The sequence below is a fragment of the Diadema antillarum genome, unplaced genomic scaffold (assembly GCF_040938485.1).
Source record: "Diadema antillarum isolate AM-2024a unplaced genomic scaffold, OU_Dant_1.0 scf00000007, whole genome shotgun sequence".
Taxonomy (NCBI): domain Eukaryota; kingdom Metazoa; phylum Echinodermata; class Echinoidea; order Diadematoida; family Diadematidae; genus Diadema; species Diadema antillarum.
In genome coordinates this window covers 1,227,071-1,299,159 of record NW_027270896.1, presented here as the reverse complement: position 1 = coordinate 1,299,159, position 72,089 = coordinate 1,227,071, and the positions used below count along the sequence as shown (strand labels likewise).

The following is a 72,089-nucleotide window of genomic DNA, read 5'->3' as shown; positions in this document are numbered from 1 at the left end:
AGCCATCAGCTAGGTCTCATTCTTCGCTCAGTGGAAAATGCCGCCAAAATCTGCTTTGATCGCATCTTAAATCTCGAAAGAGTAAGATATTTTGAATTAAATGTGAATCACAGACCAGCAAAGTCTAAATGACCTTGCCCAAGTGCATTCTCCCTGATATGTAGAGAAAGAAATCGTCTGTGCAGCAATATTTTCCTCTTTGTTCGAGAATTCACCCCATGTTAAATTTGTGAAGGATTTATGATAAGGAATTCTCTTTGAAAATTTGGTATATAAATGAGCTGGATAATGACACAGGAAGCAGGTCAAACTCTTTCTTTATTCAGCTATGTCACACCAAAATTCCTCAACAATAAACAGTCTGAAAAATCACATTTTATCAAGCTGAGACTGGCTGTTGAATGAAACATTCAAAATTTATCACAAGTTCTTTTTATAAAATCAAAGTTTTCTAGTTACAGTTTCGGCATAACATTGCTGGTCTGTCTGTGTGATTGTCTACACGTTTCTATGTGGGCATCCAAGCATGAGGAGATTTTGTCCCCCTCCCTACACAACCAACATGCACGCAGGTAGCACTTTCAGCTCTTCACGTTATGTAATGTTATGTAACTATGTGTAGCACAGTTTGACAATGTATTGTTTGTCGTTTGAAACACTGTCCTGTTCTGAGTGTGCAAAATGCATCTGTTGATCCATAATGTGTTTTACAGTCATGACGGGGATGAATCTATTGAATTTTTCAAGTCTAATATCATGCAAACTGATGATGATGAAGCACTGACTAAACTTCTTGTTTGATGATCATGGAACACAGCCACCCATGGAGAATTACTATTGGAATGCAGTAGACTTGCATCAGAAAGAAGAGACCTACAATGTAGTTTGCAGCAATGGAAATATTGCATTTATATAGCAGCTTGGAATCTGTACATAAACATCATATGAATATCTTTTCACCCATTGAGGATGGACTGATTTTGCTATTATAACATGCTTTTCCCATAGACACCTGACCAAGTATTCTTCGGACTCATCATCAATTGGTTAACGTGCAGTCATGATGTGATATTAAAAGGCAGTGAAGATACTAGCTTCAAGAAGTTGATCATCATCAATCTGGATCGATGGGCATAAAATGCTCTTTATTGCAAACCTGCTCTTTATTGCAAACCTGCTGTGTACGTACCGTAGTGTGATTCAATGTTACATAGTCTGACAGAGCTTCTCGATCTTCTTTCAGAAAGGATAAAGACCCAGTACTGAGTAGTGTAGGGAAACATGGATGGTCCAATTCATTCACTGCTCACTGGGGTGCATACGAAAACCGCGAATAGCACCAGTCAGTGATGACTGAGCTAGAAGATGGCTGGATAACCCATGTATTCAGCTGCACTAGCTGGTCTTCCATGGGGTCCAGTTGGATGTGAGGCAGACCACTTCACCAGGTTATGCACCCTGCTCTTTGGGACAACTGAATGAAAAAGAATCTTTAACGCACATGGGTTGTGACTCTCTCACAAACGGGGCCTCCATTGTATGTCCCATCCGAGGGACTTAGTGTTTTGCCTCTTACTAGAGAGGATGGTGTGATTACGCACAACGTTGCTCAGGAAGACTTGGGAATCAAACGCGGGTCATATGGATTGGGAGGCAGTCTTGCAACCAACTGAGCCAAATCACTGTCCAAAAGTGTCCTTTGGCAATCCACTTTATCCTCATTGACAAGTCTTTGGGAGGAGACTTAAAAATCTAGGTCCCATGTGTAGGAAAGTCATACCCTGTGCACGTAAAAGAATTTAGAATTAAGTTCATTTCTCCCTTGGAGAGTCAAGAGAAATTGTTGTGAAGTGGTCAAACACAAGATAATCTGCTGATACACGCAGGTGATGAGGCCTATGGGTTACAGTCACTAGATGACTTTTCACTGACTTGGAGCTGGCCATCATGTTCACACATGTGCTAATTGAACTTTGTTATGATCACAAACAATGTTCCACCAGTTGTATTTTTTTTATATACCAAGGTAGAGGAACAGATGATGTGATAAATTTACATCAATTTGCAGACCTCTGCAAGTGGTCTGTATCATACCTTTTTTTCTGAACCGATTTTGTTTGCTTTTACATTAATATGTATCAATTATCAAAAGGTTGTGTGTGCTAGGAATGTATGAAATAAAAGTATGCATGAAAGGATGAGTTTCTCAAACCGTTCCCAATAACATTCATTTTTTGCTAATGCTCTGTTTTCTGTGAATTCCAGAAGGGGGATTTCAAGTATGGGGATGAGGACATTGACCCTGCTGAAGAGGTGTTGACTGTTGAGGCCACATTCCAGCCACTGCGCCAAGAGACCATGTCGAAGACAAAAGATATGTCATTTCTGGTGAGAAAGTTTGCTTTTCTTTTCTATAGTCTGACAGTTTTAACTCACCTGAGCTATGTGGCCAAGTCAGTTATTGCAATCATTCTTTGTCCATTGCACATTGCCTGTCAATCCATAACCTTTAAGAATTTTTGTCTTTCTTGTATTTTAAACAAGTGTGCTTAGAAACTCAAGTAACTGAAAGCTGACAGTTGTTCATAGCACTTTGAAGGGTGGCTCTATTTTATACCCCAAAGAAATATTAGCCATTTCATTACTTTCTTTTAATTGCATTGTGATCTCATTTGGCAGGAACCATCTTTCAATCCTGAGTTAACTTATGCAGAATTAGTGGAAGTGTAGAGTTTGTAAAGTTTGTGCCAAGGACTCATGTGTACAATGTAGTCAGTGATTTGTTGATGACATGCCATCATGTTGCTTGCATGAAGGTTGAATTTGTCTTGTCATGCAGGTGAGCCTCCAACCCCAGAATATTTTTTGTTCGTTTTTTTTTTCCTCCCTCACTTCTCTGTTATAATTACACCTGAGAGCACTATGTCTGTCTTTAACTGTAACAGATTTCCTCTTTCCTGTTAGACATCAATGTCATCAAAACAGGATGAGAGCTCATGAGTGGGCACTGTAAGCCAAAATTTGCTACTATTAGAATATTTAAGAGATAAGTACTCCTCAACACAGTGCACCTGCAACTTTTTTTTTAAAGTATATTATCGAATTAGGCAAAATATTTCCTCACCAACTACTGGAGACTATGTAACTTCTGAAGCCTCCATTAATTAGAAACATCCTGTCATGCTCGATACAAGTGTACCGGTACATAAAATGCAGTGCACATCTCTCCTCCCTTCATGTGATTTTAGTGCCTTGTGTGATGGTGATGGCATATCATTTGATAACTGGTATGATCAAAGCTTACAGTAACCTGTTGAAAACTAGTCCTGAGTATTCTCGGACTTGGGTGAATGGGAAATGCATGTTGTAGGCTAAATGGGGAAATTAGTCTGTCTTTGAACAATGGGTTAATGTAAAATAATCTTTTATTTGCGAGGTGCCAGGTCAGATATTGAAAACAAAAAGAATATCACAATTACAATCTACCATCATAATCAACATTTTAATGACTCTTGGTCTATAGTAAAAACAGTTTCCATTTGACATGAACTGGTTTCACCTCAGTTTGCAGTGCCACTGCCCATTAAGCAGTAGGTGACAGGTTCAAATCCAAGGCTGGTTCCAGCTGTTTCCATTGGTATTTGTGATAATTCAGATTGAGCAAGCAATCTTACCAACAAAGAGTTAAGCCAAATGCCCACTAGCTGTGCGACCTGGGGGGCGTTTCATCAACGAGTTCGTCGGGGGTTTTCACCGACGAATTTGCTATCAGCCAATCAGACGCAAGGATTTACACTGACAACTGTTAAAAGCTAATGAAATCCTTGGTCTGATTGGCTGATAGCAAATTCGTCGGTGAAAACTCCGACGAACTCGTTGATGAAACGCCCCCCTGAGCCTGCAAGCTGGTGCAAGCTGTATGGGGCAGCAAGTGTTGCATGGCCTATTTTGTTACGAAATATTGTCATTTCATAACGAAATGAACATTTCATCGATGAAATGATCATTATACCCCCGCCAAACGAAGTTTGAAGGGGGTATATAGGAATCAGCGGACGGTCGGGCGGTCGGACGGTCGGGCGGTCGGGCGGTCGGTCGGGCGGTCGGGCGGTCGGGCGGTCGGGCGGTCGGTCCGTTGCAAATCTTGCGTCGCGAACTACTTCCTCAGTTTTCAACCGATTCCCATTAAACTTGGCACAGATGTGTGCCTTGGGTTGTAGATGTGCAAGACGTATTTTTTGACAGTACCCAAAAGTACGTTGCCATGGTAACGGCATATTATGGGCAAAAACGGGTACAAATCTTGCGTCGCGAACTCCTCCCACAGTTTTTGATCAATTTTTATGAAATTAGGTACAGATGTTCATCTGAATATGTTAATGTGCAAGACACATATTTCCGCAGTGGCAAAAAGTGCGTTGCCATGGTAACGGCATGTTATTGGTAAAATGTAGGGCAAAATGCTTCATGGCAAAACTGCTTCATCAGTGTTCTTCCAATTCTCATGGAATTCATATTGAATGTTTGTCTTAGGATATAGGTCAGCATGACACATTTCTTGACAATGACAAAAAGTATGTTGCCATGGTAACAGCTCACATATTATGAGCCAAAATGATGGAAAATTTTGTGTTGCAAACTACTTCCTCAGTTTTTGCCCAATTTCCATGAAACTTGGTACAGATGTGTGCCTTTGGTTGTAGATGTGCAAGACACATTTTTTGACAGTACCCGAAAGTACGTTGCCATGGTAACGGCATATTAATGGCAGAAGATCAAGGAAAGATTTTGCGGATTTAACTACTTAATCAGTTTTTTGACCAAAGCTTATGAAATGTGGCACACACCTTGATCTTGGTGGGAAGATGTGCAAGACATATTTTTCGGACGTGTCGGAAGCTGCGTTGCCATCGTAACGGCATATAAATGGCAGAAGATCAAGGAAAGATCTTGCGGATTGAACTACTTCCTCTGTATTCGACTGAAGCTCATGAAATGTGGCACACATTGGTCTTGGTGGGAAGATGTGCAAGACATATTTTTTTGGACGTGTCGGAAGCTGCGTTGCCATGGTAACGACATATTAATGGCGGAAGATCAAGGAAAGATCTTGTGGATTGAACTACTTCCTCAGTTTTTGACAAAAGCTTATGAAATGTGGCACACACAATAGTCCTGGTGGGAAGATGTGCAAGACATATTTTTCGGACGTGTCGGAAGCTGCGTTGCCATGGTAACGGCATTTAAATGGCAGAAGATCAAGGAAAGGTCATTCCTTGGGTAAGACTGTCGTCACAGGGCGGGGGTATTAATCACCTTAAGTGATATTTCTAGTTTTGTAATGGAATGACTGATTTCGTAATGAAATAAGCCATGCCACACTTGGCGCCCCATACAGCTTGCACCAGCTCGCAGGCTTAGGTCACACATTGGGCATTCCGCTTTACAGAAAAGATAAATGTCTGCGTTCTCTCTGCAAAACAAATTCTCTTCATTGAAATATAATACATGCATTGAATTTGCATGTAGAGTAGTAGTACAGTTTCATGTGAACAATATGAAAATGTAGCTCTCTGACATAACTCTGCATGATTTTAATAGAATGTTTCGAGGAATTTCCTTACAGTGTTTAAAGCGGGCAGCTTGTGCTAGTGCCCAATTTACATTAACAAGCAAGTGCCTTGGATGTAAAACCAAGTTTGTAGGCCCCTACAATCATGTGTGCATCATAATTGACAAAATTGACAGACTCAGTGAGTCAGGGCTGAAATTATGTGTCGAATGTCCCATGGTGTATGACAAGGGGAGATGGAGGGGGGAATTGATGTCAAAAGAGAGGGAATAGGGTGAATGTCGAGTAGTTGTGACATCACCTTGGCTGTACATACCTGTGGTTTGATGCTGTACTGTTTTTATAAACTTTTTAGTGCTTTTGATGTAGAACTTTCCAAAGCTTCTCACTTTCTACCTTTGACTGGTTTCTAATTGGCTACATATTTTTCTCTTTTATAAGATAAATGCAGTGCAAATTTAGCAGTGCAAATTTAATGATGAAATGATAATTTCTGAAGCAAAATGGACAACTTGTCAGTGCGGACAACTTTCAAATGGTGCCCTGGTAACAGGAATTCTTTGTCAGTCTGTCTCTGATTTCAAGTGACATGTCCCCCCCCCCCTTTTTTTTTTTCCCTGTAAGAGATTGCAGAATTCACATAAGTTTACCACATTCTGCAGCATCATGGTACAGCTGGGTGAGCCAAGCAATTTCCTAGAGATACTGGAGCTCTCTCCTTCTTTTCTCTCTCTCTCCCCCTCTAAAACACACGCAGTGGTTGTGAAAGAGAAATTTCCTAGCAGATACAACAGGTCTGAAATGAATAGGAATGTAATCACAACATTCACATAAAAAACAAACAAAGAAGATGTTGACAGTGGATCTGCAGTGCAGCATTACATTTGACATACATAGTACAAATGACTGCAATGGCCACTGCATTGATTTCATGATAATTCCAAACATAAGATATATTGTGGACAATATCTCTGTCAATTCATGCCTGTTCATGGCACTGTTAAGTAATTTTAATGTCAGCTACAAATGACCACACTCACAAGTGTATTATGATGACTTGTCCAAAAACCTGCATGAATCAGTGGATATTTTGTTCTCAGAGGAAATCTTCTCAATCCAAATCCATTTTTTTTTTCAAAGCATCATATCCTTTTTATGGCAGTGGAGCTATGATACTTTTACAGTGTCAACTGTGTCATAAGTGAGAGTTGCATGTCATAGTCAGGAAGTGTACCTATCAGTGTCCGGAGATCCTGCGAAATGGTCTAACTAAATGTCTTCTCTGTGTACCTTCTTCCTGAAATCTTTTGTTCGTATCATGTCTGCATATATACCAGCAGTGTAGTTTATTATGACACGGGATGGGAGTAAAGGGATGTTGGTAGGGATGTAAGAACAATTAAAAAGAGAATGTATGATCACAGAATAACTCATCCTGTTGAAACATATATTAAGCATTGGCAATAGTCATAGATATATGAAATTAAGAGTGCTGTCAGACAGCTCCTTCAATGGTTATTTCAAAATGACTGCTGTCTTCTCTAGATTATCACGACACATCACTTGAATCCCTGCATTGCATAATAGCCGCATTCACACGCACAAAATAGCTGGATAATTATTGCAATCCAAAACTCGAGACATCTTGCAAACGTTCACACGGACAGAAATATCCCGCTAACTGGCACACACAGTGCGCTTCACTGCGTCACTTCCGGTTGCGCTAAAAATGTGCAAAAATTTCAATTTTTTTCAGTATGCAAAAGACGCTGGGACATGATCAACACAGCTACTTTGAATTTGTGGGACTCTCTCCCAGGAGCTGTGTTGTATTTAAGCCAGTTCAGGGTTCCGCTTTGCATCAAAGCAACAACAAAAAAAGTTTCATTTGTACCAACCAGGAATAACGTCATGTTTCAGACTTCAATGGCAATATCAAAAGAAAAAGATTGTCGACTCATACACATTGTACATTTAATGCAGAATATTGAAATGGATGCATGCTTTCCCAAGTGTTAATTGATAATAATAATAACTATTTTATATTGAGCGCTTTTACAGGACCTGATCAAAGCGCTGTACATACATCAACAATCAACATTCACAAAGTATAAGATCAACATAATTACAATTGAAACAGTTCAGTCTTGAGTTTCCTTCTAAACATTTTTTCTGACTCACATAGGCAAAGTTGTTTTGGTAGAGTGTTCCAGACAACAGATCCAGCATATGAAAATGTACGTTCGAAAGCTTTGGTTTTTGCTTGTGGGATTTGTAGGACTGTCTTATCATTTTGTGACCGGAGATGATATCTGGTGGTTGTAGGGGTGGTTAGTAGGTTGGGTAGGTATTGAGGAGCGGTATTCATCATGCATTTATAGACAAAGAAGGGCTAGTTTGAAATCGATACGCTCTTTGATGGGAAGCCAGTGTAACTGCTTCAGTGAAGGAGCACTCGGGGATCTTCTCTTTACACCAAGCACCAGGCAAGCCGCTGGATTTTGGACTTTTTGGAGTCTTCTCACGTCACTGACATTCATATTTGCCAGCAGAGAATCTCCATAATCAATGGTCCATCAATTGATGGACCATTCTGGTCGCCTGGTCTACGCAGGTTCATCCTTTGTTTGAATTAATATGAATTGCATCATGTGTCTTTGAAAATGAGTGAAGTGACTATCCAACTGAGAGAAAAAAAGAAGAAGTAATTTGTACCCATGGGCACATGAGCCAACTCGGTACTGGCTTGTTTTGTATAATGACATTGAGGACCACACCTTCAATAATTCAGTATGTGTTGATCAATCTGTAGACACACAGGTCAGGACCCCTAATGTGTGGGCTCATGTGCATGTAACATAGCCTGCTGCAGTGTGAAGTTGGTGTTTCTCAGACATTCCATTATGTGCAGTGGTATGTCTCTCAGACAAGCCATTGTTTTGTGTGCAGGAGTATACAGCTATGTGCAACACCTGTAGTAGACTCCCATTGTAAAGAGGATGTTCTGAAATATACTGTAAATTGGTATAGGATTGCCTGTCTACTTGAGGGTTGCACATTCCTCTGTAAACATAACACTGCATACCTTACATGTAGGCAGGGCTTTACACTAACCTTTTCTTCTTTGTGACCCTTTTGGGCCACCAAAGTCTTCAAAATTCAATTTTTTGGTGGCCTAATTATGAATCTGGTGGCCCGAAAAAAGAAAATCATCTCTTAAAACATTAAGGTAATTAGCAAGAATAATAAAGGGCTGCAAATAGTAAGCAGGAAAAAAAAATGATACAAAACTTTTGTAAGTGTGTTAAAATTGGCAAGTATGATAACGGGCTTCAAATACCATTTAGTGTACTGTGACTAAGTGCATTAAGTCTAACATATGAAAGAATGAAGTGAGGCATAAACATCTTTTCCATGACACCAAATATGCATGAAATGATTATATCTAACAGGTGCTGTTCAATATTTTGAAGGTTTTTTAATCAAAAAATAATGTGAGCTTTGTTTATCAGAAGGTTTATTAATCTGAAAATAGTGTTTTAAAGGCCCAGTCGGGCCACCAAAACATAATTTCTTACATTGAGCTACTGCTAATGTCAATCCTTGCCTTAGATACATTGTATACTGAAAGTGTGCATACTGTGATTCCTGTAAATTGGTTGCTCTCCTCATTTCACTGCAAATCATATCTTGTGGTAAGTACTCATTAGTTTACTTGAAATAACATTACCTGAATAGTTTCCCTATATTAAAAGTGTGGATAGAAAATTTAACCTTGCAATTTTGTCAGGGTAGATTTACAGTCCTGTACTTGACTGGTCAAAGATTTAGGCTAAGCTCCCAAGAGAATTTCAAACAGACAGATGTTAAAGATAGACAGAGGTGTGTGTACTTTTCCATGATCCTTTTGTTCACTCACTCAAAAATCTGTGCATATATCATATTCGACCCACAGAGCAGCAGGTCATCTCTGACGACTCTGGACAGATGGAAGGAGCCAACGGAGAAAGTGACGGCCTTTCCCAGCAGCACCTTCCGCTCTTTCCTCCCCGATGACAGCCCCCTCGCAGTCGGCAAGCCCTACTTCGTCGTCAAGTCCAAGCTGAACATGTTCACCAACCAGCTGTCCAGCAACCGCTACTATCCACCGCGGGTCAATGGCAAGGCAGTTCTCATCCACCGCTTGCTGAGTCTCTTCCACCCAAGGCCCTTTGTCTATTCCCGCTTTGGCCCCCAGGGCACCGTGGCACTCATTCGAGCTCAGAATGCAGACTATGTAGACATTGTCTTCAGGTCTGTAAGAACGACTTTATATACTGTATGCACTATTGTGGGGTATATATTATTGTAAATTTTGTGAGTCTGGTGCGATTTGCAAATTTTAGAACATGCAAAAATATTAACTCTGAGCCGGACATGAAAGCGACCACATAATTAAGTGCATGTTGGTTCGCAGTACACAGCACATGAACAAGATGTGCAGTGATACTGTACTCTATCATCATGAATTTAACAACTTCTGGAATTGTTGGGAAGTCCTGATTCATAGAAAACTAGACTCGCTAAATATATGGTGTATACAATTTGTTTATATATATAAAATGTATTGTGTGGTTTTTTTTTCTTATTTTCTATATTTTCTGGCATATGTTACTTTTTTGAATGATGAAAGAATTTTAACTGTGCCATTCTGTCATTATCAATTAAAGTTCAGGGCTCCGTGGTGCAAGATGCCCAATAAGTAAGAGAAAAAAATATATCAAACTGACTACATAACAATCTCTCCTTTGATCAGCAGTTGCTCGTATTTAGCTACTTTCTATGGAATTATCCAGAAATTTAAGCTGTTGTTTGCACACAAGACCCATGTGGTCACTCATTGTCAGTGAGTTTGAAGTGGTAAGGCCTCAGTTCCAGAGCTACAGCACCCCCAGCTGTGTACAGAAATAATTGACAAAATTTGTGTGATGCGATTCTAATTTTCCATTGTGATTTGTCACTTCACTGGCATACATCTGCAGATCCAGACTGTGATAAGCCATTTGATGCATTATGTTCTTCTTCTTTTTTTCTCACAAATGTGTGCATACAGAATTCATGCTGAGTTCCAGTTGAATGAACCGCCTAACCATCCATTCTGGTTCACCCCAGCTCAATTCACCGGTCAGATAGTCATGAGAAAGGATGCTTCACACATTGAGCACTTTCACATGTACGTGCCTGCCAACAAGAGTCTCAATGTTGGTGAGTGGAGCCAGCAGACGTATTGTTATTCTTCCTTTTCTTCTTCATCTTCTCTACCTTCTCACCCTGTCTCTCCTTCGTGTCTTATTCCCCTTTTATATATACTTTTTTCTTCTTTGCCTCCCTGTTTTACTTCTGTTTCTTCTTTCTTACCTTCTTTTTCATGTGCTTGCCTCAGTCATATTCTTCACAAAGTAGTATCAGTAATACACATTTGATTGGTTTCATGTGAAGAGGTCTTTACACTTTGGTCTCATCAAAGACTGACCCCAGGCATCTCTTAAAGAGCAGATTTTCCTGACCGGACCCCTAGCAGACTGGAGACTCTGCTTACACACACACAAAAAAAAAATGCATCATATTATGTACGTATATGGCACACATCACAAGCTCAAGGTTCAAGGTCCCCTAGTGGTCGGGATCCAGGACTGGCTTTAGGACCCTGGAAGCTCTCGGTTTATTGATGCTCTCTGGTGCTATCAAGCCTTATTTTGGATATACATGACAAAACTGAAGTTGACCTGGAGAAACTTAAATTTCAAGCGGGAGAAAATACATCTTGAGCAGGAGCTTATCAACGATGATAAGCTACCTTTGATTATAAGCTTTGTCGTGTGGATGTGTGTAGAAATCAAGGTTTAATACAAGAGCCTATCCTCGGAGTTAGCTTAACTTGGTGAAGTGAAGGTTCACCATCTTCATGTGACTTATCAATTTATGTTAGAAATACACATTAAATGCTCTTGCATAGCTCACATATTTGTTTGTAGTTATGGTGAGGTTTTTTTGTATTTTGTTCTTTCATTTTTGTCTGTGTGTATCATGATATTGATCACTTTGGCAGACATGGAGTGGATGAATGGTCCTAATGAGGTGGAGCACATGGAGGTGGACATCGGCTATATGCCCCAGATGGAGCTCACCGTCCCAAAGCCGTCCAGCCAGGTCATCATCTATGCCGAGAATGGGGACATCCTCTTCCAGCCCTCCACGCCTGTCGAGCCGCTTGGAAGAAGGCAGGACATAACGTGGGATCAGGAGATAGGCATGGAGGAGGCCCTCGGGTTGCTAGAAGTGGAGATGTACCCTTTCAAAAAGGTGGGGAGGAATTTCTGTATCAGTATGTTACTTTGAAAATCTTTGTAATTGATTGATAGATCTGTATAGTGGGGCAGACATGTGAAAAAGATGCTCACATCCGGCGGAAAGTATGAAATTTTGCATCTAGGGGTATTTTGAGGCGCTGATTTCAAAAATTGCCGGATCCAAGAGATCTGACCACGGATTCGGCCACCATTTTGAATTCCAATATGGCCGCCGTCAAAGATCCCTATCTTCAGTTCTGAATGACATTAGCCATTGGAATTTGATATATAAGAGCATGGTGATATGATGACTTCAATAACAGACTTATTTGATATGTCTGACAAGCTGCACGGCAGCCAATTTTAATTTTTATACATATTTGCCATGTTGGAGTGTTGAAAATCTCTATCTCGGGTTTGTAAAATAGGCTACCTGATTGAGCGCGCGTTTGTAACTGATAGAGTGCGCGCTGATGTATTTATATTGTGACGTCAGTGAAAGGTGCATTATGCTTCCTTTTTGCTGCACTTTTTGACATGCCCGTGAATGTTCGTCGTGATGTTTGTCTTCGTAGCCACATTGGAATTCAAAATAGCAGGCATTGCGTTTGTCAGACACATCACATCAGTTAATATTTTAACTCAGTATGTTAAAATACTTGTTTACACCTAATTTCAGGGTCACTCACCACTTAGAAATCGATATAGGGATTTTGAATATTTCGTCGAGGCGGCCATATTGGAATTCAAAATGGCGGCCATTCGATGTTTGTCAGACACTCCGAATCAATCTGTCATCAAATTCAATGTGTCAAAACGCTCATGTGTACCAAATTTTGGTGCCACAGGTCATTCAGAACTGAAGATAGGGATCTTTGAATTTGTTTTGTGATGGCGGCCATATTGGAATTCAAAATGGCGGCCGACCCCGTGGTCAGATCTCTTGGATCCGGCAATATTTGAAATCAGCGCCCCAAAATACCCCTATATGCAAAATTTCATACTTTCCGCCGGATGTGAGCATTTCGACCAATTTTTGTTACATATCTGCCCTACCAGTATGGATGTGATGGAAAGGGAGAGGTATGTTTCTATTTAAAAAGAAATACGTCAGGAGATACTTCACATGACTGAGTTTTGACTTCCTGGTATTAAATCATGAGTTGTTTAGTAACTTCCTTCCGTCGTGCTGATTGCATTGTAGAGTAAAGAAATGTTACAGTGTACAACCACACTCGAGCAGTCATTTTGTTTCATGCTTGTTGCATTATTATTTGTAAAGAAAGTAGCTATTGCAAACATCTGAGTTTAGTTCGTCGTAGAAACAAACAAAAAATAATCCTTCTCACCATGCTAAAATAGAAACATTTGGTCATACCGATTACTTAAACACACAGAGTTAGCAACATTTCTCAAAATCTATTTTTACTTATACAATCAGATCACATACCTTTGACAAATTAATAGTACAGCTGTATGTGATTGGAAGTTGTGATCTACAGGCTACCTATAGGTGCCAAACCAAAGTTCATAAGTCATCAGAAGATAGTTGTTAATGTAGTGTAAATAATGCCTAAATCAGTGTGCTAGAAGCATGGCTTTATAATCATCTTTCTTTTCAGACAGCATCAGCCAGGAACATGTAGATATAGGATGGGTATTTATGTCACATCTGCTTCTGTCATAGAAGCATCTTCTGTCAGAGGTGTTGGGGCACGAAAGATAGGTCTACCTTCATGCACCATAACATGCCTAAACGATGAGGGGGCAGGAGAGGAATGAGGGGCCCTCTTCATCGAGATGTTTGCAGTTGTAAATCACAATTTATTGCAGTTACTGTGGCAGCAACTGATTTGCTGTTTCCTTGCTGATGTCACAGCAGGCATGCAATCATCATATGGTGTAATAATTGCAGTCACTTTCAGGAACCAGGAAACTACCAATTAGCCTTTAGCACTTAAGTGATCGCCTTGGTAACTTCAATTTGCTGAATCTTTTCTGTAATGGGCCCAGATGATGTCCTTGGATGAACAACAATCCATTCGCTTTAGTTACAGTACACTGCTGTGGTAACTGCAGTTTGCAGAGTTGTTTATGTTATGGGCCCATTGTTTTGGAACATAGCAGTTCTGTAACAGTGTGTGAACTGTGCTTAATTTTGACACCAACATGGTGTTATTATGCATGTACATGTATAGCACACCCATTGCACTATTAATAAACTGGATGTGAGAAATAGCAGAATGCTGAGTGAAGTATACAGGGATATGTGTCACTAAATGGTATATGTTGGCATGCAGTACTGCAGGGGAAGTGCAGTGTGAAAATATATGCAAGTGAAAGGGCAGCATACCCACAGGTGTGCCAATAAAATGTGAAGAAGGAGATTTTTGTGTGCCAATAAAATGTGAAGAAGGAAATTTTTGTGATAGATTATGCAATGAGCTTTTACAGATGTCACAGTTAAGTAAAGTTAAAGAGATTATTATCCAAATGTATGATAAGTCTTGTTCTCAATATTTTTTTTAGTTGCAACATGATTTTCTGCTTTCATTCTGAAGTGATTTTCTTATTATCTCTATCACAACGTGATGCCTTCTCTCTTGCTGAATATCACAGTAAATACCACATATTGTTGCTAGTGATATCTGGGCCCCGTTTCATAAAACTTGTTACCAGTGACAAGTTGTGATAGTTGTTACAAGCTACTGAAATGCTTGCATCTGATTGGCTAAGAGCAAAGTTGTCATAGAAATGTAAAAGTTGTCACTGATCGCAAGTTTTTTGAAACGGGGCCCAGGCAGTGAAGATCGTGCATGAAGATATTGTTGTTGATTTAAAGAAAGAAAGAAGAGAGAGAGAAAATGGGGCCCTATGCAAATTATTTGCTGAAGATATTGCATCACAGCATCACAGCATCACAGCATTTGACTATAAGATTCACTTTGTCCATGAGTCAGGTACGATTGTAGGTTAAAGGTTTGTGGTCTTTGTGTCACCAGGTGCAAGTTGGGCTTGTGCCAAACATTCCCAAAGTTCCAAAGTGAACAGCATGCATGTATCAGTGCATTGATATACAGTGGCTGACCCAAAAAGGTCATCGATTCTTGAAAACATCCAGCAGGGTTTGTAAATACACAAAAGGTAGCCACAATATAGGCTCACATATCACAAAGGCACACACTAAAGAAGAGTACGGCATGCACTGGTGAGTGAGTGTATCAAAATTTTGCCTGCATATATATTTGTGCTATTAAAAAGTGGGTGTCATTCTTCTCAGAGCCATGTCTGTCCTTTGGGCTTCATTTGATTACCAATTTTATCCCTTCATTATATTAAGGGGGTCATACTGGCCCACTGGAAAATGGCTTGTCCAGTTAATGAAATCAATGTACTTTTACAGTATTTTTTTTTTTTTTTTTGGGGGGGGGAGGTTGCTTCTGAAACATCAGACTTTGTTATGATGACAGGATGTTACAATTGATTTTACGAAGCTGCTCATTCACTGACAGTACTTAGGTAGTGGTCATTTGACATAAAGACCATAAAGAGATGTTCTGTTGTTGTCTTTTCTGTACTTGGCTGCTGTTTGCTCATTTCCTGTCTTCCTGTCTCTGCAGATTGAATACCTGCCGCTTGACCAAGCTTTCAAGAAGGCTCAGTCCAGCAACAGGCTAGTACATCACATCATGCTCTGGGGCTCACTAGATGACCAGTCCTGCTGAGGTGAGGGAGAGGGAGAGATGAGAGTCTCTTGTACAGGAGCGTCCATTGGTTACGGTTGATAGATTGATCACACTGGCATAGATATCTCCAAAGTTTTGACAACATCCCATGTATCATGGGATTAAGTCAAATGATGTCTGTTGTTCTAGTCAACAGCCAAATCAACATGCACCATATGCAGTTGGGATATGACTGTAGATTATTTTCCATCTAATTTCTCACAGAAAAATGTGTGAAAGATTGGGTATTTATCTTTTTGAATGTAAACATGCAGCTGCAAGCTCAAAAACTTTCATCAAAAGTCGATTGTAAAGAAAACTCACACAGCATGAAAATACAGGGCTAATAAGATATTTGAGTTGTCATTTTGAGATGTTGCAAGTGCAGATGCTAATTCATTCAGCTTTTAAATCATAAAACCTTGATTATGCTCTTGTTGGACATCTTATATTCCCAAAGTATCTGGACTTGTGTTGCATTTCAGTTGCCCAATGCACTGTCCACCTGTAAACTGCCCAGTACTGCAGTGGCCACCTTGATTTCATGTTTGTTTTTCAAAAGTCGAGAAGTGGTCGGGACCACATATTTACAAAGTAGTGTACTGGACACTATTTTCAATATTGTGGAATTCAGCAAGGTTTTAGGTTCTAGATCTGTGATCTGTAGTTAGCAGAATGACTCCAACAGAAATAACCCATGAGTGTTTCCTGCTGAATCAATGTGGAGCCTTGATTGTTAATCTGCTTTCCGAGTTTATTTCCTTATCAGAAACATATCAGCAGTGCGCAAGTGATGATAAGTACCTGTAATGTATTCACCAGGAAACAAACAAATTTTTCCTTGTTCATTCTAATGCAACTATCCTTTGTGCTTTCAATTTTGCCCAGGTTCCGGGCGGACTTTGCGGGAGACATCTCTCGAAAGTCCGCCCGTCCTCAAGCTGCTTGGCGACCACTTCGTCAGCAGCTGGTCCCTGGTCGCTGACCTGGAGGCCGTCCAGGAAAATCAGTATGATCCTCAGTATGCACGCCTCGCTACATTGTCATTAGAAAAGTACAGGTGGGTGCAGTGTCACTACATAAAGCAAGATGATCTTGTGATAGTCTTGGAATTCTTAACACTATAACCCACATGCTTTAGGGAAACAGGGGACATCAGCCCTTGAGGCTCACAGAAAGTGAAAATATCCAAGCTGTGATTCAATGTCTCAACCAGGGTATGGCCCAAACACTTTGAGAGGTTTCTGAGATTATGCCATTGTCAAATTGAAAGTCAGGTCTTGAAGGTATTTCAGTTCTTAATATTTTCTTACACAGAGATTAATCCTACTTGGTAATATTTTATCAGGTCTAATAGAGTGTCTTGAAATGGGCTGATTAAAACTGTTTGCATTATGATGCTATAACAGTGGGTTAGATACATATGAACTAAGGCACATGGTACATCATATAAAATGCTAGAGAATGTATAAAGACTATAGTGTCCATCATTCATTGGCACCGAAGTCAGAAGAACAGTCCTTTTTTTAAATTTCTTTGTGAGATGCTGACTAAGGAAAATGTCGGGCTCCAAACAAGTGAGGTACATAGTCCATGTGTCACATATATTACACAAACACGGTGCCCACTATGATGAGCCAATTTTAATTCCTTTCCTGTACTTAAGGCACACAAACGACCATGGCCTCCTGTTATTGATCAAGGTTCAATTTCATTTTTGGAAAACGACTTTCCTGCTGATGCATTGTTCCATTTAAAGGGCAGCCACCACATTTTCTGTGTGGGAAGATAATACCACCTGGTAGCTTTGTGTGAACAGGGTTGAGGGATGGTGTTTTCGAAAAAGGTGAACTTTAAGAATTAAATCTTTGTGTTTACCCAGTTCTGACAAAGAACAAAATATGTGCTGATTTAGAACTTTTCTTTTTTTTTTGACACTCTTATATTGCTGTCACATGACTGACAAGTTTAAAAACCTGCAGAATAGCAGCATAGAGCACCTGTACTGTATATGCTCATCACTTGTCAGACATAGGACATTATTAGAGTCACATGTTTGATTGGTTGTATGTTTGTGTGTTTGTTTGTTATGTAACAGCTTCCCTGTGGTAATGCTGGTCTTGCTTCCAAATGGCACCGTTGTCCACGACATCAATGCCAATGATCTTCTGGATGCCAGCAACACAGATAATGCAGGCATCATGGAGTAAGTGTCCATGCTTCTTCTTGGGTACATGTTTTTCTCCCTCCCTTTTTTTGCACCCCATCTTATTAAACTTGCAAAAAAATCTGAACTATTGTTGGCTTAAATTGCTTACGGTGCACCTCAGTCAGAGGAATTTAATTAGCAAAAATATTGCCATAATTTATTTACTTTTTGTGTATTTATGTGTATAGGAATTCAAGGTACTGTTGTAGAGCCCTGTCACAGATGCACTGCGAGACAGCTCAGAAGCACTGTCACTTCAGTTTGACTAGCTCGCGTCTTCATCTACGTACGATGCCATGCAATCAATGTATACATTTCATTCATGACTGCTCTTTACCTCAGTTTGAATTTGGCATAGAAAGAGTTTACATGTTCTGAATTAGACTGATTTGTGACCCATTAAAGTCATGGGTCATCACTGTGATGCTGCAATGTGCTGGTCACGCGATAATGAGAAACAAAGAAGTCTTCCAAAAATACTCCTGGATAAAAGATATGACCTGGTTTAGTTGATTGGCAAGCTCTGCCACACATGCTGCTTCTTCCTGTACTCCTCCTGCACACATTTATGAATGTTCTTGCTACGCTTTTCTGGAAAGCGAGATGCAGCCCAGACTGGATCTAAATTTGCTACCGAGCCATCTCATAATGCATCTGAAGCAGGGCTGGCCAGGAGGCATTTGCATAGTGGCAGAACCCCAGATTCAGGGAGGGGGGGAGGTTGAAAGTGTAAGGTTGCTTTTAACATACTGATTTCTATTTTATTTTAGCAACTGAACACAATTCTGTTACTCATATATATTGCAAATTATTTTTTTCCTCTTTTTACCTTTGATGAGTTGATTAATTATGAAGTGGTAAGCAAGTTGCTGTGTGACATGAGGTACCTGTACTTTGATCTCATGTATTTTCTAATTCTTTCCCAAAAGTGTATTAAGTGATGTGGAGGGAAATCTGTTATGATTACTATCAGCCTTTGATATGATCTTACAAGCTTGCAGTTGTGAGAATTTTGATATGGTAACAGTTAAGAAAAAAAAAGTTGTTTTACAGAGATTTTGAAATTCTTTTAATAGTGAAAGGGAATACGCGGTGGAGAATGCTGACATTATTGCATGCGTGTATGTTATGTTGCTAATTGGTAGACATGAGTGGGTGAAATTGATTTGAATATGAAAACAAGCAAATGCAGACTTTACAGAGGGTCTATGAGAAGGGTTGAAGTGGACCAGTTAAGATGTAGTCATTTTCTAATGTTTGTTTTGTATTCATCAATATTTTACAAGCATTGTTTTTGAGTTGCCCTTCATTTTCTGCCATATCAATTTTGTTACTTGTCAGACTGAAATGAGCATGTATATACTTAGCTTTATATTCTATAGATTATAATGTCAGCAGTTTGGTGTCTCCACAAGCTGTGGGTTTCTTAGGTTGGTTAATTTGTTCTTTTTCACTCAATGTTAAAAGTGAAGTTAATTTGAATTGTTTAGTATTAAAGTGAATAGGCTTGCTAGATTTCCTTGCCAATGCTTTATGGCATCTGGGAAAGTAAAGTTCCAACAGTGACATGGTCTGATAAGCCATTTTCATCAACCAAACTGTTCCGATATAGTGTCTGTTTTTGCTACCCAGACAATGAATAAGCCTTGTGAGTTGTACATGCAGCTGCACATTGAAGAGTTGAGCAGAACAATCTAGAAATATTGTGAGTTTGTAGCTGAAGTCATGAGTTCATTGGATGTACGCTGTCCTTGTCTTTTCACAGCACATTTACAGACCCACTGGTGACAAACTATGCCAAATTCCTGAAGGACGGCATCAACAAGGCCAAAGCTGCCGGATATTAAGCACAAAAGGACTGACCACATCAGTGGACCAGATGGATGATACTGATGACCAGCAGTTCCACACATTTGAATGTGTGCAAATGATTTTTTTTAAATATATACTGTAAAAGTGGAAATTTTCGCGGTGTGGAAATATTCACGCATTTCACGTAACCAGACGCTAGCGCGAAAATAAAAGCACGCAAATATTTTTGCATGCCATATGTTCCAGTAGTTAATGTCCTGATTTTGCAGAATTAAAAACACGCAAAATCCATCTTACCCGGCCGAGCGCGAAAAATTACTCACGCAAAAATATCCACTTTTACAGTATCTCATTTTATTGTGTGTGGAAAGAATTAATATCATCATTTTACTGTGCCAAATTTTTATGTGAACAGCATTTATTTTCATTATCTTGTTTAAGTGTGATTGGATTTTGGGATTTTTTATTCTTTTTTTTTTGGGGGGGGGTGTGGTTTGTTTTCAACTTTATTATTGTTAGGGCTTATTCTTGCCAATGTATACCTGTGAAAGGTAAAGCTATGTTGGCAGAATTTTCATTATGGATTGCATTGACATTCACTTTTATAAACAAGTATAATGTTGGTCTAAACAGATAAAATGTCTTCCTGATGATTTGTCTAGTGACCAGGCTCCATATTTTTATTTGTCATGCTTAGATAAGTGCAATGCTGTTCCTAGCTGCTGTATGCGATATTTTGCTTGTCCCATTTCGTCTTCTTTGTTTCTTCACCTTTTTTTCCATTGGGATATGACATGTGTCTACCCATTTCTTTTCATTCATGGCATCCTTTGTGTTTCGAGATCCTTGTCCTTCCATTGCAAGTGCTGTATTTTGTTGTTGTCATTGTTATTTTGCTTTGCTTTGTTTTAATGAAATATTGCAAAGTATTTGAAAGCTGGCAGTGCTCATTTACCAGACATTTAAGGGAGGTTAGAGACAGGTGTGAATTCCGTATGGCTGAAGGTAATTGACCTCTGTAGCAGACGTGTGACCATGGTCAAGTCATCCTGCCAGCATTACATTTACCTATTAAAAGGGTAGACTTATCTATCTCAAGGTAACTGGGAAACAGAGTGTGTGTGATAACTTACATGTACTTCTCTTGCTCCTCAAAGTCTTTATGTCATAACATTCACATCTGTATACAGCAATGTCCATTTATACAAACTGCATGAAGCTGATAATGCTGCCATGTAGTTACTCGTAAGTATACACATGCAACAACATAGGCCTACTGCCTGGAATATTCGCTTCGTATTTTTATGCTCAAACATGCCATTGCGTTACACAAATAAAATTTGATGGCTTGATTGCTTGCAAGAAAGGCTGGCACATTGCAAGAGAAATTATCATAAGACTGACATTTTGTTTTGTTTTTTTCATAATGGTCACAATCATTTTTAAGATATATTGTATATGTTTGGCTGTGCATTTGCAAGGTGTTCATGTAATATTCTTTTTTTATGATGATGTATGAACTAATAGCCTCTGTATGGGCTTATGATGGTTTTGTCTGAAAGCTGATTGGCTGGGCAGAATCTGATTTTTACACTGCTATGCAGTACAGGAAATTAGTCCATTCTTCTCAAAAAAAAATTGTGATGAACTTTTTAAAAAGTTGCTATTAGAATTCATGTGTTACTGCTATGTGGGTGTATTGCTCATTTGATATTGGATATTCTGTTCGTGGATGCATGTGAGAGGTGACAGCCATCACCTTGATAACAGTATATATTAAAGATATAAGTGTGAAGTGAAGAGGTCATGTTTCCAAGTGGACTTGGGTTATATTTTGTGTGATTTCCTGTGATCAGTATTTTGACTGTTTGTGTCAATTCGCTGAACGGTATGGAGCGTGCGGGGAAAAAAAGGTTTCTGAAATCAGTGCTTGTAAATCTGTGAAGGAAACAAACTTTTGACAGACAAAAAAATGTATAGTATGTATGGAGCCTGGAGCTCACTAAGGTCTTGAGTTCTTGTCAGTGACTCAATTGCTGCCATCTTTAATGCAAGTGTGTGGCACCACGTATATATGATTCTGACATTCTTAATAATTATGTACATTTGATGAGCTGTTACGAACTGAACTATGTAATATGACTTGTGATCCAAGTGTAACCCACGTAATAATAATGGTGCTCGAAATGTCTGAAGAGGTAATTTCAAAATGTGTTGATAAAACCAAAGAATCATTACCTCAAAAAAAAAAAAAAAAATGATGAGTAAAGATACGTGTTATTCCTGGCTGAAAGGACAGTACAGATTCATAACTGTGTGATTAAGTATATGATAAACATTATGCTTTCATTCAGACTTTTCCGTAGTAGAAAATCAAACTCGATAGACTAAAATGGTCATGTTCATTTGTCTCATTACAAAAGAGTAAACAAGAAACACTGGTATTTTTCACTTTCTTCACAGGTCCAGTAACTATGTTTGGGTTGCAAATGTGTTATCAGTGGACTGTGATATTTATTACCCTTAAATGTACATCCTTCAGAGGATTTTAACATGTGCAGGCCTTTGTAGCATATCACAACAGCTGAGATGGCAAATGCATTGCAGTCAATTCATGGCCTTGATATTGTTATGGTTGACTGCAAAATAGTAAGTTTTCCCAACTATAAGAACAACTCACAGTAACTCTTCCATTCTTCAGGTGATAATGTGATGTAAGTAATATACTTTGTGCCTCAGAGTCATGGCTCAAAAAATGCTAAATATTGTTAGTGGATATTTCAGTCAAAGACTTCTAAGACTTCTAAGAATATTTTTGTAAAAATATTTATTTCAAGCCAGGGTGGCTGGAAGGTGCCCACATAAATGAATTTTCATGACAGTTCAGTCGTCATAATCAAATCTAATGTGCATCTGACCGCAATGTTACCAAATTCTATTTATGTGGTATAAACTTAAAATGAAAGTCATTTTTGTGGCTTGCTGCCTTGTCTGCTGTTAAATTTAGTCAAAAACCTGTTACCGAATTAGATGAGATGAAGGTTGATGGTTAATGGTAAGGCATGCAATGACTTGCTACTTCTTTTTATAGATGAGAGGATATGGCTGAAGGGGGTGTGCTCCGGTTCTTCGAGGTGTCTAGTTAACTGGCTGTCATTCGAATATGAATATGACCAAACTGCTAATAGTGAAGCTGAATGGATATTAAAAACTGTGCACTTCCTGAAATGAGAATGTACAGAGACAAATTATTATTCCGTCTTGTGTGAATTTGTCCATTGCGTTCCTGTTGAGCAATTTGTACATTTTTGGAATAAAAAAACAAGAAGTGAGAGACGGGTTGTATAATGTAGTCAAATGCCAGTATGTTTCATCATCAAAGACTGAGTCAGCAGCTATTGTGCTTCATTTGTTGAAAGTCTTCATTTGAGACTTCTGTGAAATTCACTGTGACATAATTTATTGACACCAGTTGTCCCGGCAACCTTTCCAATGGACGTCTGTGAACAAGATTTGAAGACGGCATTATGAACGTGGTGTCTTCAGTAGGTGATGATTTAGTATAGAGTGGAATCTTTACTGATTTCATTACTTTTGTGTTCTTTCTGAATGAGTTAAATGGCATGAAATTTTTGAGGTGGATGTGTGTGTGTGTGTGTGTGTATGTATTTGGTTAAAAGACTTACACACACATGTACTGTATACTATACATAATATATATTATTTATTTACATGGAGGGGCCTGTATATGTGTATTATATATATGTGTGTATATATATATATATATATATATATATATATATATATATATCAGGGCTTGACACTTAACCTTTTATTTGGTTGCCCCTGGGGCACCAATATATATATATATATATATATATATATATATATTTATATATATATATATATATATATATATATATATATATATATATATATGTATATGTATATATATATATATATATATATATATATATATATATATTATATATACACGAGAGATATACAAGACAGAAGATGGAAAAATAGCTGCACAAAAAATGACCCCAACAAATTCAGATTTACATTTCATACTGCTATGATGGCACAAAAATACAATGTTTTCTTTAATGAACATATACATGTACGTAATATAGCTTGATGCATATAATGTATGTCTACCATAATGAAGTACATACAAGTATCTCTAAGTAGAGATATTATGTATTACATATTATATATTTCAGTTTGGCAATATTGATACATAGACTCACAATACTCTGTACATCCCAATTCGTCTAAATATCTTCTTCTTTTTTCATCCCCCTTCAGAGGGTGGGGTTCTTTATATATTTTCGTTTTCTTACTTCCTTATTGGGTTGCAATTCAACTCCGCGTTTAACCTGGTCCTGACATCATGCAATGGCAAACAAATATCGATAAAAATTTGATATCATTTGACTTCAAAATTTAAGGAGTTGTGGGATTTAAAGCTTCAAATATTTTCACAAATCATCCACAATAATTAGCTTTAATACTTCTGATGGAAGTCGGATGCGGGGGTGATTTCGTCCCCTCACTAGTCTCTCATGGCCCTGCTCACAAATCTTTACTACATAATATGTTTGGACATGAAGGGGGCGGGGAGGGAGCTCACTCATCACTTGCATCCAAATTAGTGTGGTGTTTTGTTAACCATGCAGTATTGATGAATTATTGAGGGATTTCTGTTTTACGGGCAGAGAGTCATGTTTAAAGCCCCAATTAATTTGGCACAAGTCGATACGTATATGTGACATCATTCATGATCTAAACATCACTTTCTGTTACCAGCTCTGTGCTATCCCATACACTGTATAAGCAAGTAAATAAAAACACTGGCATATGAAATACCTAGATAACTGTTACATAAGGAACTACACGTATTGGGGATAAAAATACACTCTGAAGTCATATCCCCCTTCGTCTTTTGATGTAATATCATGCAATTCAGTAAACCGACTGCAATACGACTGAAATAGAACCATTATCAAATTAAACTGAATTGAATGTTTAACCTGACTGCAATCAACAGATTGATGTAACGATAAAAGTGTATACGGGAAACGAATTTCATGTGTATCAAATGCATTGATGACGCCCTGGCCTTCCATTTGTTTGCACCACCAAAAAAAGAAGAAATCACTAAATTTCCCCTGTGTGACACGAATTCAGGAAGAAGAACGAAGCTTTTTCATCAAACTGTTTAAGAGTTGTAATAATTTGCTTATTGTTGCAAGGTCATTGGTCAAGAAAAACTATTTGTACACACATATAATAATGCAGAAATAAACGTACAAACTAATGGGAGAGATGTATAAGGCGATAACATCATCAGTTTATCTAATTTGAATATTGTGCCTAATTCTACCTATGCAATTGTGACCAGGGACGCTGCTATGTGAAGACTTGTTAAACTTTAAAAGTATTTGACTTTTTCACTTTCTTGTCCAATTTTGATCGAACCTTTTCTTTGTATACGTAGTATTCAATTTTCTAAGTACAACTGTATACAGATTTGGGGTTTCACTTCACGGACGCATTTTTACTTTTCATCATAAGATATCGAGAAAGGTATAGCGATATTAAACGTCTTACAATACATATACTGTCAGGGTGTTCTGTTTCTTAAAGAAAAAAAATACAAACTCATGAAATTTCGGACTTTGATGGAAAGAAGAGTTTTCGTGAGGATTCACCATTGCCTGCTCGGTTACAGCTCGTTATTTCGAAGGTTCGTTATTCCGAAGGTTCATTGTTCCGAATTTCATTTTCGAATTAACCGATCTTCGGAATAACGAACCTTCGGAATAACGCCACAAATTTTCGGATTAACGAACCCTTTTTCATTATCGGATTAACGAACCTCTCGGTATAGGGAATTTGCGTGTTTCAGATTAACGACCCTTCGGAACAACGAACATTCGGAATAGCGAACCTTCGGAATAACGAACAACACCCGCCTGCTCAGCCACACAGGCGATATCGATATAATATTTTAGATGTTTTCAAGCCATTTGCATCCAACAGATTTGATTGAGCTGTCTGGTAAATACTGAAAATAATACATTTTGGTCAGTTGCCGATAAAAATAAAAGCTTTTGACCCATGTGACCGTATAGCTATCTCCTTATTAACCTTAACCCAATTCGTCTTTAATATACAGCTATACACGTTGCATACAGACAAGTGGTGGTTAAAATGTCGCTTTCACCGCAAATGATTTTCTATAGAAACTGCATTCATGCTAACACCTCTTCAAGCCAAGCCTGTACGTAATCATAGGTATATAATTATAACATATTGTAACTAATCGTCAAAATGAGCTGTTTGTTGAGTGAAGTATTCATACAAACAGCTGACGTTTTCTGTATAAACTATAGCGTGCACTACAGTGACCCGACTTTTCCACTGTATGCCTGCAGCAATGTACAAAGCATTCTCAACCATGCGCCTTTTACATTGAAATTAATACCATCACTATGATGGCATTGTTCTTACAATCGGTTTCTTGCGTACAAGAAAGGGCTCTGATGTATAGAGTGTGAGCCGACTGCACAGAATATTTTGTTCTGTCAAATCACAACGAGCCTCGTGGAAGACCAGACGTAAAACCTCGGACTATTAACTCCCACTTCTGGTGATTGGCTTTCTACGTATAGTTTTGCTGCTGTCCTACTTCTTCTTTCCATGTTTTGTTTTGTTGTTTTTTTTTTTTGTACGGAAATGAAAACAAACAACCTTGACTCAATTCGGGACCCATGGTTTTAAGATTCGTTATAAACCAATTCACTACTTTTGCAAGTTTATTCTTCAAGAGCGATTAATATCGCTTGCCGTCATCGATTATTGCGTCTTTCATTTCTTTTCTTTTTTTTAATCACGAGTCCTTCATCTTTTTGGTGTGTGTATTTCAGCAGGTAGCGTTCAAAATTTTGCGAAAATTTATCAAGACTTATCATCAAACTATTTTGAGTGATTTGTTGTTCTCAAAACTGAGAGTCCTCATTGTAAATACAAATGGAATGAAAACATAATACATGGTATTGCATACTGATTCGACTATCACGACTTCATCCAGTATACAACACGACCAGAAAGTGTACAAGCAGAGTAATTGCAGCTACAATAGCAGCTGCTTTACGGAAATTTTGACCACCGGTAGAAGAAAAATATGTTCATTCTGCTTCGAATGCTGTACTTTTTTTTTTCCAAATATGCAAATTGACAAACAATTATTTTTTTTAATTGTTCGTTTTCACTTGAATTATTGTCCAGCGAGTCCTTTACATGGCTTTCCATGTGGTTATGGCGGTCTCTGTACATCAGTTTTAAACTAGCTTTGCGAAATTGGTTTTGTGGAGAAGAATATGAGTTGCGAGGTTTATATGAATATTAAAGAAAAATATAGTAATTCTGAATTTCTACACAGATAGCATTTGTTTCTAATCATGAGCACCGATTCGTATAAACCATTTAGCACAACATAATACAATGTTGTTTAATCTATCTATTATTATTATTATTATAATGTTGTTTAATTTATCTGAATAATCAAACGCTACTTTCGCTGCCCACTTGAAGTTCTCGTTCCTCTTGCGTAGATTTTACAGAGCTTGAATATACAATTTCATATGGACAGCGACAGTTTGTTAGTATTTGAATCTTTGTTTGGATCAATTTCTGTGTTGGTTTGGGTCTCCTTAGTGCCCGACATCAGCGTTTCTCGCATTGTTTGTATATTGTCACCCGTGTAGAACCGCTGCGGAGGTCTGGGCATAGAATTGGAACGCAGCGCAGGCATGGAATGCATGCTCTGTAACCGACGGGAAGGAAAATCAGGAACCTGTCTCTCGTACTCGTCACCCTTAGACGTCTGATTGCTGCCGTCGACCGTGGTCGTCCGTTTCCCTTCGCTTTCGTTGACGGTTGTGCCGTCTTCGGCAGCGTTGGCGCCCTGTTGACCGGCGTTGGCTTCCTGCACTGCTGCCAGGGGGTCAATCGGAGGCAGCAGAGACTCGCCTTTATCGCCTCGTCTTTTCTTCACAGTCGTGCCGTCAACGAGTTTTAAGGGTGTGGCCACCCAGTTCCCACCTTTATCAAAATAATGTTTGACAGCTCGTCTGTCTTTCTCCAACACTTCCAGTGATTTCCGGAATTGTCGCTTCTGACGATCAAGCACGGCCTTGTGGTACAGGTGCTCGCTTTCCATTCGTTTGACGATGGATTCGAATCGGCTGCGTTCGACATCGTTGAGCACCGAAGCCCGCGACGCGTTCCGTCTCGACTGTTTGATGATTGTTGTGTACTTCGCAAAGGTGGCAGATTCTGATTTCCCAGCGGGAACGCCATTTTCCCCCGACAAGGCACATGCCTTCAGTGGGTCCAGGTAGCTCCCTGTCAAAGATAAAGATAAAAAGTGTTGTCAGAATTCTTAATTTAGTTTTAAACAGCGTCATTTCGGGGAGGATGTAAACTAAAAAAAATCACATGCGCAATATTACTTTTCCTTCATGTACCAGAGAATGATTATTCAAATAAAATCACACATGACATGATTTAACTGTTATGTCTCCTCTGCGAATCAGTTTTCTCCCGTCAGAGTCGAAATGTATCACTCTTTTCCCTTTATCAGTGTTTATTTAGGAGTGTTCGTTACGCTGATCATCCTATTTCCCCCCGTTTCCCCTAGTACGTTTAACGCAGTGCATCGATTTATGGGAGAGCATAACTGAAATTCTCTTCATTTCTCTTGTTTCTGAGGAATGTGTAGGCCTACTCCTCAAATTAGAAAACATTTTACATTATATATATATATATGTATGTATGTATATGTATGCATATAATGTGTGTGTGGGTGTGTGTTTTACACATTTCTGTAGAGCACCCAAACTATACACTATAGGCAGCATTTTGGTCTTTCGTCACGAAACAATAGTTTTAGGGGAAAAAATTAAGGAGTTTGATATCAAGAAGAAGGATACAGAAAGGAGAGGCGAAACGGAAGACAATACAAAGTGCAACGATAATCTCGAATCGAGTAGGCCTCACAATTGTACATTCAGAAGACGGCACAGGGCAGAATGGCGGAGAGAAAAGCCCACTTGACACAAATCAATGCCTTAAACATATAATGGTCATTTGAAACCAAGTCAATGAGGGTGAAAATCAAACATATCGGTAAACATGGATGCACAATGAAAACAATGCGTCGGCTGGGTGTCAAAAGGGGAAGTTGCATCGATGTAGCGGATCGAAGATGGTTTTAAAAAGGGTATGTAGACAGACAGCGACCTCGTTGAGTGGTTTCTTAAAAAGACGAGTCAATACCGTGATTGCAGCCATCCTATACCATGAGTGGGCAGTTACTGGCCAGTACCAAGACACCGACGGGTCGGGCAGTGCAAACAATAGCGACGAATCATTAACCCTTTTAACACACACACACGCACACACAAAATCCCATATCGCATAATGACACGGACGTCTTAGCTCAGATTGCTACTGGTCTTCTGCAATCATACATGATTAGTTTAGATTCGACGGTCTTTGACTTTGTTACTATTTTATATCTATTGTCAACAATGGCTACTTGAAGATTCTTACATTTTTTTAAACGAACCCAACCACTGCATTGCTCTTTTTTCATCTAGACCAATATCCATCCACGTGCAGCAAAGATGTCACACTGAAACAGTAACTTACACATCGACCTAAACCATGAATAAGACACTTTCATAGGTTGCCGGATCACCGGATAAAATATGCATTCGCATTCGGATGCATTGGTATTCGAGCAGTGTTTATAACAGGTTCTCGACCTTTTACTTTGCTGCTTCAACAATCCGGCAGTTCGTCTTGTTCACAAGACCTTTTTATTATAATATCATTTGTGTCAGTCGGATACCACTGATATAGAAACTCCAAGTCGTTAAAAACAGGGCACTAAGAATGATTGTACAAGAGTTAGTAAATGGCACGTAAAAGAGTGAAAAATTACGGTACGAAACATTGCATATAATCAGTAGACTGTCTAAATGTCAAAGAATTGGCCATAGTATGGCTTTAAACTGTTTAATATTGTGTTTGTGTTCTCTAGAAGATATGTTTTGGAATAAGAACAAAAATATAATTGTAATGCAAGTGAAATGGTACCAATGGATGAAAAAAAAGAGTCAACTGCTGCCACCGCTGTTACTGACGCCACAACTTCATCTACTTATTCGACTTTTACTACAGATGATGACTGATTAATCATCACAATAATGCGTATGATAATGATAATGAAAATGTTCATGATTTAATTGTGCCATCATTGACTTGATTTTCACCGCCAACATCAACATTACATTATACTGTAACAATTATTATGTACAAAACTTGAACTATCAACATTGCCAGTGCCCGATACAAATTTTCTATACCTTAAAAAGGGATGATACAGTATTGGTGGAGATTAGATTGGGCTTCAAACTTTTTGCAAGATACCGAGAAAACACTTATGATACAGTACAGAGCATACCATTTTAAGAGGAATTAAAAGTTTATTTAATGAAAATCGGGTTTGGAATAACTGAAACATAAAAAAAAACAAAGTAAAGCAAAGCGATCGTAATAAAGTGTGGGTCCCACACTTTATTAGAATTGCTCTTTTTTGATATCTCAGCCATTTCCAAACCAATTTTCGTCAAATAAACGCTGAATTCCTCATAGAATTACATGCTCTTTCATATTTCATAAGAGGTTTCTCATTACCTCACACATACAAAAAAAAAAAAAAAATGTTAGAAACCTGAAATTAGGTCTCAACCAAAACTATGCGATCCCTTTAACAACTCTTTTACCACTCGTTACCATTAATTGCTATCTACCATTGCTACTTTTTTTCTACTTCCATTTGTTGAGAAATGATAGTAGATCTCACTATAAAAGGCGTACATTAAAACTCTTGTATTTTGCTGATTGTGTGTGTGTGTGCGCGCGCGCGTGTGTGGGTGGGTGTGGGTGTACAATACAATCATGTAGGTGTGCTTCTGGTTTGGGTGAATCGGGGGATGGTGGGATTGGGATTTGATTTGATGGAGGATAGTTATAAATTGTAAAAAATATATATATATTATTTGGTAGGATCACATACCTAGGAAAGACTGATGAAGATTTGTTTTGGTTAGGAGGGGGAGGGCTGGTTGGGTTTTATGAATGACTTCATTCTAGATTTGTATAATATATGGGTTTTTTGTTTTGTTTTTATGTGCATGTTCTTACAAATAGAAATGATAAGATCCAACATATTTAAAAGATATTATGTTGGCATATGTCAATGATTCTCGTGAAGAAATTACCAGTGGGATTGATTTATAACTGAGTTATTATCCATGTTGAAGACATAGAGATTATATATCAGTATACATTGAAAATTGATTTGTTTGTGCTTTTGAAATGTATTTGTATTGTTTTTGTTTATGCCACACCCAGAATGGGTTAGGGGATTCATTCAATGATTTGAATGAGATCAATAGATATCAAGAAAAACAAAATAATCATGTATATGCGAGGGTTTGTTATTAAAGGCAATTTTCCCGCTGTCATGGCATCGGGTGACTGGCTTCCCTCGTTGCCTCTGTGCGCATGCGTCCTAAATTGCATTGTGTGCGTCCACACGTCATCCCCATCCCACCAGTTGCCATAGCGACCAAAATTAAATCAGGCATATCAGAGCCAAGTATAGCCCACTATTACGAAAGTAATAGTAGCGCTATCAGTCTTCTTGCGTTCTACCGTGGAGTAATCGATGATTGACCATGTTCGAAAACAATAGTCCTTGTATTGGAATTAACTGGTGGGTGGACAACCAGAACATGTATTGGGATACATCATCCATCTACGCAGCGAGCAGGGCAATTATATTACGTGAAGAACAAAATAATGACGCGTTTACTGACGTTTTAAGTCTTCATATTTTGTCTGTAAGTTAGTAGTACCATTAGTTGCGATTTTTTTTTTCGAAAAAAAAACCCCGACAAACATTGTGATCATTGTTTTAATTCAGCAACATTCAACTCCTTCCCCACATGCTATTTTTTAATTTTCACATGGCAACCTTTCGCTTGATCTCCACCTTTTACAAGCATGCACGGGGATAAGTTATGGTCCTCTCTTATCTTTATCACCTGGCCTTTGTCTGATGTAAGAAATAGGAAAGATTATAAAAAAGGCAATTATTGATGACAATGAAAGCAGAAAAAAGGCCTGAAACTATTCACCTGTACTTCGTCCGCGATGTATTGAGGACAAACAAGTATCCGTTTTGAGTATATAGATATGAGTGTAATCGTAGACTGTCCAAATATTACACCCAGTTTGGGGTTTACTTTGTTGTTTTTCTTTTATTTCCTCCACTGGGATAGCTAAACCTTTGGAATGTAAAAAAAAAAGGTTCATAGACCAATACACTGTACCTGTCTCAGAATAATGATTTCATAAATAAAACGTTAAGCACTCGAAAGAAAAAAAAAGAGCGGCTGGTGTACTATAACAATAAATCCTCCATCCTTTCATATTCGCAAAACGAGCTCTTTGTATCATCTCTGATTTTTTTAATTGGAACGAACTTATTTTTGACGACGTCATCAATGATAACTCCCCTTTGGATTGCGACCTTTTCTCACTCGCGAACAGTAAAATGATTGCTGGTTTTCAAACATCCATTATACCACCATATGCTTCCAGCACATATCGCTAGCTTGCTCCGCTGTTGCGATAGTTTTGTACGGGCCCGCGAATATAATAATGATTATACCCATGTGTGCATTGGCTCATAGCATCATTCCCTACAATGCGAAATCCATAGCACTACACGCTCCCCTCGACTCTCAATACTTAACCATGAAAACATGATATAGATCGTGTCTGTCATTCTAACCCTCCCCTTACAGAATAAACAAACAAATGAACACACAGACACATATACCAAGTAAAAACAAGCAAATATGAGATCAAGAAAATGCCGGCCCTTATACACTCGTTTTCCTGCATGAAGTTACATTTATTTTTGATCGCGAATCCACCTCATCATCAGCAGCATGTCTGGTTACATTCGTGAATCAACTTCTCAAGTCTGTCTGAAATTAGCAACAGAACGCGTTAGTAATTAATTTCATGAATGTCCCTGTCTGGTTATACGTTTGACAGCAGGTTTATACGAAGATTAAGTTGGCATTTATTGATTCTGTAGCTTTATGCTCTCAGACGAGAAACAAGCCAAAGAAAAAAAAAAGAAAAAGAAAGAGATTGTCTTTTTTTTAAACTCCGATCGATGTGATGGATTACTGTAATACTCAATAAATGGTTGCGGTGGGTTCACATTGTCTTTGGCATTTCTCTAATCTTGAGAAAATTTCTCGTATACTGCAATGAGATATGACAGTAACACAATATCGACGTGTGATGTTCCCTTACTCAAAAAATCGGATGACCCCTACTTCAAGCACTGGCTAAGTACCGATAGTTGACGAGATGACATCGACTGTAGGAGCATAACTTGAATGAATTAATCTTCAACCAGCATACAGGAATTCAAATTTTGCAAAACCTTCTATAGTCAGTTCACTTATAACTTACCTCTTGGTTTCGAAGTCGCTGTAACATCCCGATTATCTTGAGCCATTTTCCTTTGCTGGGCTCTGTCTGGTCAGGACCTCCAAATCAAATCGAAGATGGGAGATTCTTCCAATTTTCAACACTCTGCAACATCCTGGCATCATCATTCATATCTACCATGGCTTCTCTAGGACAAGCGACTGCTTGGGGTTCTTTTCTCAGAATGGAACCCACTGCATACAAGGTTCTCCCCTTGTCCTGGTGTTGACATGCTTTCTACATCCTTCGAACTACGCCACCTGGAATTGGGGTATATTATAGAAATCGGTTCCAAAGGATAAGTACACAAATAGCAGGTCATAATAACTCATGAACAAACACCGAGTGAGCTTATACTAATCGGTATGCGACGCTGTATAAAAGAGACACCATGTGACCTAATGTTTGAACACACCACTTATGAATGTTATAGTGTTATCATTAAGATAATTTTTGCTCAAGAAGAATGCAAGTTAATCACACTCATTCTCTTACGCCCAAACAATCGCAGGGTATAAATAAAGTATGACAGGAAGGGGATACGAATTAGCTTAAAGGGATCGTATAGATTTGGTTGAGACCTATACTTCAGGTTTCTAACATATTTTGGTGAGATAATGAGAAACCTCTCATGAAATATGAAAGAGCATGTAATTCCATAAGGAATTTAACGTTTATTTGATGAAAATTGGTTTTGAAATGGCTGAGATATCCAAAACTATATCGATCCTAATATTATAATGTGGGACCCATCACCTTTTGTTACGATCGCTTTGTTTTACTTTGTTTTGGATGTTTCAGTCATTGCAAACCCGATTTTCGTCAAATAAACTTTGAATTCTTCCTAAGATGGTACGCTCTGTACTATTTCATAAGTGTTTTCTCGGTATCTCACACAAAAAAAAAAGATAAAAGCCTAATTCTCATGTCTCCACCAATACTCTACCATCCCTTTAACAAGAGACTGTGAGTGAAGAGGAGATAGCGCTAAAATGAAGTGAAGACAAAGCAAAGATAAAAGACAAAACAAAAGAGAAGAAGGTATTATTATATCACGCCCAGTAATTACGTCGACAAAACTGTCTGAGAATTAATCAGAAAGGTGGTGGCGATGATCACAGCCTGGTATCATGACCACCAACTCTGTGATGGGATCACCATGTCATCCACTGTATCATTATCATCTATAATGATTGAAGTGTGCACAGAGCAACAGGGAAAAGGAAATACACTCGCTCTATTTCCGATCATAAGCGAGAGAAATGAGTACGATAGGGTCCCTTGTAATAATTACATTATGTCATACATTGAATTGGTCCGTCGTACGTTTGTCTCTGTTCTTGTACGTGTTAAAGGTGTTGTGTGCAGACATTTTTCTACCCCGTTCGTATCAAATGCAGAACATACGCATATCTGAAAAAAATGACTTTCATTTTTTTTTACTAATCGACCAGGAAAACCATTTAAACATAATCGTTCTAAAAGGGGGAGTGGTAAAATACCTGCTGAAATAACACATCCGCACATCAAAACCACTTGGAATGGAACAGTTGTGTTGAGGAAGAAACAAAAAACCAAAGCTGATTTTACCTATATTACCAAATACGAGATCGGTTGGAAGTTCAGACTATAGTAGATACTGTGACGTGGTGGACAGAGCAGACTGTGCGTCCATGATTGTTTTGGGTTTTTTTTCCCCATGGTCACAGTGATGGTCAGTCTTAATTTAGAATAAAAGCACACGTGCAAATAAAAAACAAAAAGTTCGATTAACCTCGTATTCATCCCAACAGTTCACAGACATCGTCTCAAATCGTTGGTACTGTTCACTGAACATAATGAGTGGATTTGTTTTAGTGAGATGGAAACGGATTTCCATCTGTCTCTGCGTCATCAACGTCTAATTAATATTCGCCTGTCCATTAAGTGCATCTCGTTTAATTACATTCCTCCTGGTTGGTTACTAAACGGCTTACTCCCTATCGGAAAGATTAGAATGCAACCTGTATCAATACTTGCCTCCATCCAGCAGTATACGCAGTAGGACCTACTGATGATGACACTTTTATCGTGTCTCAGTTATTCTAACGGAGGCATTTGAAAACGTTTTCAATTCCAGTTGTTTATCCTTGAATTTCAGCATGAATACGTGTCGTTACACCCTTTGTATTATTCATTATTTGCCACTGCATATAGTTTGAGAGATTTTTTTTTTCATCGTTTTGAATTAATGTCACAGTCTTTTGTGCGATTCGCCGTAATGAAAATGGCATTGCCAGGAGGAAACCATGCAGTTAGAACAACTTACACCAAAAAGATTTGAAAATAAAACTTCGTTTATAACCTAAGATAAATTAATAAATTACCAGCCGACAAAATACAAAACAAAATAGGCCTACCCAGATATCTACTGATCAACTCCGCAAGCAAGGTTCTTGTCAAACTCACCAAGACGAACACTGTGCATGACAAATTTGACATATACTATGTATGTTTGCCTTGTTATATCATTCTTGTAATTCTACTCTTGCTCACCCGTCATAGATGTGTTGATTAAAATAAACATTCAGTCCAATGATCTGTAACGCAGCTTCCCAGATCCCTACAGCTATCTGATGAATATCACTCCACGTTTCCACAAAAGATTATATCAAACAACCATGCAGCCTTCTCCATTCGGCTTCAAGTATCAACACTGACCGGTTACATCTCAGAAAGCAGGTGTCGAGCGTGGTGATCTCGCAGAGTGGCTTGATCGGAAGACGAATAAAATAATGTCCGGCTTGACCCAACAATGCAACATAAACACAACAAAACTCACATGATTACTTTTCCTGTCTCACAGCCTCTTAGTAGTTGGTTAGTCCATCGAGCCCGTGCGTTTAATATAAGTTTACTATTCGTTTGCACAACGCGCGTGTTAGGCCATTATAGTAACGAAGGACTCTGCCCAGACAATCCTCGGATAAAAAGGATCCACAGGGACAATGAAAGGAGATCTAACTAAGCTCTTTTGTTACTTCCGTCATGGCTTCGTGAGCATCTTCAACACTGAGACGGATCGGTGAGTAACAGTTGAATTACGACTATAAAAGCAGTCTCAATGCCGAGGGGGTGGAAAAAAAATGAAAGAATTTGTCGATACAATGACCTATAAGAACGTGTGGGGTGGAGTTCGGTGGGGGATAAAGGATTATTCTCCAAGCAAAGGTGAGAAGGGTAGCAATTGTAAACAAAAAACGCGTTTTCCTTTCTCACGGAGCATGTATAGCATGTATAGATATGTTAACAATCGAACGTCATGATTTCAACGCGATATTATTTCTGGTTGAAAGAAACGAGTCTTATCATCTCTCTCCCTCCATCTCTCTCTCCACTCCCTTCTCCCTCTTTCTCTCTGTATTTCCAAATCTCTTGGTAAATGGCACAGTATATTCTTGTAAGCTTGCAATGGGAAATTAAGACATATTAATATCTTGACATCGAAACTTACTAGCAACCTCCAACCGTCCTCGTTTTGTGATCAAGACGTACCGTGTGCTCCTCACTAACTGCGCGTCTTCTTGGCTGTCCTTGTACCATACTGTACAATGTACTCCTGAAGCTCAGAAGTGGTACATCCGTGACGTCAATCAGTGATCTGATTTTTCACCATGCACGTTCTCCGACTGACCGAGAGCCCGCCAGCCGGATTTGTCGTGATTTTTTGTTTAACGATGTTCCCCGAAGATTTGTTCCGTTTCCTCGCTTAAATTCAGTTCACATTGATTGGATGGTTACTATGCCCAAACCGGCACAACGCAAACGACTTTCTTTGAGATCATCATGCAGATACATGGCTCTTCTCTTTCCTATAATCATACATAACCGTGTTTCGTCATTCGATAGCGTTGGAACCAAAACTCACCTTACTCACCTCCGTCTCGACGGAGTGAAGTATGAGCGAGCTTGACTTTCTAGTGTCAGGGTTCAACGGTAACCACGGAAAGAGCGTTTCGTTGCTATGACACCGGTCATAAATTGAAGTGTTTCGTAGCACTTTATCAGACAACAATAACGGCACCTTACATCTAGTTTCCCAAGGTTTTCAGCACAGTTTTGTGAAGATTCCGACAGATTTTCCGTTGGTCTCATTATGAGCGATGAAATGATCTACCTTCTCAGCAGTATACCAATAATATGCTTAATCCAGTCTTACTTAGGGGTTTCTTATTCCCTGCTCAAAGCGCTATATTGGCACAACACGAAACTAACCTTACCTGATTATCAAACTGAGTGATTTATACCCATGACGACGTGCCAGACAGTCTTAAAGAGTTTACATATAAATAATTATATATCAGAATGTTCAAAACTCCTTTTCTTTGACTTCGCATTTACCGTCAAATCAGACTCTCGTTATTCATCATACTCATCGCTCCGCATATTACCTTCACAAAGATAACCCACGAAATTTCAATCGAATGACCACATAAATGATTGTTTAAAGAAATTTGACTAAATTGATGACCGTCATATCGTCAAGGGAACTTTAAGACATTACTTTGAAATTAATTGGAATATCATTTATCACTTGATCAGTGGACTCCAAATTTGAAGAAAGCTTTATAGATAGATGCTGAGAAAGCTCCAAGGACTACCTGTAACTTCAGAGCATCAAATTGTTCTTGAAATATTAACCATGAGTGGAAAACAAAAGAGTTATGTTAATGTCGATGTCAAGAATCAAGGGATATACACAGTTTCCATATATTACAGAACGTGAATTACATCCAAATTCACCGCACTATCACTTCCTACCTCATAAAACTATAACAGCTCACCATCTTAGCGCAACTTGTCAAGAGGTGACTTACTTTAGTATTCTTCTCTGCCACTTGATGGCGCAGTTCCCGTTACTTCTTTTATCCGACTTGAAGGCGGGGGAAGTGAAAGGAAAGGAACTATACCAACAAAGTAGCAACGTGTGGAATGGAGTAAACAAGTGAAAAAATAAAAGGTGAAGTGACGGATAAATGAAATGAAATAAAAGGCGAATGATCACTTTGACTAAACAATATGTGCAAAATTTCATCAACTGTATCATCGAGAAAGTCACAACAATTTGAACGTCGATTATTCACCTACCATGCTGATTATGAAAAAAAAAAGACCAACTGAAATACAACACCACGATACTGTCTATAATCCTTGACGCTGCTTATCATAATCATGTTTTGTATTTCACTGACATCAAATTGCTCTTATGGCACATTACTTCTTGAATCTAATACTCAAAATGTATCGACCATATCTAGATTTGTTCAATTCTTCCAGGAGGAGGGTATTTCATTCCTTCCCCCAAAGTCAAGAAATGTCCGATTTGATGTATTGTAATAATTGACTGCATAGTGTTCAAACGCACTTCACATGGCACTTACGTCCTATGCTTAGGGGGAAATCTCACGAATGCTTTTCACGTGGATTTTTTTTTCTAAGTTAAGACAATCTTTCTCAGTTTCGCGTTTGTTTGTTTTTGTTTTTTGTTTGCAGATACTTTTCTACTTGACTTGTAAAGCGCTAAGTAACTATTATCATTATAATAATGATGGTGATGATGATCGATGATTATCATTATCATTATCATTACTATTACCAACATTATCAATAGTACCAGTAGGCTATAGTAATAGTTATGATAATTTCATAATAAAAGTTAGAATGTATAATAGAAATGACAAAGTTATCTAATGATAAACAACTATATAACAGTGTATATTCGATAAACCCAAAGCCTTGTTTGAAGAAACATACTAGTAACACATGTATTGTACAATCTGATTGATGGAGAGGGCGAGACTATCACAAGCAATTGCTTGAAGCAGTAGTTGGCAAAAAGTGCCCAAATTACGATGTGTTTGGTGAACAAGATTAAGTAAATAAATGTCACATAATAAGTTGCGGTGTGTGGAAAGTGAATAATACTGGTGCAGTGTGCAGATTATTATTGCAGAGAACTTTGACAGTTGTTCAGAGGGACATTTCGTTTGGTTTTCGAAGAAAAGCAGAGAATATAGTAAATCATATACATAATAGGTCTTGACATTCAAATCAACCATTCATGGTTTTATTTCAGCAATAAATGTTTCTTCGGAAAACGTAGAAGAGACAGCTTCTATATACTGTATTCAGGTTTGAATTCACTTATATACTCAGTCCATAATTTAAATAAGTGTGGGAATGTCAATTAGTATTCTCATCACTTTGTCTCAAATTGGTTTTACAGAACAATCGCGACGCACTATTGGAAAAACGCATACGAAAATTCCACGCTTATGAAGATATTAACTAATTAATCTCCTCAATTAAGCGCTTAATAGATAGCTGTAACGTGTGTATATGTGAATGAAGCTACCACCACTCGTCTCAGATCACTCATCACACTGTGCCCTGTGCTCCCCCACGGTACTTGGTTACTGCATACACCACCGTCGGTGCAGTGTTTCACTGTTGCCTAGCAAAGGTTGTATTGTGTACACCTTCCACCATCAATGCTGCATGTACTGTGAGTGTTTACCACGCAGCGAGCTCGCTTCCTTGGGATGTACGATTGCATATGCGCATTCCTGATGTATTCTGCAGTTCTTTGCATGTATTGATCAAACACGAAATCAGATAAAATTATTTCTCTACATTAAGACGTTGCAAATATGGCATCCTACTATAGCAGGGATCGTTTTGAAGACGGTCTTCCCCGATTATCGGCTACGGGACTAAGCAGAGGATCAGAATTACGACTTTTAGACGATGAAATTCAGCGATTAGTTCACAATCGGTCGGCACCTGCTGCATCGCCACCCACTGCCGGTACTGGTATCTCACCCTTTGCCAGCCCGTTACAGTCCAGGAAACTCGTACAAGATGTAAGTAGCTCTACTCTGCAGTAATTTCAATGGAAAATTATGCAATTCCGTGTTTTCGTCACGGAAATAAACAACAAACAAGGACGGAGTTTTACCGTCAGGAATTGATTATTATGTGTGGCAGATAGACACTAGAGAGATAGATACATGTGTACATGCACTGATGCAGATAGATAGAATGGATAGACGAATAAAATCATGAAGAGGTATTTCATGTCACGTGTCTTCGTATATCACTGAAAACATTTCTATTTTAAATAGTGTTCTTCTGGACCAACTCGCAAAATGCCACAATATGAGTACAAAGCATATGTAGTAATTAATGTCTGGCACATTATGCTTTTAAAATGATTGTGAAAACACATCAAATGATGTTGAGCATAATCTCTGCTCGAATCATAGAAAATACAAATTTGCTGCAAGTGCACTTCACACAGTATGTGTTACACTAACCACAACTGCACCAGATTTACATCCATATAATCTTGTACATTGTAGACATATTTGTTAAATGGAAATTAACTTTGCAAAGGAATGTTTGTTTGTTTTTTATCCAAGGTCAAGAGTACATCCAGGGATAGAAATTGATTGATGTACATGTATTGTTTGAAGTTGAATAAGGGGTTTTGTGGTTGGTGTCTTTGCAATCTGTGTGAAGAGTGGGCATCCTATTATCTGTAATGTATATTTTCAGAAGTCAAGGAATACATCTTGGGAAAATTATTTATTATTGCTAAAGATGTTTGAAATCTTGATTGGGCCAGGCAGCCTCTCAATTTGGGGCAAGGTTTTCTCTGCTCTGCTGAATTCAATATTAAATCTGTATTTCTTTACACACATTTGTATATAACCTCAAAAAATTTGCCATGATTGTTCGTACAATAATTTGTTTATATTTTGTTTGGTTTTTATTACATTCCATGTGATGGACTTGAAACCAGTTATAATGTCAAAATAACTTTTTCTCCCTGTTGTATTCCAGTTGCAAGAGCAGGTGAAACTGTACAAAGCAGACAGTGAGAAGAAGGACAAACTCATTCAGGACTTATCAAGGTAAAGTATCGCTTTATACATCTTGACGTACTCCTTGATTATATACAGTTGTATACTGTATATTCCTCATAATCCATGAATTTAGCGCCCTGCCAACTGCAGGCGAAGTAATGACAGGTGACACAATAAGGTGTGCAACAGTTGAAAACACTGATCTTAATATCTAGCAACAACATTATTTTATCATATATCTCATTTATGTGAATCATGGTAAAAGTGGCATTTTCATGTTTAGCACGCTTTTACATTCAGGCTGATTTTTTTTTCTTTCTCATTAACAGACCTTATATATGGTTCACCCTTGTGAATTATTCTACCATACATGCTGTATAGCCTTTAAAATGAAACAATAAATTCACATTAAAACCATAATTATATTCTGCAAACTCAAAGATACTGTGTATATTTTCTGAAGGTATGTGACCATCATGTAAACAGTGATGTTAAAAAAACTGAACTATTATGTTTGCTGTTTATACAAGCTAAAGACAATTTATCATGACAGTGCTTGGGCAACAACAAATCTGCTACAAGGAATTTTATGAGTGCTATATTTATAGAAACATTATCCCACCAGTAGTCATGTCAGAGAGGGAAATAAATGATGCTAACTATTACTCCTTTTTTGGCTTTATTTCTAGGGGTGACATCTTATTGCACCGAAAGCATGTGGCTTTTGAGGAAAAGGTAAGATTGGATTATTTTAAGAGCTATATCTTGCTATACCTTTACTGTACATTGTAAATTGTAAGGTAATTGTTGTCTGTCTTCACTTATAGATACATTTGGCTGTGTGTTGAACTGTATTCCTGATGGAGAATAAAGAGAAACATAATGTTTGCAACTGATTTACATCTATGTAGGGCAGTCTGTTAATCAGTTGCAATGAAAACAACTTGACGGAAGAATTTCATATATTTGAACATAATGTTTATGTTTGAATGCAAGCACAGAGTCAGTCTGATATGTACCTGTAGATGACCACGACTGATGAGTAATGCCATTTCATGCTCTTTTTGTTCTATAGCATGTAAGTCAACTCTGACATAGATATCACCATTCCATAGTTTGCTTGTTTGTTTTTTCTTTGTTGTTGTTGCTTTGCTAACTTCTACTCATCTCCTTCATTCTCTATGCAGCCTTCTCGTCTGCACACAGATGCAGCACTGTCCGCCAAACTCACACAACTCAAGCTGCAAAGTGATGCAGCATCCAAGAGGGACCTTGCTCTTGTGGTCCTCAAAAATGAACAACTCGAAACCGAGGTATGTGTGTAAACAGATAATTCAAATGACTGAGTACGTTTTAGACTCCATTTGTAAGAGGTTGTAGGGAAATCTTGATCAAAAATAGCTTAGTTTAGCTTAATGTGGATGGTTAATTTTTTTGAAAACTTCACAGTGCCAACTTATGCATAGATTACCTCATAATGATTTTCCATATAAGCAAGGAGTATTATTGTATTTTAGTCTGACATAGTGATTATTCTTGTTTTGAGAGAGTGTGAGATAAAGTTGAAACTTCTAAAGGAAGTAGAAAATTGAAATGACAACATGTTATTTGACTCTTTTCAGAGAAGCTGTATAGATTGAGCAAATTTGGCATATTTTGATGCAACCTTCTGTCAGAATTTGATTGAATATATTAAATAGTCTAACTGATGGATAGAATTATCTCGACACTGATATGTCGACGATATGCTTCAGATGTTACTTTTGCATGCATTGTATATGCGATTGAAACTAGGTAATATGGAAAATGTTAGCTTGTGTTTATTTCCTTCCACATAGTCTCAACATGTTAGAGATAGAGAGGTCCTGTTATTTATGGACAGATATGCACTCAGATGCTCATGGAGAGAAAGAAAAAAGGAAGAGAGACAGATGTAGAGAGCTATGTACAGATGAAGTAAAAGAGGAAGAAGTGAAGAAGTTGAGAAAGAGATGGAGGAATGGCAGGGGTAATCTTTCATAATTGTGATCTCCTCAACCACACACACAGCTTGCTGAGAGCCACGCCAAGGTTGCCGCCCGCGACTTGCAGGTGAAGGAGCTAGCCGCTCAGTCGGAGCAGTACAAGAGTGAGGCAGCCGGGCACCTGGTCCTTGTCCAGTCCCTGCAGGGCCGCATCGCCGACCTGGAGAATCAGAGCGGGGTGCTGGAGGGGGTCCACGCCCGAGGGGAGTATGCCATCACCGCCCTCCAGAAGGAGTCCAAGGAGCAGCAGGAGCGCATCCTGGAGCTGGAGGCCCGCATCCGTGACCTCACCATGGAGAGGGAGGAGTTGGAGCAGAAGTCCGGGATGCGTCTGCGACGCTTTGACCAGGTCTTCCTGCAGCTCAGGGACATCATGAAGCTGGAAGATGATTCTCCGGATCTCATTCTCGAAAAGGTTTGTGATCTGTCAAGTCCACTTCTAACTCCCCCCTCCCTTAGAGGATATGGTAATGAGTTATCGCTGTCTGAGTGACATTGATGAGGAAATGCCAGGCCTCATAAACATTTCGTTTTCAAAATATCCTCTAATAAGGTTGAAAAATGATTATTACTGGGTAAAAAGGTCATGAAAATGTATACTATATCTTCTCTTGTAATGATGATGGTGGGAGGTTAACAGCAAATGAATGCTTGATGTATAGGTAAATGAAAAGGATATCACCTAATTTTTTTTTGTACTTATATTAGAAATACATACATACATAATATAGTCATACATACAATGAATATGTTGTGCTTTATTTCTTGCCATACACAAGGCCTTTGTGCATGTTACACATGACATGATAAGATTATACAAAATTTGCAAGATTAGAGCTGCTATGCCTCACTTCATAATTATATCTTACTTGTTATGTACTACTGTACAATGTTCAGTGCAATGTACAGATAAAGTGGGGATTTAGCTTTTACATTGGTGCATTCTATCTTACATACCATAGACTGTGTCTCCTTTTTTGGTGTCAATTGTACAAGTTCCTATCTTCACATAGTAGGAGCAAGCAAACTGACCATTAAATCTTTTTTTTACTGCACACCTGTACAGATGAAAGAACTTGGCCAGGAAAACTTGATGCTGCGAGGAAAACTGTCTGCCCTGACCGAGACCCTCAACAGCAGCGAGCTGGAGTCCAAGGCTAGCCGGGAGACCATTCAGCGGCTGGTCGGCGAAATAGAAAGGGAGCAGAAGACATACCTGGCCAATGCCACATCGGTGGAGAAGATGAAGCTGGTAAGACTGTGATAGCAAATTGGCCACTTATTTCTTCTTGTGAACCTTTTTTTACTGCAGTGTGTGTCTCTGTCGTGTCTTGCTTTTAAAAAAAAAAGTTAGAAAAGATCACATTTGATATAATTGTATACTGTTGTACTCTAGTTCATGAGTGTATTTATGTTATATGGATTTGTAGATATTAAAGAAAACAGACTGGTGTACAGTTTGAAGTAGCACTTTATATAAACTAGCCAGCAAATCACTAAAGGTTGGTAGAAGCCTGAATCTCTTATTTTATGTAAGTCATGAATATCTACTGAACCTTCTCGCTGTTGTCAATTTTGGAATGCCTAGGAGCGGGACGTAGCGTACAGAGAGCGTGATCGTCTGTTCAGTGAGAACAAGGCACTGAAGGAGCGCATGGAGGCGCACAAGAATGCCCTTTCGTCCAGGCGGCAGGAATTCGAGGAGCGGGAGGCTCGCCTGGCAGCGCTGTCACAGGACTACAAGAGCACACAGTTTGATGCCCAGGTGGCCAGGAATGAACTGAAGGCCTTCAAGGAGTCCCTGGCACTGATTCTGTCCCAGGGTGGCGCTGCACCGTGTGATACACATGATGACACCATCAGGGAACGTGTGAAAGCACTCATGATGGCCAGCGGCGATCGTGATTCGGTAAGTTGGAGTCCCACAAAGCAACTAGGAGGTGTAGTTAACTACTGTAAAACATGGTATATTCGCGGCATGAATTTTTCGCGAATTGGAACCGGCAGCCTTTTTCGTGACATGAAATTTTCGCGAAGTGCCACTGACGTTCAATGCATAATAGTGTAAACAAGGACTTTCGCGTGCATTTTAATTTCGCGAATCTTGGCGCTCACAAAATTCGCGAAATTAAAGTGCACGCGAAAATTCCTCGTTTTACAGTACTTTGCTTTGATGTAATGGGAGTGCTAAGGTACAAAGTTTAATTCATAGTCACTGGTCTGGCCAGAATATGTCAGTTTTTTTTTTCAGAGAATATGATGATAATGTCAAATACATTACCCTTTTCACATCTACCCCTGAATAATACCAATATGGCACCTTTACTTACACCAACCAGGAATGAATGCAATTCAGCCATGATCAATGAAGAACAGATAATCAAAACAAATATTCAAGAACTATCTCAACATTATCATATGACAGCTACTTTATCGTCAACTTTGTTGAAATCGTGACAATTATGATTTGGCGAGTCTGATGTTTTCGTTTGATGCACTTCTTCATATATATTTTGAGTACCTGGTACATGGTAATCATTATATGGGAAGCACAGCATTCTCTCAAGCTTCAGAATCCTTTTAAAAAATGGTTTGCCTAAATCATAATCAGGAAAAATACACCAGTTACAAATGTTCTGAACCGCACATCACTTTCTCTTTTCTGTACAGCTTGTGGAGAACCTGGAGAGGAAGGTGAAGCATCTTTCTGAGCAGCTGGAGAGTCAGGCCAACCTGCACCAGGCAGCCATCCGGCGGGCCAGGGAGGCCGAGAACCAGATCGGCTCCTCCCAGGTCAGACTCAAGGAGCTGGAAGATGGTCTGGCTTCCAGTGATGTCCTGAGGGAAAGTTTGCGGCTGGAGAGGCAGAAGGTGAGACAGCTTACTTTGATTTCCATCCCCCCCCCCTTCAAAACCACCACTACTACCACCAATCCTCCTATTATGCTCATGTATGGCCATTTCAGTAATCAGACAATCCAGAGTGTCATTATTTTGTTTGGTTCTGTGTTTTTACAGATCAGTTGACTATCTTTTGTTTCTGATAGGCCTACAATCTCCTGCAATCAATTTGTGGAGCATCTACCATTTATGACATTGCCATGACATTGTTGATGCAATGTTATAATTTACTCATCTTTTATCCTGTCTCTTGGCCTTAAAGGAGATGAAATGCAAGTGTCATAATTTTCCCAAATAACATAGTACACCATCATGGAGGTGACACCAGTAATTTAGCCACACAACAAACATTATCTTTAGAGAATTGCAATTAAGATCGATTGTACTGAATTATTAGTCAACCAATCTTTACAGCAGGATTTCTGCAGTAGACTATAAATGACTTATAGTACCATTGTAATGCATTTTCATTTTCTGACAACAATTTAAACACCAAATATCTGAATTGGCTAAAGCAAAAATAGGCAGTTAACACTGCAGCTGCTATCCTAAGGCTACTGTCAGCAATGCTTTAAGAGTAGTGCTACTTTCTCAACATGAATAGCTGATGTAAGCCTCTGAAATGCATTCATAAAACTGTGAGATTTCTGTATTGATAGTTACAGTGATAGAGGGCTTACACCGCTAAAGATGACTGCAATAATGCCACGATATTCTTGTGTAATGTTCACTAATTGACTTTTATTCCAATCATGTGATCTCCTGCAGTACATGGCCTTCCTGGAGAAGCTCGCCAACGTGATGAATGTCGACACCATCTGTCGCGACGTTGGCTTTGACATGACAGGGGAGACGCTGCTGTCCAGAGCAGAGCAGCTAGCCAACCACGAGGGCGGGCTGGTGGCGGACAAGAACACCCACCTGTATGCGCTCCAGCGTAAGGTCAAGACCCTGAAACAGCAGCTGGAGAGCAAAGACCTCCACCTCGACCTGATGCGCAAGAAAATCGCCTCTTTGGAGGAGGGCGTGGCGGGGCGCTCTGCCCTCCAGAAGGAGAGGGATGATGTGGAGTGGAGCCAGCGCAAGCTGGTCAAGGAGAATGAACGGCTGCGGGGTCAGCTGGCCAATGCCAAGCGGCTGGTGGTGGATCTCAAGGCAGAGATGATGGACGTTAGTAATATCAAGGTAGGTTGCTTGTCAATGTGATATGTAAGAGAGTAGATTATCAAGCAGCAAAAAAATTATGGCAAGAGTTTCCAGTATATCAATACAACACACCTACAGCATATGTTACCTGCAAAGTCAGATTGTGTATATGCGCATATTAGAACATCTCCAGGTACATAAATGTAGTGATGAATCAACAATAATGGCATGATTGTATTGACTTTACAGCGCCTCTTTTGTGCCAAAAGGAGTTGAATCTATGTTAACTATTTGGAAGTCTTTGTTTGCAATTAGAGAATGATCCTCTTGAAAAGAGATCTATGGGTTTTCACCACTGCAAATTGTCATGTAATCATACAAATTTTATCTTTTGTCATTCCCAGCTGACATCGCTGCACCAGAATGCCACCATTGAAGAGCTGCAGAAGGTGGTTGAAAAGCTGGAGAAGATCAAGGAGAAGCAGGCCCGCAAGCTGGCCGGGATGAAGCAGGAGCTGGACTTCACTGAGCATGAGGCCAGTGAGAGCAAGGTGCGCACCACCCACTCCCTGACGGCCCTGAGCGACGAGCTCAACACCACCAAGGTCCTCCTAGGCGACATCCAGCGCCGCGAGCACCAGCTGGCCGACTTCCGCCAGGTCATCGCCCGCATGCTGGGGATGGACGTCGGGGTCCTGGCTGTGCCCGACTACGAGATCATCGCTCGCCTCGAGAAGCTGATCCAGGCCCACCACTCTCACGCCATCACCAGTATGGGGGTGGAGAATACGCTGAGTGAGATGGAGCGGGGGTTCCAGCAGGGATACCAGGAGGCATCCACGTTGCTTGGCAACACCAGGCCCAGCCGATCAGTGGGAGCTCGTTCTCTCTCTCCAATGAGGAAGAAAGTTGTTCGCACTGAGGTCTATTAAATTGAAATGCCAAAGCTCAGAGTGTGGGAAGGAACTCTTGGAAGCTGCTACAGTGTAGTGCAGTCAAGGTTATATTACAGACAGTATGCAAAGTCAGACATGACTGAGAGACCCACTTTTCTGGCATAAGGATTGCAGAAAGTGAATTTTGCACTATTCTGATAGAAAGATGAGACAAGGCTACAGATCGCTCCGTACTGAAATCATGACAGCAAGTTTTATAGGTAGTCCCATCTAAAAAGAGAGAATATTTATAATTCAGTTGGTATATTGGTAATTGGTTATTGATTGAATGTTATTCAGAGGCTGAATTATGTTCATGTTGAAGACCTGTTATCATTTTACTGATATGTACGTGTACATTTTCTTCTGTATATGTGTAAATATATGTGTTGTTAGAAGTTATAACTTTGTACATAAATATGAAAGTGTTTTGTTCAGTGTAGTTGGAGATGAGCATTGTAGCATATTCTCTCTGTCATTGTATTTCTCTGAATTTGGACAATCATACTCCTACCATGGAGTGTAGTGCACCTGTGTGTTAAATCTTATGAACAGGTGTAAGAGCATGTTAGGTAGTGTCCGCTATATGTCATTTTTCGCATCTAGATTTGCGTACATATGTCAGGCGGAAGAATATCACATATAGGACATACTTTATAGATGCAATCTTACATCTTGTATGAAAAATCTCCTGTGAGAATTACTGCCAGAGGTCTCATGAACATACAGAGTTTGCTAACCTTACAAGGCCTTATGTGTGCTTTACATAGATGTGTCACATGCAGGGATTTTATGTGAAGTTGATAATGTATATTTAAGCTTAAAGCTTTGTCGTGATGAAACAAAAAAAACCCAACACAAAACAAAACAAAAACAGCATATAGATTTTCTCCAAAAACTGTGTGTTTTGTGTAGCTGTCATGTGGAGACTGTGTATGTTCAACCCTAATATGTACAGCATAAGAAGGAGCTGCAGTCAAGATTGTCATGTCTTACTGTCGTAGATCAAGGGGGAAGCATTATAAGAATGGTGTCAATCTCTAAACATTCATTTGCTCTGTATGAATACTAATAAGTCACTGTTTGACTGTAAGCATGCATTCTAGTCATATAGATAGAACCATTGTGTTTGTTAATGCTGGTGTTTAAATTGTGTATACACCTATATATCAGTGACAATGTGAGATGCTCATGTCGTGAGAGCTGGTATGTCCTGTGCCAGTTGTTGTAGAAAGTATACATGTATCTCTTACTGTATGTTTCTGTTATCATATTAGAGCAGAGAAGAATTGAATTTTAACTGAGTTGTCTTTCACATAACATTGAGATGATCTCATGCAGTTTCTAAATTGAGCCGCTTGGGTATTGTGGTACTGTCAAATGGGAATGTAAAGTATATTTATTCATAGAGAGTGTACCAGCTGAGGATAATGACCCATCTATGTATGAAGTGTTGACACCTTACCATTAAATCCACATGCAGAAAATGTAAACTTTTTATAGGATAATATCATTGTTGCTGATGAGACTGGAAAAATATCAATTTAGGAATTTTTGCTCTCAATCTCATTTGTTTGTTTGTTTTGTTCTGTTTTTATAGATAGGAGCCGAAGAGGAGTGTTGTCTTATCATAGAATATTACCAAAGACTTAGTTATTTCTCTCTTACATTTTGATTTAGTCATCTCACAGGTCAAACTCTTGTTCTGGCATGTGATGGCAGTCCATAGAAATACAGTACTTGGGAGTTGGTAGTTTACAGGTTCTTAAGTCTTCTCTTTCTAGTCCCTCTCATTTTCAAAATCATTCTGCCCCTCCCCCTCCCATTTCCCCGCCCTCCACATACATTCTTGTGCTCTGCTTCTATTCTTAAATGGTTATAATGTGAAGGCCATCTGTTTTTCAAAGGAACTTGGCTGTAATCAAAGTACACTTCCATGCGAAAATACTTCCTGAAAAGTGTGAAGTTGCATGGTATAAATATTGCAAGTGTGACCTTGTCTCCTTCCGCTCTTTCTATTTTTACGAACGTATCAGGGCTCCTTCCATACTTTCAGGAAAAGAGAAAGAGGAAATCACTATTTTCTATTAAGTGTATCATGTATTAATCAGCTTCTTTAAAAAATATTGTCAGTACAGTTAAAATCATTGATATAACCTTGAACTCTGAATGCCTTGCTTCGTAAAAGTTCTCATCAGCACGTAAACCAGGTGCATATTTCCTTTTCACTTTTTATATGAAGTGAGCACTTTTTTTTTTTTTTTTGCAAGTCGCTAATCTGCATTCCAAGTGTGAACATTTTGAATGATGCTCAGGGAAATTAATGTGAACAAAACCACAAGTTTGGTAGCACATAACATTGTCTTGATACCGATGCAATGTTGTTATATCTTCATGGAGTGATATTTGTATTCATGGGATTGTAGAATTTTAATCAAGTACTACTACTGGTATTAGGATTTGTCCATTGTTGTCATTTAGACCCTAAATGCTTTACTTAAAAAAGAAAAAATGTTTTGGTAATGCAAGGCCCTCACAAGAGAGACTGGTCTAGTTCCATTAGTCGTGGTTGGCAATTCATATATTTCAGATGTCAAACAGAACAAAAAAAAAGTATTCAGCCAAATTGTGAAAAATCAATGCAGATGGTAGAAATTAGTTGTAGGCCCTACTGTCATAGATATACAAGTATGGGACTCACAAGTGTGGTGTACTATAGAAGACCTCTCCTGCTCTTTTGTTTAGAGGTGTAAAATAATAACAATTAATGTTGTAGGAGATGAGCAAGTGGATGGCATTTGCATTGTACTGCCTGAGCTCAGCAATGGGTTGCAGAAGTGTTCGTGCTGTGGACATGTACAGTCCTGTTGTAAGCTGTGAGCTATAGGTCCTTGTATTAATGTGCAATGATCGAGCATGATATTTTACCTGTTATTCCTTTATGTACAGCTGTTCATATAAAAGCAAGTATTCATAATGTATTTACAATGCATTGTCATATCAATGTGCGAATGCTACCTTAGTCATAGATTAAATGACAGTAAATGTGATATCAATGTCTGACTATATCTTTATTACGGAAGTTGAGTGCAGAGATCGTTTGCATACTTTCTAAGATGGGAAAGTGTCAATGATGCTTCCACAGTAATGTTTAGTGTGTATCACTTCTGAACCCAATCATATCCTCAATGTGTATATGGGAAGTATACAATTTGCTTACACACACACAAACACACACGCATATGAATACATGTGTGTATATATATATATATATATATATATATATATATATATATATATATATATATATGTATATATACATACATATATATATATATATATATACATTGCTTACAATGATGTCATTGTCTCACATCTTGCCATGTAGTTTGTACACACATACACATACATACACACACACACACACACATATGTAGTGCAATATTATCTGCTCTTTGTTCTTTGTTGTTTATTTGTTTGGTTATAACAAAATTTTGATATAACAAAAGAAAGAGAACTTCGTTATAACAGGACTCCACTGTATAGTAGAGAGAGAGAGAGAGAGAGAGGAGGGAGACACAGACATTACATACAAACTCATGTTGGTGTGTAAAACTGCGTACTTCCCAAACTGAAGCTGAAACACTCACACAGAGAATGATAAGGGACACAAGGGAGTAGTAAATATTTGATGCAAAGTGCACCTTTTAATACAAACTTAATGAATAGCAAAGGCATATGCAATATGGAAGGTTTTACGTAGCAAAGGTTTCTAGTACAGCACACGGAGGACGATAATACTGATAAGGTTGTGAAGACTTGCGCATATAATCAAACACTAAATAGTTGCCATTACATAACAATTCATGATTATCGAAATATAATCATGGTCCACTATACGTGTTAGGGAATCATAGTTTAGAGAGTATGAAAATAAAATCAAAATGGGACATTTTGAAAGCAGATGTAGAAAATGATTAAATGTGTCAAAATCATATATCAAAATGAAATTAAACAGATCTGTTAAATCCTTGGTGTTTAAAGGGATGGCATAATATTTGCGGAGATGAGGATTGGGCTTTTAACTTTTTGTAAGATACCAAGAAACCAGTTGTAAAATAGGACAGGGCATGCCATTCTAAATAGGAATATGGCTGAGGTATGCAAAAATAGATTAAAACAAAGCGGTCTTTCAAAATAAAAGTTAGGTCCCATATTTTATTAGGGCCCCACAGTTTTCGATATCTCAGTCATTTCAAAACCAATTCTCATCAAATCAACTTTGAATTTCTCTTAGCAGTATATGATCTTTGGTATTTTATAAAAGGTTTCTCATTATCTCACACACAAAAGTTGGAAAATTGTAGCCCATATCTCAACCAAAACTATACCATCCCTTTAAGGACAAGGAAGAGGAAGAAGGAAAACCTGAGACGATCATGTAATGATCTTGGGCAGCTTTCACTTCAAACAATATCAGTGACGTCCGTAAACAATACAATTATTGTTCAGGTATATGATATACCCGACAATAGCCTTTTGCAAAGGCAGCTCGCAATAATTTGTGGACGTGCACAGTCACAGCGAGCTGGCTAACACGACATCCTGATCGCAGATGTAGAGTGTACTTTGTATCTCCAAGATTGAGCGTGTAAAGTGACCAAATTGTTTTCACGCTCATGTTATCAAGTCGCTGCTTACGACTCCCTCGAAAGGACGCAGTTAGTTAAGAGACAGTGAATGGATCTATAGACATTTAAATGGCCTTGTCTACTTTGGCACGAAATATAAGAGCTCTCTACTCTACATTGGTTTTTGGAGGGGTTTATATCAGTCTCACTGTCACGCATTGTGTAGTTGGATGCCAGAATACAGTACTTTATATGCATTTATATGACATAATGTCCCAGGGAGGTGGAAGTGTCTCTCGTCCACCTCCCTGAGCGCTTAAAATTTTAAGGTTTGAAGATAGCAGAAAAGGAAAGATGGTCGACACGTGTGAGCAGGAGGCGATCGAGCAGAGTGAGAAAATGCTTGGAAAGAGAAGACCTACAAGACAGGTCATTCCTGTACAAGTGTGCAACGAATGCATCTCCGTTTATATTCGTTTCTTCCAGCGGACCATCTCTGACGTTGCCTAAAAATGTAGTCCTGTATCCTTTCATTATACAGACTAACAGACACACAAATTGGCAGAATTTTCGTCAGTCTGAAAATTTTGTTTTGCGTTTGCCACTTATTCTGCGTCCCCTATCATTTCAGTATTAAGATACGTAGTATACTGCAAAGCTGTCGTGTCGACAAATGAATGGTTGGCGAAACAAGAATGCGAGCAAATCAGGAGAAAAAAATAAATGAATATATTTTGAAGTCACCAAAGTAAACCATTTCGGGCTTTGCTGTTATATTATTTGGAGAATCAATGGGCCAGATGGCAATTCACTAACCTGATTGTCGCGAGCATGTCCCAACAAAATTTTCAGCTGTGTATAGAAACGAACAAAGCCAGCAACTTTTGAAAATCGTTAGGAAAAGATGATTATTGACCCAATTATGGATTCCAGAATACATCAAGGGACAAAGTTTTGCCCACTCCAATCCCTCCCCCGAAAAAATCCTGTGGGAGAATGTATCTAAAATACTTTTATTATAATATATCAGGGTACCTGTACGTCTGAGTATGGTCTTAACGTACGAATTGCCAGCGAGCACAACGAACGAGTTCTTCGGGCCTATATATAGGACATTTTTTTTTTCTTTTAAACCTGTGTGCAACAAGGAGCATTGTGTTGCTCAAGCTAGAGACGTACTGTCTTCCATTCCATGTTGAAAGTTTTATATCAGGATTTAATATACAACGTAGTATGATTATGATATATTTTAGAATAATTATAGCAATATTGATATAATCATTATTGTAATGATAATACTAATAATCATTATCATTCATTTTCATTACTTTTTATTATTTTTATTCTTATTCTTACTTTTATTCTTATTCTTATTCTTACTTTTATTCTTATTCTTATTCTACTTCTTCTTCTTCATTAATATCAATAATATTTAATTATTTTGCCCTAATTTTGAAAGGACCCCGGAACCGCACCGAAACAAGGGGAAAAAATAAATCACAACGCCAATATGAACTTCGAAGGTACCATTCTTAGATTCTTCCCTGGGGGTAGGGGTACCATCAACCTTGACCCCCAGTCCCGCAATGAGATTAATTCTGAGCTGATTTTGCAGTAATGATTTGAGACTATATACCATCTCTATGACAGCTCACTGTTGTTCCTTGGATACAATGACTGATATCACACAAAATGTTATATGGAACTTTTATGAACCTACCCTGCTGTTTAGTTTGGTGTCGACCAGCTGCAGATATTGGCAATCAATTCTATGCATGAATCTATCTGTGTGCTGTAGACAGTGCACTTCACGATGCACAGAATTTTGTGGGAAGTGAAAGATTAGTGTTGGACGCAAAGATGTCCCTACAAACGCTTAATACACCGTCAAACCTGACTTAGCAGTCAACTGTATATAGCGGCCACCTGCCGTATACGGCCATTAGACCCCCCCCCCCCCCCGAAAAGCCATGTTAAAGACCCTGCCTATAACGGCCACTTTGTTCGTCTCCATTGGGTGACCGTTATGGACAGGTTTGACTGCAGTTTTATTTAGATGTGCGAATACTGTTCCACATTCGTTTTCTTCGCGACACCCAGTTTGTCATTAAGAAATGCCAGCACCCATTTGGCCATGCCGATAACCTTCCGGTAAGAGAGGAAAAAACACATGGACGTGACCAGCAGACCAGACCAGGCACACAGGAGTCCAACGTGGCTCTTTGGCACGAAGTCACCGAACCCTACGGTGGTTACTGAGATGAACAGGAAGTACAAGGAGGTGCCGTAGTCCCATCTCTCGAACATACCGAAGACGGGCGCGCTCAGGATGAGGTTGGTCCAAAAAATGATGACGGGGAGGAACAAGGGTACTTCGTCCAACAGTGCGTCGTCATCATCGTCATCGTCACGATATACGAATTTCTTATCGTCATTAGCACGCTGCACGTGCAACGGCTCATCAGTGTCTGCGGCTGCATTACTACCGGGGCTGCCGGCAGAGGCGTCGGTCAGATCCAGTTCCAGTTGTTCATCGCGTTCTGTTTCGGCCCCGTCTGTCGTGGTGTGATCCCCGCGTTGAGTCTTCTTCGTTTGAATGCTTCTGCGACTTCCGCAGCAACGACGAGCGCACTGGTTGAACATCTTCACGACAGCGATAGCCATGTGGTAGCCGATGTCAGCCAGCAGGAGAAGGGTCAAGGGAATGCCTATCCACGTGTAGAATATGCACAGCACCTTACCAGCCGTTGTGTGCGGTACGAGATGACCATACCCTATAGATGGATGAAAAAACCCCGATGTTTGTATATAGAACGCTTGGGTCAGAGCTCAAAGAAAAGCTAAGCATACAACACAATAAATATATGCAGAAGTGAAAAATGTCATAGTATAATATTCATGTCTGCAGGATGAACTAACGCAAGGAGCATGCTCACATCAAAGTTAGGGTCTTTCTTACCAAGCCTGCCTTTCATTATTCTTCAATCACTAACACATCTTATCTTTCCATGCACAAGTTATCGAATGCGTATTGTGTAGTCTACACTTTGGTCAAAGAGCATCATGGCGGTGTCAACATGCTTGTGCAGAAAATAATGTTATCACAAAATTCCCAGGTAAGGTAGCGTTCATCGAATTGCTCATAAGCACTCCCCCCCACCCCCCCCCCCTTCATCCTCAGTTGCCATGCTAAAAACGTCTTGGTATACACCGATACTAACCAAAATATAAGCGGAGCGAGTGGCGCTGCTTATGATTTCTAATACAACATACGCATTGACTGCGGTTGAAAGTCATCAGGAGTGTGCTTTATCCGCTTAACAACTTTTCATTACGTGTACGAAATTAAGACACATCAATTTTGATATTTCACTCTCTGCGAAAGTTATCAGACCATGAAATTCCATGTATGTTACATTGGAACAAGCTCTCAACAACATGTCTAGGCTTACGGGAGGAAATTAGAGAACTGAGGAAAAATCATTTACGCAGTTGAGAGTGACTTTGCTGAAAAGTCATGATTGGGCATAGAAATTTCAATTATTTTACTTATGTTTCAATTGTCTGATTCTAATCTTTCAAAGCTTCATCTCACCAATGGTAGTAGTCGTGGTCATGCAGAAGAGCAGAGAGTTGCCAAAACTCCACTCATCCCCAAGGTGCACAGTCTTGTTTTCGGGTCCTTCTTTCAGGGCAGCGTTCTCCATTTCTTCGACGATAGCTTGTATCTGCCTCTGGATCGCCTCGGAGTCCCAGACCGGTTTGGATCCGTTGCCAGCGGCATCTTCGTAGGCCGCCTTCAATCGTATCATGGCCCGATCTTCCGCTGACAGGATCTTCTCGTGCTGCTCGTGCTCGAGAGTGGCGTAGCTCGGCTCCTCGACGAGGGAGAAAACGAGGGCGCCAAGCAACAGGTAGCTGATGTAGCCCAGGATGAGCAGCAGACGGGGCAAGCAAGACCGGAACCCCGCACAGCACCTCGATGCGCAGGTGGAGGATGACGTAGCATTGTCACTGTGGTTATCGGTAGCCATCATGGGTGGAGATGTCTAGAGAAAGTGCGCGTTCATAATAATTTTTGGTTGAAACTGTGAAAACTTGCCTGATTTACAGTGATTTACTTAAGAGGGAGAGACAATAATACATCATGTTGACGTCATTTTTACCCGATGATTCGCAAATTAGATGAAAAGAAAACACCCGAAAGAACAGTCCTAATAAAATATATATGAAGACTTTTATCGCCCAACGAGTTAACTCCTTTCTTGCTAAGTTGAGATATTTGCGATTAAAGCTGTAAAAAAAAAAACAGAAAAGGAAAGAAAATACGGGATATCATAACTTCGTAAAGATTATTCCTTGATATGTTGCAAGTATCACTGGAAAGGATTTATTTCGCTGTGATGATAGACTTATACTTTAAATGTTTAACAATGGCGCTTAGCCCTTTTTTTTGCGATGAAACTACATAATTATCTACATTCATGTAATAACTATGTACTTCAAACTCTTACATCGGTGGAGCAATTTTCGTTTATCCCAAGTATATTATGGCAGATATGCCAATGCACGCGGTATTGCATTACTGCTCGTTTGACATAAAACTAAGCAACACGGAAGGCACTATAGATCACTCTAACTACTTGAGGAGTTGAATGTCAAGGATCAAGCGACCGAAATGACCTCAATGATGTCGAATTAATTGAGTGCTGCGGCGCAATATTGCCCGAGAATAAATGATAAAAGATCCTATGGGGCTTTATACAATATGTGCGCACGTATTACTCCTATCTACCAAAGATACCCTCTACGACGATCATATCGGATCAACCAGTGGAACCAAGACAATCACAATAGTATATCAGTTATCAAAATAATGATAGTTATGTCATTTATACTCACCCCGCTCCGTTAAATGACTTTTCCGTTGTAATGATAATAAGGTGAAATAAACTTGTGGAGTAACCATGCAACCGTATACAGACGTACACTCACATATACGTCTGCGTCTAGCACATCTCAGTAACCGCGTTGTGTTGGATATTTCTGCGAGTAGGGCGTGTTGTTTTGCCACTCCAGTCCACCAGAAGAATGGTCACGCATATGTGGGACCTTTTCTTTACAAATACCTTTTACCCACGCCGAGGCTTCAGAGCGACGCGTCGTTCCAATAATAGGCACCCGATTACATTTTCTCCTTTGTGTTCAGCAAGGAGCGTGAACTCGCATCACCAACGTGGATTGACCTGGACAAGGAGAATTTGAGCTGGTGCTTGTGGAGGGAGGTGGGCTTATGATTGTCAACACCAGATGAAAGGGGTAGCCAGGAAAGCTAGAGGAAAAGAGAAATTGGGTCTACTTCTCTTTCTCTCACTCTAATTTTCTTCAAATCCTCCTGCCTCATCTGCATAGGTTTTAAATCAACTGGAATGCCTTGTATTATCATCATGAATAAATCGAGTAGTTTTCTTTGTTTGAAAAAAAAAAGCCGAATAATAAAAACTCGTCCAACACTCCACACGGTAGCCACCTACATCAAGGGTTATGTTCACACACACACGCACACACACGCACACACACACACACACACACACACATGTATGTATATATATATATATATATATATATATATATATATATACATACATATATATATATATATATATACCGGTGAGTGCGTGTGTATGTGTATGATTATACATATATTTGTTGTCTAAAACCACGTTCCCTAACATCCGAGCACCTTTATCTTGACATTAGACCTGAAACACACCAATCAACATCCGACTGAATTTATTGATGCTCCTTGTTTATTCATGCAGTCTATAGATGTTTTCATGCTGATATAAGTTGGAGAGACGGATAGGCGACGCGTGAAATTGGGCTTTGTCTATTCCATTTTTAATTGTGCACATAATCGAGTACAAGCAGTCCATCTCATTTGCTACCATCGAATGATGTTATTGGGTATTAAATCTCAATCGCCCCTTTATTCAAGATGAGCAAGACGTTCCCGAGGTATATATTGAGTTATATATGTTTGAACATTCTAACATTACAGACATCAGCCTACACTCTAAAAAATGCGGGGTTAAAAGTGACCCCGAACGGGGTTGAAAATGACCCCGCATACTTGGTCAACTATGCACTAACCCCGTGCGGGGTCACTTTAACCCCGCATTGCGGGGTCACCCAAAATGACCCGGCAGCGGGGTTAAAATCTAACCCCGGCGGGGTTAGAATTCAACCCCGTCGCGGGGTCATTTCTGGATGACCCCGCATGATTGCGGGGTCATTTAAAAAATAACCCCGCATGACTTGCGGGGTCATTAATCCGACCTTTTATGGGAAGCCAAAAATGACGAATTATTTTCACAAATGTCAAATTTTCACATCAAATTTGATAAACAGATTTACATGAACCTTATTTGTTTTTTCTACCCAGAGCAAAATGTAAAGTACATATCAACATGATACGGCATTCCATGATCATTGAAAAGAAAGAAAAGAAAACGAAAGCGTACATTTAGAGTCTAGCAAGCAGTCTTGAAGAATCATCGATCACTGGCGTAATTTGTATGCTTTGTAGTGATCAATACCAAAATATAAGAATCAGCTCTGCAATGATTCCCTCCTGCTTATGCAGATTTTGGAGAAAGTGGGCGTGTGTCAAAAGATGTTATGATTCTAGATATGACTTGTAATTGTAGATAATGATTATGAATAGATAAGTACATCAGTTTTCCTGGGATTAGAATAACGATTTTAACTTAGTGTAAAATGTAAAAATAATTTCAGTTTTATACAACTAACACAAAAGCACACAAATCACTGCAAAGTATTCGCTTCTCTCCCAATTTATTTAGCACTACAATTCTATCAGAAGAAATTCAACATTTGATCGTGATCATTTCATTTTATTCTTTGTTACAAGCATGCGTTTGTTTACAGTTGGATTTAAAAAAATAAAGCTAACCAATTTACAATTGGACGAAAATCAAAGCAAACCGTTCAATAATAGGGTTCTATAGTGCCCGGGGCCAGAGTTGTCTATTTCTATAGCGAGAGACCGCCGATGTGTGATAAAACTAGAGAGTTAGTCTGAAAGTCTGCTAGTCCTTAGACTTTGATTCGAGAATGATAGAGCCGGGACGTCCAATACTAAGTAACTGAAACTCACTTACGTGATTAGGAGAGTTAAGCTGCGTCTGCGATAGGTTTAAAAAGTACATAGATGAGAAGATGATCCGTTCGATATAGCCTACATTTATAGAAATTTTGATTTATTCCATATTCCAAGTTGGTGGCGTTGATCAGAAGGATGATGGCCTGGAAAGGTGCCACGATGTCAGTGAATTCGTTCCAGCTTGGCTCAGTGAAGAGCTCGATCGGCGGCTAGACTAGATTTACATGTTCCTGATTTCCCTGGGCCTACCTGTTTACGACGACGATGATGACAAGATGTGTCCAGCCCTACCTCGACGATGACCTACATGTAATTTAAATTTCAGGCGCAATGACAAACATCTCAGCAAAGTTCGATCTCGCGACGAAGAAACACCTACAAGAGCACGATGATTAAAATACACCTTCTGTTGCAACAAATCTAGAAGTAGAACTCTCTTTACTTTAGTTGAAGCTGACGATGTCGATGTCGATAAACAGTAACCGTGCTTGAAGTGGAAAACCGGCGGCGGCTCCAACTATACAGTAGCTTCCGTATCTGTACACTTTCGTCTGAAATGAGAACAGTGTATGGTTTACGTAGGTGTAGGATTCAAAATCAGAATAGGAGCCCAATAGTTCCGTAAAAACAAAGTTGAGTTATCTGCACGTTGTAGTAGAGCGGTTAAACCCTCAAAATCATGAGAATTGTGCAAAATTTGACTAAAGTATGAAACGTTCACCAGTGTTAGTACATACCATAAGATTCATTTTAAGATCAGGAGGTAAGTCTGATTTGACCTCTGATGACCTCCAGAGGTCAATGAACTTTAAATATCAGAATATTGATGTTTGGAGGCATTTGTGAATGATAGGCTTTAGATCTTGGTTACGCTGCACTAAATATGCATTTGTACTACAAATCTTCTGATTCCACAGGGTATTGACAGGTTTCTACCTTTGACCTCTGATGACCTTTAGAGGTCAATGACCTCAAAATACCATAATATTGATCTGTGATGTTATTAGTTAATGATAAACATGGTTAAGATGTGCAAAACAAGCATATCTGTTTTGCAATGAAACTGTCTTCATATTCCAAAGAGCAAAGACAGGTTTCTAACTCTGACCTCTGGTGACCTTTTAGAGGTCAATGACCTCAAAATATCATGATATTGATCTGTAGTGTCATTAGTTAATGATAAACATGGTTAAGATGTACAAAACAAGCATACCTGTTTAACAAGAAATTGTCTTTACATTCCAAAGAGCACAGATAGGGCTCTACCTTTGACCTCTTAGTAGAGGCTACTATGTAATCCCGTGAGATTTTTGTGCCAAAATTGATTTTTTTGGCTAACTTTGTCAATTTGGGGGTGCTGAATCCAAAAAAGTTTGGTTCCATTTTTTCCGACCACGTCTTCAGCCGCCATTTTGAATTCCAAAATGGCCGCCATAGTAAACTGTAATTTTATCCATATCTCATTAAGTGAGTATTATAGAAGCTTCTAATTTGGTGCAAAGTGCATGGTTGTGATGTCAGACACTCTGGTATATCTTTTTCTGATATTGTGGATTGTTTTGATACAATTTGTAGGCTGCCATCTTGAATTTCAAAATGGCCGCCATAGCGAACAGTATTTTGAACCATATCTCATGCAGTAAGCATTGCAGAAGCTTCAAATTTGGTGCAAAATGCATGGTTGTGATGTCAGCCACTCTGATATATCATTTTTTGTTATTGTGGCTTGTTTTGATACAATTTATAGGCTGCCATCTTGAAATTCAAAATGGCCGCCATAGCGTTTTTACCCATATCTCATGTTGCAATTATTGTAGGAGCATCAAATTCTCAGTAATAGACATGCTAGTGGTGTCCAACGTTCCAATACAGCTGTTTCCTATTGTCGATCATTAGATAGGCCACCATCTTGAAATTCAAGATGGTGGCCATAGAAAAACATATGATACTGTGGTAAGCGCCCTAGATAAATTTGCCAAAATTGTCTTAGTTAGACCGAATTCACTTTCAGGTCACGCAGAACGACAGCCATCTCTTAATCCAAAATGGCCGCCATAAATTCAGACTGTAAGGACGAGGTTCCAATGACGTCATCAAGCCATCCTGAGGGGCAAAAACTGTGTGTGTGGGGGGGGGGGGGGGTCCCATGCCATTTCCCATAAGTGTGGGCAAGCGTGTAAGCGTTACATCCCACGTCCCATAATAGCGCCAAGCGGGTATGTGATTCGCTTACACGTGATTTGTTTTTGCCTCTCAGGCAAAACATTATTTGGTTTCGTGGAACCTCGTCAATAGTTACATTCAATCCCAGTTATTAAATATTTGTACAAAAGTAAGCATTTATACGATTAAAGGTGATCTTCAAAAACTTGATGCTGCCTTGAGAGAATAAAGACAAACACGGAAAAGTCTCGCAATGTCAAGAAATGCCATGGTCACCCTACCAGGCATCCCATCCACAAGCTTGTTTGTGGACCACAAAATAAAACAACTCATCAGGGAGCTCATAATTGCTGGATGTATTTCTGGAATAACACAGAATGAATAAGGAATGCCAATGAGTAGTTTTTTCCTGATTGCTCTTGTGTGGGTCATCCTCAATTATCAAGACTTCCAAGATGCTTACTGCTGTACCGCCAATGACTCTAAAACTACCAAGGAGCAATAATAGCTCAGTTCTGTGGCACTTTGGATGCATCAGAATTCCTCAACAATTTGGAACTCCATAACACGAGGGTAATCTCAAAAATTATCACTGCATTGAAACTGATGAACGTGGTGTTTGGCAATCAGGTATCGGAAACATTCAAGGAGGATATTCTAGAAAGAGATGAAAATGGATGTTTTCATGTTCTGTACTAAGAATTTGTATCTGAAAGAATTAAAAAAAAAATCTGTCTGGGATAATATGAGAAAGGCCAGTCATTCAGCTCTTGCAATTGAAATACACCATGTAAGATTGGATCAAAAGTCACTAAGCTTAAGAAGACCACTACCTTCTTATAACACTTCTACCGGTACAACAGTCTGATAGACCTGTCATTATCCAGTCATTACGGGAGGATACAATTATCGGAAGTTATAAGTTCTACTGTTCTATCAAGTAATTCCACAATCACTCTTCATCTCACAATTTATGGCCTTCTCCTCATTCTGACTAACAAAGGTTCATTTTTCATACCCATGCCTTAACCCACAAAACTGAGCCAAATAATCAGCCTGAAAGTTGAAATACTGATCAGTCAATTCCATCTGACACAGAACGGGGAAAAAAGAAACAAAAGGTTCATCAAAGATGCCATGGGAGCTGTCACCCGTCACAATGAGGAAGCAGATATCCTCATTCCGTTGCATGTATTAAATGCTACTTCAAGAGCAACAGGGAATTTCAGAGATATTGATGATTATTACGTATAGACACTGACATTTTCATTCTCCTAATGGATCTTTGCTTTACTTTTAATACTGCATCGCATGTTGTCTGCTCCATCACTGGAAAAGGGGAGATGATTAAGTACAATTGACAATGTTTACAGATTATGTTCTGCAAATTGTTGCGAAAAACAAAGGTGTGCTTGGTCATGCCTTTCATGGCACAGGATGAAGTTGAAAATTTGAGGATGTCTCAAAGAGCAGATGGATCAAGAATTCTCTAAGCCTTGAATCATGCAGAATGTCCAATGACACAGTCCATGCCTTCCAGAAGTTGGGCGTGGATGACTTCAACCTGGACAATCTCCCGCTTTGCTTTCGTAGAGTCTTGATACAACACATCCAGAGAACAAACCTTGTAAACCTTCAAAACCTAATTTGTGCCTCTACTATTCAGGGGAATTTAATATGGTACATTGTAGTTATTTCCAGCGGATATACATAAACTGTGCAATTAAATGCTTTGAGCTTCCTACACCAACGGCAGCCACATAATTCATTATCATGTTCATAATAATGACAAGAAATGCAAAAGTCATTGTTTCTGGAAGAATTTAGAACCAATTCTCCCCGTGTACAGCCCTATATACAAGTGCTGTGACTTTAAGAACACATGCAGGGAATGAGCCTAGAAGACATTAACTAAAGTAAATTTCCAATAAATTTTCTAGTACACGGCTAATATTGTTTATTTAAACTCTACAACCAAATCGTCTAAATGGGGGCATTTAGTCACCCAGACACAGTTATTGAGGCACTTTTGAAAGTCATTTGCTTTGACACCAGAATCACATGATTTCCCATTCACAAGTTTTACCCAAATGCAATGCTCTTAAAGGAATGTTTACCATGGCAGCCATTTTGCATTTCAACATGGCAGTGTACCTACAGGAAGCAGTCCCTCCTATGCAATGATAACACTATTTATTGAAGTGATTGACTTACACATAGGTCCTACATGAAAGTGCTCCAGCATGCTTGAGTTTGCAGGGTAAAGATCTTACAGTACTAGATATGGGTCGAAATCATCTTGAATTTCATGAGTGGCAGCCAATGCGAATAATCCATTATTACAGAATGTATATGATTATGTGTGTGTGTCTGTGTTTGTAAAATAATGTACAATGTACACCATCATAAACATTGATATGCCTAAAAGTTGCTTGTCGACCACAGATATTAGCTGAAAAGCAGCCTCAAAAATGATCTGCAATTTTAGGGAGGGGATCAAAGTACATCTGAATGTTCAACATCATGAGCCCGATTATGCCCGAAATGTGAACTTTCTGTATTGTTTACAGCATGAAATACGGGTCAAAATATACATTCTGGTATGGCGGCCATTTTGAATTTCAAGATGGCCACCTATGATATCAAAATGGACCATCATTTCAGATAAAGATGTTTCAGAAAGTATGATAGCAAACGCATGCTCTTTGCCCCAAGTTAGAACCTTACACAATGCATACAATATGAGATATAGGCCCAATTACATTTGCTATGGTGGCCATTTTGAATTTCAAGATGGCCGCCAACCAAAATTATCCATCATTTAAAACAAATATGTATATATTAGCATATCTTACATCATAAGCATGCTTTTTGGCCCAAATTTATACTTTCCATAATGCTTACAACCTGAGATACAGGTAAAAATGCATTTAGCTATGGCGGCCATTTTGAATTCCAAGATGGCAGCCCTCAAATTGTATCAAAACAATCTACAATATCAGGAAATGGTGTATCACAATGTCTGACGTTATAAACATGCTTTTTGCATCAAATTTGAACCTTCCATGATGCGCACATTATGAGATCTGGGTCAAAATACAGTTTGCTATGGCGGCCATTTTGAAATTCAAAATGGCGGCTGAAGACGTGGTCGAAAAAAATGGAACCAAAGTTTTTTTGAATCAGCACCCCCAAATTGACCAAGTTAGCTAAAAAAATCAATTTTGGCACGAAAATCTCACGGGATCCAATATTTCGACATAGCAGACCGTACTATCTGGTGATCTTTAGAGGATGTACAAAACAAACACAATTGTAGCCCAGATGGCTACTAGCACATGTTTATAATAAAGAATGAAATAGAATAGAATAGAATAGGATAGAGAGTAAAAGAAAACAGAACACTGCGGTCGTTTTCCTAGACACCCTGTGAGGTCAATATATGCTCAGTCTTTTCTCCTTCTTGGAGTTTACGAAACCGTTTATCTTCCTTCCAGCTATTTCCTTTCTTTTTTTTTTTCTTTTCTTTTTTTGGTCAAAACCACCTCTTCCAAGAAAATTCTATGGTCATAGGAATTTATGAGTTTGATGTTGGCTACTTTCCGCGCTAGTGGTCAGCACTCTCCATCCCAAAGCCCCGCGCCAAATTACGGGGAATGACGTGATGACATGTTTTTGCCCTCTGATCCCCAAACATAAATGACCCTCTGAGCTGGAAGGTGGCCCTCCTGCCAGAATTTATCCCTCTATTTTAGCATTTATTGTTTAGTGGAGTGGGTCAAACAGGAACTCCATAGACAAATTCAGGGGTAATGACCCAGAACAACGATGACGTTGGTTGCCATAGCCTAAGGACACTAATATTCATTTGGTTTATCATTTTGATATCCAAGAAACAATAAAGTCTTTACCAGTGGTTACAGAGAACAAGTGAATGAAGAAACTAAAAGAGAGTGGGCGAGTTAATCAGAATTAGAGATGAATCATAGAAAATTGAGTTTTCACAGAAACGAATAGGAGGAGCAAATTGAATATTTGACCAGTTAGGAATTAATTTCTAGTGAACGCCACACCCCATTATAAGATTGAGCCAATGAAATGCTTTAGGGAAAGGAAGTTTGTTAGTAAATTAGTTATAAAAAAACATGTCTCAGCCGAGAAATAAGTTAGAGTGGCAAGCACAGTGGGAGCGGCTTCACACTAAGTCTATGTAGTGAAGCAAAGGCAGCAGAGTATTTTGGAATTTTGAGGAACTTTGAGAATAGTTGGAGACTACAGAGATAAAGTCAGGAGTTCCCCTTTCTTGGTACATCATGCCTCCCCCCCCCCCCCTCCAAGTCAACCAACTAATCTTTAACGACGCTGAATGCACCATAGACCTACGCTGTGAATGTGATGAGGATCTGACTGTCATGACTGAACCGGCGAGCAGCAGGACATTAGGAAAAACTATGAGTCACGATAAGACAAAACTTTGGTTTACGCCAATTTGGAGTGCAATTACAAACTCTAAACAGTCAACTGGTGTCATCGGAGATGTTGAAGCGCCCTGTCAGACTGATACAAAGTGGAGAGTGATGGTGACGAAGAGAATACTGACAGCGTGACGGCAGACCGCTCAACGGACGGCCCAGTCACACTGAAGAGATCGACAATGACATGCAGACGAGGACCTCATTCGTCGACCGAGAGTAATCATTTAAGAGGAATGACTTTAATTTACGTTTGAAGACATTTCAAGAGATGTAGTAGTCTGATATGTTAAGGGGCAAATCATTCTACTGTTTGCAGGCCCCTATAAATCACTCTGTCGAGTAAATTATATATGAACCAAATGGCTTCTATTGAACATGTATTGTGTTGAAAAGTTCATGGTAATTCTTTTCCAGGCAAAATGTGTACATGAAAATTCCGATGTTAAAAGCATGTGATGGGAAATGTAAACAGTATGTGCGAATGCTTCTGTGTTTCCTGCTAAACTTGTTTGTTAGTGGGGAAAAGAAAAAAAAAGAGAAGAGAAGTCTCGCTCTACCACGTCTACATACCACAACGCCTACGGATATCTTTGTTTCACATTGTTTGTGGGGAAAAGAAAAGAAAAAAGAAGTCAAGCTTCATGAGAGATGTTCAGATCCCGCTAGACACCACAACGCCTACGGATGTCTAGGCTGAAGGTGGGTTTGAATGTCTTATAGGGCCGATAGAGCACCAACAGTAAGTGCAGATTAATTGGCACGCTATCTTTTGAAGAGAAACAATACTTTGTTTCACACAAGATGAAAAAGCAGAAAAACAACTGATAATCATCCGCTCATGTAAAATCAAGCAGAAGTTTTTCAAAACATTTCAAGAGGCATCTTGGTGAGTTACAGTCTGTTAAACATGCCAATATACTGTGAAAAACAAATTGAAGGCCACCTGCAATAGGCCACCTGCAGTACAGCCTCGCATTTTCCGACATCACAAAAACTTTGATCAACACTTTCCATATATACTCGTGATGGAGATGGAAAATAATAAACAACAACATTGCAAGATTAATGCATTTCTTCCAAGACAACAGACAGGAACTGATTCCACGTAAAATAATAAACATGTATTTTGATTTTTTCCATGCATTTTTCCCATATCATTACACACAATCATTACACACGTATACTTGATATGGTGTTCAGCTCACTGTGTGCAGACTGAGCACGACCCGATAATTCAGAACCTCTGCCTGAGAAAGGATTGTAGCCTATCCCGCGAGTCAAAAAGAAGCTTTCTTATCATCTCGTGCACCCTGTACTCTATGTGCAATGCGCTCATCATAGAGACAAGCTTGCCTTCACCCAAACTGTTTAGATATTGTCATTGGAAGATTCTGATGATCGCATACAGTGGCTGTGCACCTATAAGAACGCTGGTCTGACCTCAGGATGTCTATCCAGTTTAGTCGTGGAGGAGATTTGTGTGCCGATCTGTGCAATGTACGTAGGCTCAATCGCGTGCTTCACTGAAGACGCAGATGCTGCCCTGTCTTGAAAGAGATCGAGGGTATAGATCTAGACCAATTTCAGCAGGTTACACTAAATCATCACTTGCTGGCAGAGAGTCTTAACCGGATCATGCAGGTGATATTACCCGCTGCCAGCGTACCCTGATTCACACATTGGATGCAAACCGGATGGCGGCCATTAGTGGAAACAACCAATATTTGGGCATGGGGGCACAACTCTTGGCCAGGCCCAAGTGTTAAGGAGTATCGAGCATAAAGAAGACAATTAGAGTAAATAGTAGTTCCACTCCTATTTGGAATTGAGGTTCCTAAACAGGTCATTGAAAAAATGCCCAAAATTGCCTGACGTAATGACCCAAACTTAATTGGATGACAATAGCAAGTTGCAAGACACAGGGTTGCTTCATGTGGAATGCATGTTATGCCTCACAGTATGTCGCTTTCCAGATGGTCCATGACGTCACTGTATGCTTCAGGACCATGAGTCATTCACCGGAACCATACAGCCCACGAGCTTGACACTGACCAACACAGGCCCGCCAGCTCGAAACTAGGTAGCATTGCCCATGAGCTTGACACTTAGGCAAACCAGGCCCATAAGAGTCCGACACATGGGGGGAGGGGGAGGTCCACAAAGACCTCAACTGAATGGATTAAGCTTTCTGATGTAATACATATATTAATCTCGTGGGCATTGTTGTCCTCGAGTGTCGAGCTCGCGGACCGCACAGCTTGTGGGCCTATTATATTTGATGTCGAGCTCATTGACCTTGTTCATCTAGTGTTTAGGTCACGGGATGTATGACTCGTGGGCTGCGTAACTCATGGGCTGTACGACTCGGGTTGTTTGACTCGTGACGTACATCTGATCTGATGAGGTGGGCCTGTTGTTTTCTGGTTAGCATCTGTCACCCTTTCATCCAGTTCAAGGGACTTTGCCATATGCCTGTTCACAAACTATTAAGCATCAACCCAAAATATGGTACTCCCCTCCCCACCTTCCATGTTTAAGCGTACAAATTTTGTCCAGTGCAAATTGGATAATGTTGCACATAATTTCATGCAAGCTAGTCTGCATAACTAACCCAAACATAAATATTATATCTGAGGTCACTGCCATCACTGAAGACACGTAAGCTTCATTTCTGAAGTAATTGACCGCTCACATTCCTGAGACTTGTTACTATGAACCAATGCTTTGTGGAATGTGGATACATACTTTGATTATAACGTCAAGGCGTGATTTGTACATGATTAAACATTTAGGATTAAACCATTGAAGCCAAACATCAATATTTGCAATCCTACACAAATTTTTAGTGATATTCTAAAAGTCTGACCTCACATTGTCCTTAGAGGTCAAAGTTGGATATACACAGGGTAATGATCAATGTTCTGTGGAATGAGAAGACACTTCTTGTAGTATAAATGCTAATAGCATAATGCATGATTGCACACCAGGTATACAGTTAACCACTGAATATACATCAAATATCAATATTTTGATATTTTGAGGTCATTGACCTGTCACAGTCCTCAGAGGTCAAAGGCAGAGACGTGTAAATAATTTCCCTTGATCTGAGGAATAGGAAAACGATTCAGTTGTAACACAAATGAATTTTTAGGACATCGTTATGTTTATCATCAACAAATTGCACCAAATATCAAAATTCTGATAATTTGAGGTCATTGACCTCTGGAGATCATTAGAAGTCAAAGGTAGAAACCTGTCAAGGATCTATGGAACATGAAGACAATTCCACTGTAACAAAAATGAGTTTTTAGTACATCATTAGGACCCTACCATATTTAACATTAATCAATGATGCAAAATATCAATTTTTATCAAATTTTGAGGTCATTGACCTCTGGAGGTCATCAGAGGTCAAAGGTAGAAACCTGTCAGGGTTCTATGGAACATGAATACAATTCCACTGTAACAAAAATGAGTTTTTAGTACATCATTACCATATTTAACATTAATCAATGACGCAAAATATCAATTTTTATCAAATTTTGAGGTCATTGACCTTTGGAGGTCATCAGAGGTCAATTCAGACTTACCTCCCGATCTTAAAATGAATCTTATAACATGTACTAACACTGGTGAAAGTTTCATGCTTTAGTCAAATTTTGCACTATTTTTCGGCTTATCTGTTCTACTATTGTAAATAGATCTGTGTCATGATTTTCTAGTATCTAGAAAGATGTAACGTTATTGTTAGAACTCTCATTCTTTTTTTAAGCACCCATTCGCATTCACGGATTCCAGCACTGGAACTACTAGTAGGCCTAGGCACTAATAGATTTAGAAATGCGCATTCCACAGCGCAATGCGAATGTAGGCCCCTAGGCCCTGCCTGGCTATAAAACGGAGGGAATTTTTGCTACGTTGTGTATAGATAGTTTCTAGGCCCACCTAGTTAGAGAGTTTCTAATTTTTATTTCTTTTCGTAGGCCTAACATGTTAGATTTATTCTACATCTGAACTTTTGCAGTGTTGGTCTGACTGGCTGGGACCAAAAATGAATACAAACAAAATATAGAAAGCACCACTGTCTGCTTATTTGCCGGGGCATAGGCCTACCGGTAATTTGTTATTGTTAAGGTACCGTATCTTCCGTAGTGAAACAATGAAATAAAATCTTAGGAGACAAAATACATTTGTAACAATAAACATCCGAACTTTCACATGAGTTATTATTTATTAAGACTAAAATTTGAGATCTGCATTCCGTTTTTTCTAGTGGGCTAGATCACGAAACTATTTATCTAACTTTAACATGTTCGGCCTAACGTTAGACAGCTTGATCCTACGTAGTATAGGCCTAACTACATTAGGACCTACTTGCATATTACAAGTCATTTATGTAGGCTACATTGAACAAATAACAAAGGTCATTGTTCTATCTCAAATTCAGGGTTCTCTAACAATAACATGTTAGAGTCAGTCACATTAGGGGGGTAATATCCCCAGTATTCGGTCATTTATCAAAGGGTGTGTCTTAACAGTTCTGATTGAGGTTAACTATACAAAGCCCAGTCGCTGTAGGTAGCGACTGCACAGCGTACAGTACTTACAGCGTCTGGTCGGGCTAGATTGAGGCGAGGATTTAGCTTTTAACGTTTTGCGAGATATTTACAGAGACCACTCTATGTATGACTAGCGCTTCTATGAGATGTCAAAGAGCATGCAATTGTAAGGAGTAGGCCCCTATCAAAAGTTTATTTGAAGATAATCGGTTTTGAAATGGCCGAGATTTCCAAAAACAAGGAGAAACAAAGAGATTAAAAAAAGGCGTGGCCTTCGTTTTTCTTGTCATCACTTTTTTGGATATCTCAGCCGTTTGAAAACCAATTTTCATCAAATAAATGTTGAATCCTTCTTGAAATTACGTGTTGTTTCATATTTCATAAGCGGTTTCTCATTATCTCACTTTATGAATATGAATCTTATAAACGTGAATCCCCACCTCGACCAGTAACATAGCCATAGCTGCATAGGGCCACTGTATTGGCAACAGCAAGGTCCTACAGTCCTTAAGCTTTTCTGCAATATTTTATGAACTAAAATAATACATACATACATCATATCTACAGCAACGTATGTGAAATATATCAAATTTCTTTAATCTCAATTTTCATATTGTTAATATCTCAATCCCAAAAGATATCATTTTGAAAATCCCCCAGAATACGGTCACCGCGATCAGAATTCGGTCACGAGATATGCTTGAGTAGGGTCTAACATTAGGCCCTACCATTGTATTAATGATATTACGGTTTCATACTCTTATACTTATCCGAGTCTTAATAGCCTGGAATTACCAACGTTGCAAAAATGATAATGTAGACAGGGGGTCTATGCATTATACGCCAGTTAATGTGAATG

At 39.0% G+C, this 72,089-nt stretch overlaps 4 protein-coding genes across 4 annotated transcripts in view; 2 read left to right on the top strand and 2 right to left on the bottom strand.

Moving 5' to 3' along the window:
- LOC139717058 (selenoprotein N-like) overlaps positions 1–21,045 on the top strand; it is a 22,549-nt gene extending 1,504 nt beyond the window's left edge. The window contains exons 2-9 of the mRNA XM_071628570.1: positions 2,266–2,388; positions 9,528–9,865; positions 10,665–10,816; positions 11,661–11,914; positions 15,522–15,627; positions 16,515–16,686; positions 17,725–17,832; positions 19,601–21,045. Coding sequence (XP_071484671.1) covers positions 2,266–2,388; positions 9,528–9,865; positions 10,665–10,816; positions 11,661–11,914; positions 15,522–15,627; positions 16,515–16,686; positions 17,725–17,832; positions 19,601–19,682 — 1,335 coding nt within the window. The 3' untranslated portion in view covers positions 19,683–21,045. The remainder of the gene's footprint in view (positions 1–2,265; positions 2,389–9,527; positions 9,866–10,664; positions 10,817–11,660; positions 11,915–15,521; positions 15,628–16,514; positions 16,687–17,724; positions 17,833–19,600) is intronic.
- A 6,209-nt stretch (positions 21,046–27,254) lies between these two features.
- Positions 27,255–33,413, bottom strand: LOC139717048 (uncharacterized). Its single transcript, XM_071628563.1, has 2 exons — positions 33,286–33,413; positions 27,255–28,062 (listed from the first exon to the last, which is right to left on the bottom strand). Exons 1-2 carry the CDS (start codon positions 33,329–33,331, stop codon positions 27,296–27,298), a joined length of 813 nt encoding a protein of 270 aa, XP_071484664.1. The 5' UTR covers positions 33,332–33,413; the 3' UTR covers positions 27,255–27,295.
- Positions 33,414–39,915: 6,502 nt separating this feature from the next.
- Positions 39,916–48,424, top strand: LOC139717036 (coiled-coil domain-containing protein 170-like). Its single transcript, XM_071628553.1, has 10 exons — positions 39,916–40,205; positions 41,188–41,258; positions 41,900–41,945; positions 42,398–42,523; positions 43,260–43,649; positions 44,301–44,486; positions 44,823–45,143; positions 45,905–46,105; positions 46,904–47,320; positions 47,686–48,424. Exons 1-10 carry the CDS (start codon positions 39,993–39,995, stop codon positions 48,211–48,213), a joined length of 2,499 nt encoding a protein of 832 aa, XP_071484654.1. The 5' UTR covers positions 39,916–39,992; the 3' UTR covers positions 48,214–48,424.
- A 6,475-nt stretch (positions 48,425–54,899) lies between these two features.
- LOC139716444 (potassium channel subfamily K member 15-like) lies at positions 54,900–56,881 on the bottom strand. Its single transcript, XM_071627993.1, has 2 exons — positions 56,443–56,881; positions 54,900–55,621 (listed from the first exon to the last, which is right to left on the bottom strand). Exons 1-2 carry the CDS (start codon positions 56,879–56,881, stop codon positions 54,900–54,902), a joined length of 1,161 nt encoding a protein of 386 aa, XP_071484094.1.
- Positions 56,882–72,089: the final 15,208 nt, after the last annotated feature.

Coding starts and splice junctions, on each gene's coding strand:
- LOC139716444 (XM_071627993.1), bottom strand. CDS start 56,881: ATGGCTACCGATAACCACAGTGACAATGCTACGTCATCCTCCACCTGC. Junction 55,622..56,442: donor GACCACGACTACTACCATTG/GTGAGATGAAGC, acceptor ATCCATCTATAG/GGTATGGTCATCTCGTACCG.
- LOC139717036 (XM_071628553.1), top strand. CDS start 39,993: ATGGCATCCTACTATAGCAGGGATCGTTTTGAAGACGGTCTTCCCCGA. Junction 42,524..43,259: donor ATGAACAACTCGAAACCGAG/GTATGTGTGTAA, acceptor CCACACACACAG/CTTGCTGAGAGCCACGCCAA. Junction 46,106..46,903: donor TGCGGCTGGAGAGGCAGAAG/GTGAGACAGCTT, acceptor GATCTCCTGCAG/TACATGGCCTTCCTGGAGAA.
- LOC139717048 (XM_071628563.1), bottom strand. CDS start 33,331: ATGGCTCAAGATAATCGGGATGTTACAGCGACTTCGAAACCAAGAG. Junction 28,063..33,285: donor AGCGACTTCGAAACCAAGAG/GTAAGTTATAAG, acceptor TATCTTTGACAG/GGAGCTACCTGGACCCACTG.